Genomic DNA, 64,706 nt, shown 5'->3' with positions numbered 1-64,706 from the left:
TAGGAGTCTGTAGAGGCTAGGAGTCTGTAGAGGGTAGGAGTCGGTAGGAGTCTGTAGAGGGTAGGAGTCGGTAGGAGTCTGTAGAGGGTAGGAGTCTGTAGAGGGTAGGGGCCTGTAGAGGGTAGGGGTCTGTAGAGGGTAGACGTCTGTAGAGGGTAGACGTCTGTAGAGGGTAGACGTCTGTAGAGGGTAGGAGTCTGTAGAGGGTAGGGGTCTGTAGAGGGTAGGGGTCTGTAGAGGGTAGGGGTCGGTAGAGGGTAGGGGTCTGTAGAGGGTAGGGGTCTGTAGAGGGTAGGGGTCTGTAGAGGGTAGGAGTCGGTAGAGGGTAGGAGTCGGTAGAGGGTAGGAGTCTGTAGAGGGTAGGAGTCTGTAGAGGGTAGGAGTCTGTAGAGGGTAGGAGTCTGTAGAGGGTAGGAGTCTGTAGAGGGTAGGAGTCTGTAGAGGGTAGGAGTCTGTAGAGGGTAGGAGTCTGTAGAGGGTAGGAGTCGGTAGAGGGTAGGAGTCGGTAGAGGGTAGGGGTCTGTAGAGGGTAGGGGTCTGTAGAGGGTAGGGGTCTGTAGAGGGTAGGGGTCTGTAGAGGGTAGGGGTCTGTAGAGGGTAGGAGTCTGTAGAGGGTAGGAGTCTGTAGAGGGTAGGGGTCTGTAGAGGGTAGGGGTCTGTAGAGGGTAGGAGTCTGTAGAGGGTAGGAGTCTGTAGAGGGTAGGAGTCGGTAGAGGGTAGGAGTCGGTAGAGGGTAGGGGTCGGTAGAGGGTAGGGGTCTGTAGAGGGTAGGGGTCTGTAGAGGGTAGGGGTCGGTAGAGGGTAGGAGTCTGTAGAGGGTAGGGGTCTGTAGAGGGTAGGGGTCTGTAGGAGTCGGTAGGAGTCTGTAGAGGGTAGGAGTCTGTAGGAGTCGGTAGGAGTCTGTAGAGGGTAGACGTCTGTAGAGGGTAGGAGTCTGTAGAGGGTAGGAGTCTGTAGAGGGTAGGAGTCTGTAGAGGGTAGGAGTCTGTAGAGGGTAGGAGTCTGTAGAGGGTAGGAGTCTGTAGAGGGTAGGAGTCTGTAGAGGGTAGGAGTCGGTAGAGGGTAGGGGTCTGTAGAGGGTAGGAGTCTGTAGAGGGTAGGAGTCTGTAGAGGGTAGGAGTCTGTAGAGGGTAGGAGTCTGTAGAGGGTAGGAGTCTGTAGAGGGTAGGAGTCTGTAGAGGGTAGGAGTCTGTAGAGGGTAGGAGTCTGTAGAGGGTAGGAATCTGTAGAGGGTAGGAGTCTGTAGAGGGTAGGGGTCTGTAGAGGGTAGGGGTCGGTAGAGGGTAGGGGTCGGTAGAGGGTAGGAGTCGGTAGAGGGTAGGAGTCGGTAGAGGGTAGGAGTCGGTAGAGGGTAGGAGTCTGTAGAGGGTAGGAGTCTGTAGAGGGTAGGGGTCTGTAGAGGGTAGGGGTCTGTAGAGGGTAGGGGTCTGTAGAGGGTAGGGGTCTGTAGAGGGTAGGAGTCTGTAGAGGGTAGGGGTCTGTAGAGGGTAGGGGTCTGTAGAGGGTAGGAGTCTGTAGAGGGTAGGAGTCTGTAGAGGGTAGGAGTCTGTAGAGGGTAGGAGTCTGTAGAGGGTAGGAGTCTGTAGAGGGTAGGGGTCTGTAGAGGGTAGGAGTCTGTAGAGGGTAGGGGTCTGTAGAGGGTAGGGGTATGTAGAGGGTAGGGGTCTGTAGAGGGTAGGAGTCTGTAGAGGGTAGGAGTCGGTAGGAGTCTGTAGAGGGTAGGAGTCTGTAGAGGGTAGGAGTCGGTAGGAGTCTGTAGAGGGTAGGAGTCTGTAGAGGGTAGGAGTCTGTAGAGGGTAGGAGTCGGTAGAGGGTAGGAGTCGGTAGAGGGTAGGAGTCGGTAGAGGGTAGGAGTCGGTAGAGGGTAGGAGTCGGTAGAGGGTAGGAGTCGGTATAGGGTAGGAGTCGGTAGAGGGTAGGAGTCGGTAGAGGGTAGGAGTCGGTAGAGGGTAGGGGTCTGTAGAGGGTAGGGGTCTGTAGAGGGTAGGGGTCTGTAGAGGGTAGGGGTCTGTAGAGGGTAGGAGTCTGTAGAGGGTAGGAGTCTGTAGAGGGTAGGAGTCTGTAGAGGGTAGGGGTCTGTAGAGGGTAGGGGTCTGTAGAGGGTAGGGGTCTGTAGAGGGTAGGGGTCTGTAGAGGGTAGGGGTCTGTAGAGGGTAGGGGTCTGTAGAGGGTAGGAGTCTGTAGAGGGTAGGAGTCTGTAGAGGGTAGGAGTCTGTAGGAGTCGGTAGGAGTCTGTAGAGGGTAGGAGTCTGTAGAGGGTAGGAGTCTGTAGAGGGTAGGAGTCTGTAGAGGGTAGGAGTCTGTAGAGGGTAGGGGTCTGTAGAGGGTAGGGGTCTGTAGAGGGTAGGGGTCTGTAGAGGGTAGGGGTCTGTAGAGGGTAGGGGTCTGTAGAGGGTAGGGGTCTGTAGAGGGTAGGGGTCTGTAGAGGGTAGGGGTCTGTAGAGGGTAGGGGTCTGTAGAGGGTAGGAGTCTGTAGAGGGTAGGAGTCTGTAGAGGGTAGGAGTCTGTAGAGGGTAGGAGTCTGTAGAGGGTAGGAGTCTGTAGAGGGTAGGGGTCTGTAGAGGGTAGGGGTCTGTAGAGGGTAGGGGTCTGTAGAGGGTAGGGGTCTGTAGAGGGTAGGAGTCTGTAGAGGGTAGGAGTCTGTAGAGGGTAGGAGTCTGTAGAGGGTAGGAGTCTGTAGAGGGTAGGAGTCTGTAGGAGTCGGTAGGAGTCTGTAGAGGGTAGGAGTCTGTAGAGGGTAGGAGTCTGTAGAGGGTAGGAGTCTGTAGAGGGTAGGAGTCTGTAGAGGGTAGGGGTCTGTAGAGGGTAGGAGTCTGTAGAGGGTAGGAGTCTGTAGAGGGTAGGAGTCTGTAGAGGGTAGGAGTCTGTAGAGGGTAGGAGTCTGTAGAGGGTAGGAGTCTGTAGAGGGTAGGAGTCTGTAGAGGGTAGGAGTCTGTAGAGGGTAGGAGTCGGTAGGAGTCTGTAGAGGGTAGGAGTCTGTAGAGGGTAGGAGTCTGTAGAGGGTAGGAGTCGGTAGAGGGTAGGAGTCGGTAGAGGGTAGGAGTCGGTAGAGGGTAGGAGTCTGTAGAGGGTAGGGGTCTGTAGAGGGTAGAGGTCTGTAGAGGGTAGGGGTCTGTAGAGGGTAGGGGTCTGTAGAGGGTAGGGGTCTGTAGAGGGTAGGGGTCTGTAGAGGGTAGGAGTCTGTAGAGGGTAGGAGTCTGTAGAGGGTAGGAGTCTGTAGAGGGTAGGAGTCTGTAGAGGGTAGGAGTCTGTAGAGGGTAGGAGTCGGTAGGAGTCTGTAGAGGGTAGGAGTCTGTAGAGGGTAGGAGTCTGTAGAGGGTAGGAGTCGGTAGAGGGTAGGAGTCGGTAGAGGGTAGGAGTCTGTAGAGGGTAGGAGTCTGTAGAGGGTAGGAGTCTGTAGAGGGTAGGAGTCGGTAGGAGTCTGTAGAGGGTAGGAGTCTGTAGAGGGTAGGAGTCTGTAGGGGTAGGAGTCTGTAGAGGGTAGGAGTCGGTAGGAGTCTGTAGAGGGTAGGAGTCTGTAGAGGGTAGGAGTCTGTAGAGGGTAGGAGTCTGTAGAGGGTAGGAGTCTGTAGAGGGTAGGAGTCGGTAGAGGGTAGGAGTCTGTAGAGGGTAGGAGTCTGTAGAGGGTAGGAGTCGGTAGGAGTCTGTAGAGGGTAGGAGTCTGTAGAGGGTAGGAGTCTGTAGAGGGTAGGAGTCTGTAGAGGGTACGAGTCTGTAGAGGGTAGGAGTCTGTAGAGGGTAGGAGTCTGTAGAGGGTAGGAGTCTGTAGAGGGTAGGGGTCTGTAGAGGGTAGGGGTCTGTAGAGGGTAGGGGTCTGTAGAGTGTAGGGGTCTGTAGAGGGTAGGAGTCTGTAGAGGGTAGGAGTCTGTAGAGGGTAGGAGTCTGTAGAGGGTAGGGGTCTGTAGAGGGTAGGGGTCTGTAGAGGGTAGGGGTCTGTAGAGGGTAGGGGTCTGTAGAGGGTAGGAGTCTGTAGAGGGTAGGAGTCTGTAGAGGGTAGGAGTCTGTAGAGGGTAGGGGTCTGTAGAGGGTAGGGGTCTGTAGAGGGTAGGAGTCTGTAGAGGGTAGGGGTCTGTAGAGGGTAGGAGTCTGTAGAGGGTAGGAGTCTGTAGAGGGTAGGAGTCTGTAGAGGGTAGGAGTCTGTAGAGGGTAGGGGTCTGTAGAGGGTAGGAGTCGGTAGAGGGTAGGAGTCGGTAGAGGGTAGGAGTCGGTAGAGGGTAGGAGTCGGTAGAGGGTAGGAGTCTGTAGAGGGTAGGAGTCTGTAGAGGGTAGGAGTCTGTAGAGGGTAGGAGTCTGTAGAGGGTAGGGGTCTGTAGAGGGTAGGGGTCTGTAGAGGGTAGGAGTCTGTAGAGGGTAGGGGTCTGTAGAGGGTAGGAGTCTGTAGAGGGTAGGAGTCTGTAGAGGGTAGGAGTCTGTAGAGGGTAGGGGTCTGTAGAGGGTAGGAGTCGGTAGAGGGTAGGAGTCGGTAGAGGGTAGGCGTCTGTAGAGGGTAGGAGTCTGTAGAGGGTAGGAGTCTGTAGAGGGTAGGAGTCTGTAGAGGGTAGGAGTCGGTAGAGGGTAGGAGTCGGTAGAGGGTAGGAGTCGGTAGAGGGTAGGAGTCTGTAGAGCTAGCCTGTACCCTCTGTAGGCTACACAGGTAGGTAAACTCTTAGAAAAAAAGGGTTCCAAAAAAGTCCCCATAGGAGAACCCTTTTTGGTTCCAGGTAAAACCTTCTGTGGAAAGGGTTCTATGGGGCCAGCCGAAGAACCTTTTTCGGTTGTAGATAGTACCTTTTTTTCTAAGAGTGTAATATAGGCTGGACTAGACTCAAGGGGGTAGGAGGCTTTTCATTGGCTAGACTAGACTCAGGGGGTAGGAGGCTTTTCATTGGCTAGACTAGACTCAAGGGGGTAGGAGGCTTTTCATTGGCTGGACTAGACTCAAGGGGGTAGGAGGCTTTTCATTGGCTAGACTAGACTCAAGGGGGTAGGAGGCTTTACATTGGCTGGACTAGACTCAAGGGGGTAGGAGGCTTTTCATTGGCTAGACTAGACTCAAGGGGGTAGGAGGCTTTTCATTGGCTGGACTAGACTCAAGGGGGTAGGAGGCTTTACATTGGCTAGACTAGACTCAGGGGGTAGGAGGCTTTACATTGGCTAGACTAGACTCAGGGGGTAGGGGGCTTTACATTGGCTGGACTAGACTCAAGGGGGTAGGAGGCTTTTCATTGGCTAGACTAGACTCAAGGGGGTAGGAGGCTTTTCATTGGCTAGACTAGACTCAAGGGGGTAGGAGGCTTTACATTGGCTAGACTAGACTCAAGGGGGTAGGCTTTTCATTGGCTAGACTAGACTCAAGAGGGTAGGAGGCTTTTCATTGGCTAGACTAGACTCAAGGGGTAGGAGGCTTTTCATTGGCTACACTAGACTCAAGGGGGTAGGAGGCTTTTCATTGGCTACACTAGACTCAAGGGGGTAGGAGGCTTTACATTGGCTACACTAGACTCAAGGGGGTAGGAGGCTTTTCATTGGCTAGACTAGACTCAAGGGGGTAGGAGGCTTTACATAGGCTAGACTACACTCAAGGGGGTAGGAGGCTTTTCATTGGCTAGACTAGACTCAAGGGGGTAGGAGGCTTTACATTGGCTAGACTAGACTCAAGGGGGTAGGAGGCTTTTCATTGGCTAGACTAGACTCAAGGGGGTAGGAGGCTTTACATTGGCTAGACTAGACTCAAGGGGGTAGGAGGCTTTACATTGGCTAGACTAGACTCAAGGGGGTAGGAGGCTTTTCATTGGCTAGACTAGACTCAAGGGGGTAGGAGGCTTTACATTGGCTAGACTAGACTCAAGGGGGTAGAAGGCTTTACATTGGCTAGACTAGACTCAAGGGGGTAGAAGGCTTTTCATTGGCTAGACTAGACTCAGGGGGTAGGAGGCTTTACATTGGCTACACTAGACTCAAGGGGTAGGAGGCTTTTCATTGGCTACACTAGACTCAAGGGTAGTGAAGTATCCTCTAGGTGTCACTATGCAGCACTGTCTGCAACGTAACGCTGAGCCTGTCAAGGTTCTGGCACTGGGTCAAGCATTCGGATATAAAACACCATTTAATACATGAAGCCATGACATTGTTTCATGTAAGTAACACACATCACACAAACACACTTCACAATCAATGTTGCCTGTTGTAAACGGCATTTTAAACAGTGTACTGCTCTGGTGCACATTTAAACAGTGTACTGCTCTGGTGCACATTTAAACAGTGTACTGCTTTGGTGCACATTTAAACAGTGTACTGCTTTGGTGCACATTTAAACAGTGTACTGCTTTGGTGCACATTTAAACAGTGTACTGCTTTGGTGCACATTTAAACAGTGTACTGCTTTGGTGCACATTTAAACAGTGTACTGCTTTGGTGCACATTTAAACAGTGTACTGCTTTGGTGCACATTTAAACAGTGTACTGCTCTGGTGCACATTTAATCAGTGTACTGCTTTGGTGCACATTTAAACAGTGTACTGCTTTGGTGCACATTTAAACAGTGTACTGCTTTGGTGCACATTTAAACAGTGTACTGCTTTGGTGCACATTTAAACAGTGTACTGCTTTGGTGCACATTTAAACAGTGTACTGCTCTGGTGCACATTTTAAACAGTGTACTGCTTTGGTGCACATTTAAACAGTGTACTGCTCTGGTGCACATTTAAACAGTGTACTGCTTTGGTGCACATTTAAACAGTGTACTGCTTTGGTGCACATTTAAACAGTGTACTGCTCTGGTGCACATTTTAAACAGTGTACTGCTTTGGTGCACATTTAAACAGTGTACTGCTTTGGTGCACATTTAAACAGTGTACTGCTCTGGTGCACATTTAAACAGTGTACTGCTTTGGTGCACATTTAAACAGTGTACTGCTCTGGTGCACATTTAAACAGTGTACTGCTCTGGTGCACATTTAAACAGTGTACTGCTCTGGTGCACATTTAAACAGTGTACTGCTCTGGTGCACATTTAAACAGTGTACTGCTTTGGTGCACATTTAAACAGTGTACTGCTCTGGTGCACATTTAAACAGTGTACTGCTTTGGTGCACATTTAAACAGTGTACTGCTCTGGTGCACATTTAAACAGTGTACTGCTCTGGTGCACATTTAAACAGTGTACTGCTTTGGTGCACATTTAAACAGTGTACTGCTTTGGTGCACATTTAAACAGTGTACTGCTTTGGTGCACATTTAAACAGTGTACTGCTTTGGTGCACATTTAAACAGTGTACTGCTCTGGTGCACATTTAAACAGTGTACTGCTTTGGTGCACATTTAAACAGTGTACTGCTTTGGTGCACATTTAAACAGTGTACTGCTTTGGTGCACATTTAAACAGTGTACTGCTCTGGTGCACATTTAAACAGTGTACTGCTTTGGTGCACATTTAAACAGTGTACTGCTTTGGTGCACATTTAAACAGTGTACTGCTTTGGTGCACATTTAAACAGTGTACTGCTTTGGTGCACATTTAAACAGTGTACTGCTCTGGTGCACATTTAAACAGTGTACTGCTCTGGTGCACATTTAAACAGTGTACTGCTTTGGTGCACATTTAAACAGTGTACTGCTCTGGTGCACATTTAAACAGTGTACTGCTCTGGTGCACATTTAAACAGTGTACTGCTCTGGTGCACATTTAAACAGTGTACTGCTTTGGCGCACATTTAAACAGTGTACTGCTTTGGCTGGTTCTTGAGGCTCAGAGATCTCTCCGTCTGTGAGATGACATGCGTTGCTCTGTTGTTCAGCAGTCTGCATTCATGAAGGACGTCTGTAGGGAGATCCAAAAACCAGAGGTTACATTTTCTCCAAGATTGTCAAACCCTAAATCAGGCATTAGAAGAAAAAATGGGAAGCTCGTCAAATGTATTGTATTAGTCCACATACAGTCCATTTAAAGGGATACTTCAGGATGTTGGTAATGAGGCCTTTCATCTAGAGAAGCAGATGAAACGGTGAGGGTAGCATTTTTATGTCTCTGTGTGCAGTATGACGGAAGTAGTTTAGCGAGCCAATGCTAGTTAGCTACTTCCTTCAAACTGAACGCAGAGACATACAAATGGTTTCCATGAGTTCATCTGCCTCTGGGGAAGTAGATAAAGGACCTCATTACCAAAATCCTGAAGTATCCATGAAACATTTACATTTTATTCATTTAGTAGACGCTCGTATCCAGAGTGAGTGCATAAATGTTCATAATAACATGGATTAATTCTTACCATTGAACTGTTTGTAGGCCTCGTCTATTATGGCGTTGTTGGATCTCTTGATCTCCCAGAAGTCGTTGTCGACCCAGGGCTTACAGCCAGGCAGCTCTGGTAACTGGCCGTTCCTATAGAAACCAGCTGAACAGGGACATAAGAGAACCTTCTGGGTCAAACCGTTTTCAAATATATCGTGCCTTCAGAAAGGATTCACACCCATTGACTTTTTCCACATTTTGTTGTTACAGCCTGATTTATGAATGACTACCTCATCTCTGTACCCCACACACACAGCTAATGGTAAGGTCCCTCAGTCCAGCAGGGAATTACAAGCACAGATTCAAGCACAAAAACCAGGGAGGTTTTCCAATGCCTGCACCACCCGATGTCACAGGAAGGCCATAAAGATCATCAAGGACAACAACCACCCGAGCCACTGCCTGTTCACCCCGCTATCATCCAGAAGGCGAGGTCAGTACAGGTGCATCACTGCCTGTTCACCCCTCTATCATCCAGAAGGTGAGGTCAGTACAGGTGCATCACTGCCTGTTCACCCCGCTATCATCCAGAAGGCGAGGTCAGTACAGGTGCATCAAAGCAGGGACCGAGAGACTGAAAAACAGCTTCTATCTCAAGGCCATCAGACTGTTAAACAGCCACCACTAACATTGAGTGGCCGCTGCCAACATACTGACTCAACTCCAGCCACTTTAATAATGTTAAAATGGATGTAATAAATGTACCACTAGCCACTTTAAACTATGCCACTTTATGTTTACATACCCTACAGTACCCATCTCATATGTATATACTGTACTCTATACCATCTACTGCATCTTGCCATCTTTATGTAATACATGTACCACTAGCCACTTTAAACTTTGCCACTTTATGTTTACATACCCTACATTACTCATCTCATATGTATATACTGTACTCTATACCATCTACTGCATCTTGCCTATGCCGTTCTGTACCATCACTCATCCATATATATTTATGTACATATTCTTTATCCCTTTACACTTGTGTGTATAAGGTAGTTGTTGTGAAATTGTTAGGTTAGATTACTCGTTGGTTATTACTGCATTGTCGGAACTAGAAGAACAAGCATTTCGCTGCATTAACATCTGCTAACCATGTGTATGTGACAAATAACATTTGATTTAAGAACTGTGGAGTTTTTCAGGATAAAAAAGAAACAGAATGGAGCTAAGCACAGGCAAAATCCTAGAGGAAAACCTGGTTCAGTCTGCTTTCTACCAGACACTGGGAGATGAAGCACAGGCAAAATCCTAGAGGAAAACCTGGTTCAGTTTCTACCAGACACTGGGAGATGAAGCACAGGCAAAATCCTAGAGGAAAACCTGGTTCAGTTTCTACCAGACACTGGGAGATGAAGCACAGGCAAAATCCTAGAGGAAAACCTGGTTCAGTCTGCTTTCTACCAGACACTGGGAGATGAAGGACAGGCAAAATCCTAGAGGAGAACCTGGTTCAGTCTGCTTTCTACCAGACACTGGGAGATGAAGCACAGGCAAAATCCTAGAGGAAAACCTGGTTCAGTTTCTACCAGACACTGGGAGATGAAGCACAGGCAAAATCCTAGAGGAAAACCTTGTTCAGTTTCTACCAGACACTGGGAGATGAATTCACCTTTCAACAGGACAATAACCTAAAACACAAGGCCAAATCTACACTGGAGTTGCTTCCCAAGAAGACAGTGAATGTTCCGGAGTGCCAGTTACAGTTTTGACTGAAATCTGCTTGAAAAATCTATGGCAAGACTTGACAGAGCTTGAAGAATTGTCAAAAATATTGTGCAATGCTCTTAGAGACTTACCCAGAAAGACTCACAGTTGTAATCACTCTTAGACTTACCCAGAAAGACTCACAGCTGTAATCACTCTTAGAGACTTACCCAGAAAGACTCACAGCTGCAATCACTCTTAGAGACTTACCCAGAAAGACTCACAGCTGTAATCACTCTTAGAGACTTACCCAGAAAGACTCACAGCTGTAATCACTCTTAGAGACTTACCCAGAAAGACCAACAGCTGTAATCACTCTTAGAGACTTACCCAGAAAGACTCACAGCTGCAATCACTCTTAGAGACTTACCCAGAAAGACTCACAGCTGTAATCGCTCTTAGAGACTTACCCAGAAAGACTCACAGCTGTAATCGCTGGCAAAGGTGATTCTAACATGCCTTGACTCAGGGTTGTGAATACTTATGTAAATGAGATATTTATGTATTTTATTTTCAATACATTTGCTAAAATTGTATTGTGTGTAGATGGGTGAGAAAGTATATTTAATCAATTTGAATTCAGGCTAACAACAGAATGTGTAATAAGTCGAGGGGTTTGAATACTTCCTGGAGGCAACGTAACTTCAGGAAGGAAGACATGTTCACTCCATTTCAATATTTTAGTTTTATTTTACCTTTATTTAACTAGGCAAGTCAGTTAAGAACTAATTCTAATTTACAATTATGGCCTACTAAAAGGCAAAAGGCCTCCTGCAGGGACGAGGGCTGACAAAACATGGTACAAACATTATTGGGATCAGACAACAGCACAAAGGCAAGAAGGTAGAGACAACAATACATTTTTAGCTGCTCAAAAGTGTAATCTCAGATCGAGTCAAAGAGACGCAAATATACAATGACTTTCTCTGTTCTGAAAACGTCTAATAGTTTCAAGCTGATTGAAATAAATACCTTTGATAGTTTCATCAATGTCTTTGCATAATTTATATAAGTCACTCCCACGTCCAACCACTCGTTCACCTAAAACAGAGCATTGAGCAGGACAGATCATTGTTACTTGACAAACAATATACTATAAAACCTTTAATGAAACATGTTATTAATATAAAATGTCTCACCATCCAACACTCTGATGTTTGGGAACATCTCCAGGAGAATGTTTCTGTAGGACGAGTTCTTACAAACTAGAAACCCAATCAGATGTCAGTATATAAACAGAACCAGATGATGTCAGTATATAAACAGAACCAGATGATGTCAGTATATAAACAGAACCAGATGATGTCAGTATATAAACAGAACCAGATGATGTCAGTCTATAAACAGAACCAGATGATGTCAGTCTATAAACAGAACCAGATGATGTCAGTATATAAACAGAACCAGATGATGTCAGTCTATAAACAGAACCAGATGATGTCAGTCAAACAGAACCAGATGATGTCAGTCAAACAGAACCAGATGATGTCAGTCTATAAACCCAACCAGATGATGTCAGTCTATAAACCCAACCAGATGATGTCAGTATATAAACAGAACCAGATGATGTCAGTCTATAAACAGAACCAGATGATGTCAGTATATAAACCCAACCAGATGATGTCAGTCTATAAACAGAACCAGATGATGTCAGTATATAAACAGAACCAGATGATGTCAGTCTATAAACAGAACCAGATGATGTCAGTCTATAAACAGAACCAGATGATGTCAGTCTATAAACAGAACCAGATGATGTCAGTCTATAAACAGAACCAGATGATGTCAGTCTATAAACAGAACCAGATGATGTCAGTCTATAAACAGAACCAGATGATGTCAGTCTATAAACCCAACCAAATGATGTCAATCTATAAACAGAACCAGATGATGTCAGTCAAACAGAACCAGATGATGTCAGTCTATAAACAGAACCAGATGATGTCAGTCTATAAACCCAACCAGATGATGTCAGTCTATAAACAGAACCAGATGATGTCAGTCTATAAACAGAACCAGATGATGTCAGTATATTAACCCAACCAGATGATGTCAGTCTATAAACAGAACCAGATGATGTCAGTCTATAAACAGAACCAGATGATGTCAGTATATAAACCCAACCAGATGATGTCAGTCTATAAACAGAACCAGATGATGTCAGTATATAAACAGAACCAGATGATGTCAGTCTATAAACAGAACCAGATGATGTCAGTCTATAAACAGAACCAGATGATGTCAGTATATAAACCCAACCAGATGATGTCAGTCTATAAACAGAACCAGATGATGTCAGTATATAAACAGAACCAAATGATGTCAGTCTATAAACAGAACCAAATGATGTCAGTCTATAAACAGAACCAAATGATGTCAGTCTATAAACAGAACCAGATGATGTCAGTCTATAAACAGAACCAGATGATGTCAGTCTATAAACAGAACCAGATGATGTCAGTCTATAAACAGAACCAGATGATGTCAGTCTATAAACAGAACCAGATGATGTCAGTCTATAAACAGAACCAGATGATGTCAGTATATAAACAGAACCAGATGATGTCAGTCTATAAACAGAACCAGATGATGTCAGTCTATAAACAGAACCAGATGATGTCAGTCTATAAACAGAACCAGATGATGTCAGTCTATAAACAGACCAGGTGATGTCAGTCTATAAACAGACCAGGTGATGTTGTCGTAGTGCACTAGTTAGTTTCTAAAAGAACATCAGAATGTAATGACTGACCTGGGTTGGTGTAATTATAGGTGTTGTCTTTCAGGCGAATATTCTCCAGCTTCCTCAACGACTGAAGGCAGTGGATGGTGTCAATACTGTTGATGATTAAAAACAAAAGTTTAATTTCCCAAAAAGCCTCCAGACTGATCATTCTAAAGCAAGAGGTTTTAAGACAATGAATGATGCTCAACCATACCATTCACATTGCACCTAAACTGTTACTAGACCTGTTACTAGACCTGTTACTAGACCTGTTACTAGACCTGTTACTAGACCTGTTACTAGACCTGTTACTAGACCTGTTATTAGACCTGTTACTAGACCTGTTATTAGACCTGTTATTAGTCCTGTTATTAGTCCTGTTATTAGACCTGTTATTGGACCTGTTATTGGACCTGTTATTGGACCTGTTATTGGACCTGTTATTGGACCTGTTATTGGACCTGTTATTGGACCTGTTATTAGACCTGTTATTAGACCTGTTATTAGACCTGTTATTAGACCTGTTACTAGACCTGTTACTAGACCTGTTATTAGACCTGTTATTAGACCTGTTATTAGACCTGTTATTAGACCTGTTATTAGACCTGTTATTAGACCTGTTACTAGACCTACACTGTTTATAGGCCTACACTTATCAGTGGTATCACAGTACTGTAACTAGTAAATACATATTTACCTGGATATGATCACATTACTGTAACTAGTAAATACATATTTACCTGGATATGACATCACATTACTGTAACTAGTAAATACATATTTACCTGGATATGACATCACATTACTGTAACTAGTAAATACATATTTACCTGGATATGACATCACATTACTGTAACTAGTAAATACATATTTACCTGGATATGACATCACATTACTGTAACTAGTAAATACATATTTACCTGGATATGACATCACATTACTGTAACTAGTAAATACATATTTACCTGGATATGACATCACATCACTGTAACTAGTAAATACATATTTACCTGGATATGACATCACATCACTGTAACTAGTAAATACATATTTACCTGGATATGACATCACATCACTGTAACTAGTAAATACATATTTACCTGGATATGACATCACATCACTGTAACTAGTAAATACATATTTACCTGGATATGACATCACATCACTGTAACTAGTAAATACATATTTACCTGGATATGACATCACATTACTGTAACTAGTAAATACATATTTACCTGGATATGACATCACATTACTGTAACTAGTAAATACATATTTACCTGGATATGAGGTTCCCAGCCACATTCAGGCTCTGTAAACTGTCACAGCTGGAAATGTCTTCTGGAAGCAGACAAAACATAAAAACATTTAAAGCTGGAATCGTTAATGGAGAAACTGCCATGTTGGTTTGGTATATTACAGCACCTCAGTCAGTCAACAAAACAATAAAGGCGTTAGGGCGACCAGTGGCGCCGTTTCCCCTCGTGTGGATTTCATCTTTAAAGATCATAAACGGACCCCCAACCGGACATCTCCACACCGTCACACTTGACCATATCTGTATTGTAATAGCACAATGGAGACAGAGAACGAATGCATCTCAGAACAGTTTCACATGCAGTTGTATATTGTAATATTCTATACCTAAGTTAGAGATCCTGTTGGCTGACACGTTGAGTATCTGTAGTAGTCTCAGAGAAGAGAGTGGAGCCAGGTTAGTGATGTTGTTACCAGACAGATCCAGTCTCTCCAGATTTATACAGTCTCCGATACAGCCTAGATCATAGATCCCTGGAGAACAGACAATCATAGGACACGCCCTCTTGTTACAAAACATTCACAACCAGCTGATCCTGGAAAAAACACACACCAACACGTGTTAAACAAAAGGGTTTTACAATCAAGCTCATGATGTGAAGCAGCCAAGATGAAGCTAGAGAGACTTGTGTTATTTTAGAGAGAAAGAAGTAAGACAACAACAAACTCTTCTAGCTAGCGTCTGGTTCTGGCTAGATTAGAAACTGAAGACAACAACAAACTCTTCTAGCTAGCGTCTGGTTCTGGCTAGATTAGAAACTGAAGACAACAACAAACTCTTCTAGCTAGCGTCTGGTTCTGGCTAGATTAGAAACTGAAGACAACAACAAACTCTTCTAGCTAGCGTCTGGTTCTGGCTAGATTAGAAACTGAAGACAACAACAAACTCTTCTAGCTAGCGTCTGGTTCTGGCTAGATTAGAAACTGAAGACAACAACAAACTCTTCTAGCTAGCGTCTGGTTCTGGCTAGATTAGAAACTGAAGACAACAACAACAAACTCTTCTAGCTAGCGTCTGGTTCTGGCTAGATTAGAAACTGAAGACAACAACAAACTCTTCTAGCTAGCGTCTGGTTCTGGCTAGATTAGAAACTGAAGACAACAACAACAAACTCTTCTAGCTAGCGTCTGGTTCTGGCTAGATTAGAAACTGAAGACAACAACAAACTCTTCTAGCTAGCGTCTGGTTCTGGCTAGATTAGAAACTGAAGACAACAACAAACTCTTCTAGCTAGCGTCTGGTTCTGGCTAGATTAGAAACTGAAGACAACAACAAACTCTTCTAGCTAGCGTCTGGTTCTGGCTAGATTAGAAACTGAAGACAACAACAAACTCTTCTAGCTAGCGTCTGGTTCTGGCTAGATTAGAAACTGAAGACAACAACAAACTCTTCTAGCTAGCGTCTGGTTCTGGCTAGATTAGAAACTGAAGTAAAACAACAACAAACTCTTCTAGCTAGCGTCTGGTTCTGGCTAGATTAGAAACTGAAGTAAAACAACAACAAACTCTTCTAGCTAGCGTCTGGTTCTGGCTAGATTAGAAACTGAAGACAACAACAAACTCTTCTAGCTAGCGTCTGGTTCTGGCTAGATTAGAAACTGAAGACAACAACAAACTCTTCTAGCTAGCGTCTGGTTCTGGCTAGATTAGAAACTGAAGACAACAACAAACTCTTCTAGCTAGCGTCTGGTTCTGGCTAGATTAGAAACTGAAGACAACAACAACAAACTCTTCTAGCTAGCGTCTGGTTCTGGCTAGATTAGAAACTGAAGACAACAACAAACTCTTCTAGCTAGCGTCTGGTTCTGGCTAGATTAGAAACTGAAGACAACAACAACAAACTCTTCTAGCTAGCGTCTGGTTCTGGCTAGATTAGAAACTGAAGACAACAACAAACTCTTCTAGCTAGCGTCTGGTTCTGGCTAGATTAGAAACTGAAGACAACAACAAACTCTTCTAGCTAGCGTCTGGTTCTGGCTAGATTAGAAACTGAAGACAACAACAAACTCTTCTAGCTAGCGTCTGGTTCTGGCTAGATTAGAAACTGAAGTAAAACAACAACAAACTCTTCTAGCTAGCGTCTGGTTCTGGCTAGATTAGAAACTGAAGACAACAACAAACTCTTCTAGCTAGCGTCTGGTTCTGGCTAGATTAGAAACTGAAGTAAGACAACAAACTCTTCTAGCTAGCGTCTGGTTCTGGCTAGATTAGAAACTGAAGACAACAACAAACTCTTCTAGCTAGCGTCTGGTTCTGGCTAGATTAGAAACTGAAGACAACAACAACAAACTCTTCTAGCTAGCGTCTGGTTCTGGCTAGATTAGAAACTGAAGACAACAACAAACTCTTCTAGCTAGCGTCTGGTTCTGGCTAGATTAGAAACTGAAGACAACAACAACAAACTCTTCTAGCTAGCGTCTGGTTCTGGCTAGATTAGAAACTGAAGACAACAACAAACTCTTCTAGCTAGCGTCTGGTTCTGGCTAGATTAGAAACTGAAGACAACAACAAACTCTTCTAGCTAGCGTCTGGTTCTGGCTAGATTAGAAACTGAAGTAAGACAACAACAAACTCTTCTAGCTAGCGTCTGGTTCTGGCTAGATTAGAAACTGAAGACAACAACAAACTCTTCTAGCTAGCGTCTGGTTCTGGCTAGATTAGAAACTGAAGACAACAACAAACTCTTCTAGCTAGCGTCTGGTTCTGGCTAGATTAGAAACTGAAGACAACAACAAACTCTTCTAGCTAGCGTCTGGTTCTGGCTAGATTAGAAACTGAAGACAACAACAAACTCTTCTAGCTAGCGTCTGGTTCTGGCTAGATTAGAAACTGAAGACAACAACAAACTCTTCTAGCTAGCGTCTGGTTCTGGCTAGATTAGAAACTGAAGACAACAACAAACTCTTCTAGCTAGCGTCTGGTTCTGGCTAGATTAGAAACTGAAGACAACAACAAACTCTTCTAGCTAGCGTCTGGTTCTGGCTAGATTAGAAACTGAAGTAAGACAACAACAAACTCTTCTAGCTAGCGTCTGGTTCTGGCTAGATTAGAAACTGAAGACAACAACAAACTCTTCTAGCTAGCGTCTGGTTCTGGCTAGATTAGAAACTGAAGACAACAACAAACTCTTCTAGCTAGCGTCTGGTTCTGGCTAGATTAGAAACTGAAGACAACAACAACAAACTCTTCTAGCTAGCGTCTGGTTCTGGCTAGATTAGAAACTGAAGACAACAACAAACTCTTCTAGCTAGCGTCTGGTTCTGGCTAGATTAGAAACTGAAGACAACAACAACAAACTCTTCTAGCTAGCGTCTGGTTCTGGCTAGATTAGAAACTGAAGACAACAACAACAAACTCTTCTAGCTAGCGTCTGGTTCTGGCTAGATTAGAAACTGAAGACAACAACAAACTCTCCTAGCTAGCGTCTGGTTCTGGCTAGATTAGAAACTGAAGACAACAACAAACTCTTCTAGCTAGCGTCTGGTTCTGGCTAGATTAGAAACTGAAGACAACAACAAACTCTTCTAGCTAGCGTCTGGTTCTGGCTAGATTAGAAACTGAAGTACGACAACAACAAACTCTTCTAGCTAGCGTCTGGTTCTGGCTAGATTAGAAACTGAAGTAAGACAACAACAAACTCTTCTAGCTAGCGTCTGGTTCTGGCTAGATTAGAAACTGAAGTAAAACAACAAACTCTTCTAGCTAGCGTCTGGTTCTGGCTAGATTAGAAACTGAAGTAAGACAACAACAAACTCTTCTAGCTAGCGTCTGGTTCTGGCTAGATTAGAAACTGAAGACAACAACAAACTCTCCTAGCTAGCGTCTGGTTCTGGCTAGATTAGAAACTGAAGACAACAACAAACTCTTCTAGCTAGCGTCTGGTTCTGGCTAGATTAGAAACTGAAGACAACAACAAACTCTTCTAGCTAGCGTCTGGTTCTGGCTAGATTAGAAACTGAAGACAACAACAAACTCTTCTAGCTAGCGTCTGGTTCTGGCTAGATTAGAAACTGAAGTAAAACAACAAACTCTTCTAGCTAGCGTCTGGTTCTGGCTAGATTAGAAACTGAAGTAAGACAACAACAAACTCTTCTAGCTAGCGTCTGGTTCTGGCTAGATTAGAAACTGAAGTAAGACAACAACAAACTCTTCTAGCTAGCGTCTGGTTCTGGCTAGATTAGAAACTGAAGTAAGACAACAACAAACTCTTCTAGCTAGCGTCTGGTTCTGGCTAGATTAGAAACTGAAGACAACAACAACAAACTCTTCTAGCTAGCGTCTGGTTCTGGCTAGATTAGAAACTGAAGTAAAACAACAACAAACTCTTCTAGCTAGCGTCTGGTTCTGGCTAGATTAGAAACTGAAGTAAAACAACAACAAACTCTTCTAGCTAGCGTCTGGTTCTGGCTAGATTAGAAACTGAAGACAACAACAAACTCTTCTAGCTAGCGTCTGGTTCTGGCTAGATTAGAAACTGAAGTAAGACAACAACAAACTCTTCTAGCTAGCGTCTGGTTCTGGCTAGATTAGAAACTGAAGACAACAACAACAAACTCTTCTAGCTAGCGTCTGGTTCTGGCTAGATTAGAAACTGAAGACAACAACAAACTCTTCTAGCTAGCGTCTGGTTCTGGCTAGATTAGAAACTGAAGACAACAACAAACTCTTCTAGCTAGCGTCTGGTTCTGGCTAGATTAGAAACTGAAGACAACAACAAACTCTTCTAGCTAGCGTCTGGTTCTGGCTAGATTAGAAACTGAAGACAGCAACAACGAACTCTTCTAGCTAGCGTCTGGTTCTGGCTAGATTAGAAACTGAAGTAAGACAACAACAAACTCTTCTAGCTAGCGTCTGGTTCTGGCTAGATTAGAAACTGAAGACAACAACAAACTCTTCTAGCTAGCGTCTGGTTCTGGCTAGATTAGAAACTGAAGTAAAACAACAACAAACTCTTCTAGCTAGCGTCTGGTTCTGGCTAGATTAGAAACTGAAGACAACAACAAACTCTTCTAGCTAGCGTCTGGTTCTGGCTAGATTAGAAACTGAAGTAAAACAACAACAAACTCTTCTAGCTAGCGTCTGGTTCTGGCTAGATTAGAAACTGAAGTAAAACAACAACAAACTCTTCTAGCTAGCGTCTGGTTCTGGCTAGATTAGAAACTGAAGACAACAACAAACTCTTCTAGCTAGCGTCTGGTTCTGGCTAGATTAGAAACTGAAGTAAAACAACAACAAACTCTTCTAGCTAGCGTCTGGTTCTGGCTAGATTAGAAACTGAAGACAACAACAACAAACTCTTCTAGCTAGCGTCTGGTTCTGGCTAGATTAGAAACTGAAGACAACAACAACAAACTCTTCTAGCTAGCGTCTGGTTCTGGCTAGATTAGAAACTGAAGACAACAACAACAAACTCTTCTAGCTAGCGTCTGGTTCTGGCTAGATTAGAAACTGAAGACAACAACAAACTCTCCTAGCTAGCGTCTGGTTCTGGCTAGATTAGAAACTGAAGACAACAACAAACTCTTCTAGCTAGCATCTGGTTCTGGCTAGATTAGAAACTGAAGTACGACAACAACAAACTCTTCTAGCTAGCGTCTGGTTCTGGCTAGATTAGAAACTGAAGTAAGACAACAACAAACTCTTCTAGCTAGCGTCTGGTTCTGGCTAGATTAGAAACTGAAGTAAAACAACAAACTCTTCTAGCTAGCGTCTGGTTCTGGCTAGATTAGAAACTGAAGTAAGACAACAACAAACTCTTCTAGCTAGCGTCTGGTTCTGGCTAGATTAGAAACTGAAGACAACAACAAACTCTCCTAGCTAGCGTCTGGTTCTGGCTAGATTAGAAACTGAAGACAACAACAAACTCTTCTAGCTAGCGTCTGGTTCTGGCTAGATTAGAAACTGAAGACAACAACAAACTCTTCTAGCTAGCGTCTGGTTCTGGCTAGATTAGAAACTGAAGACAACAACAAACTCTTCTAGCTAGCGTCTGGTTCTGGCTAGATTAGAAACTGAAGTAAGACAACAACAAACTCTTCTAGCTAGCGTCTGGTTCTGGCTAGATTAGAAACTGAAGTAAGACAACAACAAACTCTTCTAGCTAGCGTCTGGTTCTGGCTAGATTAGAAACTGAAGTAAGACAACAACAAACTCTTCTAGCTAGCGTCTGGTTCTGGCTAGATTAGAAACTGAAGACAACAACAACAAACTCTTCTAGCTAGCGTCTGGTTCTGGCTAGATTAGAAACTGAAGTAAAACAACAACAAACTCTTCTAGCTAGCGTCTGGTTCTGGCTAGATTAGAAACTGAAGTAAAACAACAACAAACTCTTCTAGCTAGCGTCTGGTTCTGGCTAGATTAGAAACTGAAGACAACAACAAACTCTTCTAGCTAGCGTCTGGTTCTGGCTAGATTAGAAACTGAAGTAAGACAACAACAAACTCTTCTAGCTAGCGTCTGGTTCTGGCTAGATTAGAAACTGAAGACAACAACAACAAACTCTTCTAGCTAGCGTCTGGTTCTGGCTAGATTAGAAACTGAAGACAACAACAAACTCTTCTAGCTAGCGTCTGGTTCTGGCTAGATTAGAAACTGAAGACAACAACAAACTCTTCTAGCTAGCGTCTGGTTCTGGCTAGATTAGAAACTGAAGACAACAACAAACTCTTCTAGCTAGCGTCTGGTTCTGGCTAGATTAGAAACTGAAGACAACAACAACAAACTCTTCTAGCTAGCGTCTGGTTCTGGCTAGATTAGAAACTGAAGACAACAACAAACTCTTCTAGCTAGCGTCTGGTTCTGGCTAGATTAGAAACTGAAGTAAAACAACAACAAACTCTTCTAGCTAGCGTCTGGTTCTGGCTAGATTAGAAACTGAAGTACGACAACAACAAACTCTTCTAGCTAGCGTCTGGTTCTGGCTAGATTAGAAACTGAAGTAAGACAACAACAAACTCTTCTAGCTAGCGTCTGGTTCTGGCTAGATTAGAAACTGAAGACAACAACAAACTCTTCTAGCTAGCGTCTGGTTCTGGCTAGATTAGAAACTGAAGACAACAACAAACTCTTCTAGCTAGCGTCTGGTTCTGGCTAGATTAGAAACTGAAGACAACAACAACAAACTCTTCTAGCTAGCGTCTGGTTCTGGCTAGATTAGAAACTGAAGTAAGACAACAACAAACTCTTCTAGCTAGCGTCTGGTTCTGGCTAGATTAGAAACTGAAGACAACAACAAACTCTTCTAGCTAGCGTCTGGTTCTGGCTAGATTAGAAACTGAAGACAACAACAACAAACTCTTCTAGCTAGCGTCTGGTTCTGGCTAGATTAGAAACTGAAGTAAGACAACAACAAACTCTTCTAGCTAGCGTCTGGTTCTGGCTAGATTAGAAACTGAAGACAACAACAAACTCTTCTAGCTAGCGTCTGGTTCTGGCTAGATTAGAAACTGAAGTACGACAACAACAAACTCTTCTAGCTAGCGTCTGGTTCTGGCTAGATTAGAAACTGAAGACAACAACAAACTCTTCTAGCTAGCGTCTGGTTCTGGCTAGATTAGAAACTGAAGACAACAACAACAAACTCTTCTAGCTAGCGTCTGGTTCTGGCTAGATTAGAAACTGAAGTAAGACAACAACAAACTCTTCTAGCTAGCGTCTGGTTCTGGCTAGATTAGAAACTGAAGACAACAACAAACTCTTCTAGCTAGCGTCTGGTTCTGGCTAGATTAGAAACTGAAGACAACAACAACAAACTCTTCTAGCTAGCGTCTGGTTCTGGCTAGATTAGAAACTGAAGTAAGACAACAACAAACTCTTCTAGCTAGCGTCTGGTTCTGGCTAGATTAGAAACTGAAGTAAGACAACAACAAACTCTTCTAGCTAGCGTCTGGTTCTGGCTAGATTAGAAACTGAAGACAACAACAAACTCTTCTAGCTAGCGTCTGGTTCTGGCTAGATTAGAAACTGAAGACAATAACAAACTCTCCTAGCTAGCGTCTGGTTCCGGCTAGATTAGAAACTGAAGTAAGACAACAACAAACTCTTCTAGCTAGCGTCTGGTTCTGGCTAGATTAGAAACTGAAGACAACAACAACAAACTCTTCTAGCTAGCGTCTGGTTCTGGCTAGATTAGAAACTGAAGACAACAACAAACTCTCCTAGCTAGCGTCTGGTTCTGGCTAGATTAGAAACTGAAGTACGACAATAACAAACTCTTCTAGCTAGCGTCTGGTTCTGGCTAGATTAGAAACTGAAGACAACAACAAACTCTTCTAGCTAGCGTCTGGTTCTGGCTAGATTAGAAACTGAAGACAACAACAAACTCTTCTAGCTAGCGTCTGGTTCTGGCTAGATTAGAAACTGAAGTAAGACAACAACAAACTCTTCTAGCTAGCGTCTGGTTCTGGCTAGATTAGAAACTGAAGTAAAACAACAAACTCTTCTAGCTAGCGTCTGGTTCTGGCTAGATTAGAAACTGAAGTAAGACAACAACAAACTCTTCTAGCTAGCGTCTGGTTCTGGCTAGATTAGAAACTGAAGACAACAACAAACTCTCCTAGCTAGCGTCTAGTTCTGGCTAGATTAGAAACTGAAGACAACAACAAACTCTTCTAGCTAGCGTCTGGTTCTGGCTAGATTAGAAACTGAAGACAACAACAAACTCTTCTAGCTAGCGTCTGGTTCTGGCTAGATTAGAAACTGAAGACAACAACAAACTCTTCTAGCTAGCGTCTGGTTCTGGCTAGATTAGAAACTGAAGTAAAACAACAAACTCTTCTAGCTAGCGTCTGGTTCTGGCTAGATTAGAAACTGAAGTAAGACAACAACAAACTCTTCTAGCTAGCGTCTGGTTCTGGCTAGATTAGAAACTGAAGTAAGACAACAACAAACTCTTCTAGCTAGCGTCTGGTTCTGGCTAGATTAGAAACTGAAGTAAGACAACAACAAACTCTTCTAGCTAGCGTCTGGTTCTGGCTAGATTAGAAACTGAAGACAACAACAACAAACTCTTCTAGCTAGCGTCTGGTTCTGGCTAGATTAGAAACTGAAGTAAAACAACAACAAACTCTTCTAGCTAGCGTCTGGTTCTGGCTAGATTAGAAACTGAAGTAAAACAACAACAAACTCTTCTAGCTAGCGTCTGGTTCTGGCTAGATTAGAAACTGAAGACAACAACAAACTCTTCTAGCTAGCGTCTGGTTCTGGCTAGATTAGAAACTGAAGTAAGACAACAACAAACTCTTCTAGCTAGCGTCTGGTTCTGGCTAGATTAGAAACTGAAGACAACAACAACAAACTCTTCTAGCTAGCGTCTGGTTCTGGCTAGATTAGAAACTGAAGACAACAACAACAAACTCTTCTAGCTAGCGTCTGGTTCTGGCTAGATTAGAAACTGAAGACAACAACAAACTCTTCTAGCTAGCGTCTGGTTCTGGCTAGATTAGAAACTGAAGACAACAACAAACTCTTCTAGCTAGCGTCTGGTTCTGGCTAGATTAGAAACTGAAGACAACAACAAACTCTTCTAGCTAGCGTCTGGTTCTGGCTAGATTAGAAACTGAAGACAACAACAACAAACTCTTCTAGCTAGCGTCTGGTTCTGGCTAGATTAGAAACTGAAGTAAGACAACAACAAACTCTTCTAGCTAGCGTCTGGTTCTGGCTAGATTAGAAACTGAAGACAACAACAAACTCTTCTAGCTAGCGTCTGGTTCTGGCTAGATTAGAAACTGAAGTAAAACAACAACAAACTCTTCTAGCTAGCGTCTGGTTCTGGCTAGATTAGAAACTGAAGACAACAACAAACTCTTCTAGCTAGCGTCTGGTTCTGGCTAGATTAGAAACTGAAGTAAAACAACAACAAACTCTTCTAGCTAGCGTCTGGTTCTGGCTAGATTAGAAACTGAAGACAACAACAAACTCTTCTAGCTAGCGTCTGGTTCTGGCTAGATTAGAAACTGAAGACAACAACAAACTCTTCTAGCTAGCGTCTGGTTCTGGCTAGATTAGAAACTGAAGTAAAACAACAACAAACTCTTCTAGCTAGCGTCTGGTTCTGGCTAGATTAGAAACTGAAGTAAGACAACAACAAACTCTTCTAGCTAGCGTCTGGTTCTGGCTAGATTAGAAACTGAAGACAACAACAAACTCTTCTAGCTAGCGTCTGGTTCTGGCTAGATTAGAAACTGAAGACAACAACAAACTCTTCTAGCTAGCGTCTGGTTCTGGCTAGATTAGAAACTGAAGACAACAACAACAAACTCTTCTAGCTAGCGTCTGGTTCTGGCTAGATTAGAAACTGAAGTAAGACAACAACAAACTCTTCTAGCTAGCGTCTGGTTCTGGCTAGATTAGAAACTGAAGACAACAACAAACTCTTCTAGCTAGCGTCTGGTTCTGGCTAGATTAGAAACTGAAGACAACAACAACAAACTCTTCTAGCTAGCGTCTGGTTCTGGCTAGATTAGAAACTGAAGTAAGACAACAACAAACTCTTCTAGCTAGCGTCTGGTTCTGGCTAGATTAGAAACTGAAGACAACAACAAACTCTTCTAGCTAGCGTCTGGTTCTGGCTAGATTAGAAACTGAAGTACGACAACAACAAACTCTTCTAGCTAGCGTCTGGTTCTGGCTAGATTAGAAACTGAAGACAACAACAAACTCTTCTAGCTAGCGTCTGGTTCTGGCTAGATTAGAAACTGAAGACAACAACAACAAACTCTTCTAGCTAGCGTCTGGTTCTGGCTAGATTAGAAACTGAAGTAAGACAACAACAAACTCTTCTAGCTAGCGTCTGGTTCTAACTAGATTAGAAACTGAAGACAACAACAAACTCTTCTAGCTAGCGTCTGGTTCTGGCTAGATTAGAAACTGAAGACAACAACAACAAACTCTTCTAGCTAGCGTCTGGTTCTGGCTAGATTAGAAACTGAAGTAAGACAACAACAAACTTCTAGCTAGCGTCTGGTTCTGGCTAGATTAGAAACTGAAGTAAGACAACAACAAACTCTTCTAGCTAGCGTCTGGTTCTGGCTAGATTAGAAACTGAAGACAACAACAAACTCTTCTAGCTAGCGTCTGGTTCTGGCTAGATTAGAAACTGAAGACAATAACAAACTCTCCTAGCTAGCGTCTGGTTCCGGCTAGATTAGAAACTGAAGTAAGACAACAACAAACTCTTCTAGCTAGCGTCTGGTTCTGGCTAGATTAGAAACTGAAGACAACAACAACAAACTCTTCTAGCTAGCGTCTGGTTCTGGCTAGATTAGAAACTGAAGACAACAACAAACTCTCCTAGCTAGCGTCTGGTTCTGGCTAGATTAGAAACTGAAGTACGACAATAACAAACTCTTCTAGCTAGCGTCTGGTTCTGGCTAGATTAGAAACTGAAGACAACAACAAACTCTTCTAGCTAGCGTCTGGTTCTGGCTAGATTAGAAACTGAAGACAACAACAAACTCTTCTAGCTAGCGTCTGGTTCTGGCTAGATTAGAAACTGAAGTAAGACAACAACAAACTCTTCTAGCTAGCGTCTGGTTCTGGCTAGATTAGAAACTGAAGTAAGACAACAACAAACTCTTCTAGCTAGCGTCTGGTTCTGGCTAGATTAGAAACTGAAGTAAAACAACAACAAACTCTTCTAGCTAGCGTCTGGTTCTGGCTAGATTAGAAACTGAAGTAAGACAACAACAAACTCTTCTAGCTAGCGTCTGGTTCCGGCTAGATTAGAAACTGAAGTAAAACAACAACAAACTCTTCTAGCTAGCGTCTGGTTCTGGCTAGATTAGAAACTGAAGTAAAACAACAACAAACTCTTCTAGCTAGCGTCTGGTTCTGGCTAGATTAGAAACTGAAGACAACAACAAACTCTTCTAGCTAGCGTCTGGTTCTGGCTAGATTAGAAACTGAAGACAACAACAAACTCTTCTAGCTAGCGTCTGGTTCTGGCTAGATTAGAAACTGAAGACAACAACAAACTCTTCTAGCTAGCGTCTGGTTCTGGCTAGATTAGAAACTGAAGACAACAACAAACTCTTCTAGCTAGCGTCTGGTTCTGGCTAGATTAGAAACTGAAGTAAGACAACAACAAACTCTTCTAGCTAGCGTCTGGTTCTGGCTAGATTAGAAACTGAAGTAAAACAACAACAAACTCTTCTAGCTAGCGTCTGGTTCTGGCTAGATTAGAAACTGAAGACAACAACAAACTCTTCTAGCTAGCGTCTGGTTCTGGCTAGATTAGAAACTGAAGACAACAACAAACTCTTCTAGCTAGCGTCTGGTTCTGGCTAGATTAGAAACTGAAGACAACAACAAACTCTTCTAGCTAGCGTCTGGTTCTGGCTAGATTAGAAACTGAAGACAACAACAAACTCTTCTAGCTAGCGTCTGGTTCTGGCTAGATTAGAAACTGAAGACAACAACAAACTCTTCTAGCTAGCGTCTGGTTCTGGCTAGATTAGAAACTGAAGTAAGACAACAACAAACTCTTCTAGCTAGCGTCTGGTTCTGGCTAGATTAGAAACTGAAGTAAAACAACAACAAACTCTTCTAGCTAGCGTCTGGTTCTGGCTAGATTAGAAACTGAAGTAAAACAACAACAAACTCTTCTAGCTAGCGTCTGGTTCTGGCTAGATTAGAAACTGAAGACAACAACAAACTCTTCTAGCTAGCGTCTGGTTCTGGCTAGATTAGAAACTGAAGTAAAACAACAACAAACTCTTCTAGCTAGCGTCTGGTTCTGGCTAGATTAGAAACTGAAGACAACAACAAACTCTTCTAGCTAGCGTCTGGTTCTGGCTAGATTAGAAACTGAAGACAACAACAAACTCTTCTAGCTAGCGTCTGGTTCTGGCTAGATTAGAAACTGAAGACAACAACAAACTCTTCTAGCTAGCGTCTGGTTCTGGCTAGATTAGAAACTGAAGTAAGACAACAACAAACTCTTCTAGCTAGCGTCTGGTTCTGGCTAGATCAGAAACTGAAGTAAAACAACAACAAACTCTTCTAGCTAGCGTCTGGTTCTGGCTAGATTAGAAACTGAAGTACGACAACAACAAACTCTTCTAGCTAGCGTCTGGTTCTGGCTAGATTAGAAACTGAAGTACGACAACAAACTCTTCTAGCTAGCGTCTGGTTCTGGCTAGATTAGAAACTGAAGACAACAACAAACTCTTCTAGCTAGCGTCTGGTTCTGGCTAGATTAGAAACTGAAGTAAAACAACAACAAACTCTTCTAGCTAGCGTCTGGTTCTGGCTAGATTAGAAACTGAAGTAAGACAACAACAAACTCTTCTAGCTAGCGTCTGGTTCTGGCTAGATTAGAAACTGAAGACAACAACAAACTCTTCTAGCTAGCGTCTGGTTCTGGCTAGATTAGAAACTGAAGTAAAACAACAACAAACTCTTCTAGCTAGCGTCTGGTTCTGGCTAGATTAGAAACTGAAGACAACAACAAACTCTTCTAGCTAGCGTCTGGTTCTGGCTAGATTAGAAACTGAAGACAACAACAAACTCTTCTAGCTAGCGTCTGGTTCTGGCTAGATTAGAAACTGAAGTAAAACAACAACAAACTCTTCTAGCTAGCGTCTGGTTCTGGCTAGATTAGAAACTGAAGTAAGACAACAACAAACTCTTCTAGCTAGCGTCTGGTTCCGGCTAGATTAGAAACTGAAGTAAAACAACAACAAACTCTTCTAGCTAGCGTCTGGTTCTGGCTAGATTAGAAACTGAAGTAAAACAACAACAAACTCTTCTAGCTAGCGTCTGGTTCCGGCTAGATTAGAAACTGAAGTAAAACAACAACAAACTCTTCTAGCTAGCGTCTGGTTCTGGCTAGATTAGAAACTGAAGTAAAACAACAACAAACTCTTCTAGCTAGCGTCTGGTTCTGGCTAGATTAGAAACTGAAGACAACAACAAACTCTTCTAGCTAGCGTCTGGTTCTGGCTAGATTAGAAACTGAAGACAACAACAAACTCTTCTAGCTAGCGTCTGGTTCTGGCTAGATTAGAAACTGAAGACAACAACAAACTCTTCTAGCTAGCGTCTGGTTCTGGCTAGATTAGAAACTGAAGACAACAACAAACTCTTCTAGCTAGCGTCTGGTTCTGGCTAGATTAGAAACTGAAGTAAGACAACAACAAACTCTTCTAGCTAGCGTCTGGTTCTGGCTAGATTAGAAACTGAAGTAAAACAACAACAAACTCTTCTAGCTAGCGTCTGGTTCTGGCTAGATTAGAAACTGAAGACAACAACAAACTCTTCTAGCTAGCGTCTGGTTCTGGCTAGATTAGAAACTGAAGACAACAACAAACTCTTCTAGCTAGCGTCTGGTTCTGGCTAGATTAGAAACTGAAGACAACAACAAACTCTTCTAGCTAGCGTCTGGTTCTGGCTAGATTAGAAACTGAAGACAACAACAAACTCTTCTAGCTAGCGTCTGGTTCTGGCTAGATTAGAAACTGAAGTAAGACAACAACAAACTCTTCTAGCTAGCGTCTGGTTCTGGCTAGATTAGAAACTGAAGTAAAACAACAACAAACTCTTCTAGCTAGCGTCTGGTTCTGGCTAGATTAGAAACTGAAGTAAAACAACAACAAACTCTTCTAGCTAGCGTCTGGTTCTGGCTAGATTAGAAACTGAAGACAACAACAAACTCTTCTAGCTAGCGTCTGGTTCTGGCTAGATTAGAAACTGAAGTACGACAACAACAAACTCTTCTAGCTAGCGTCTGGTTTTGGCTAGATTAGAAACTGAAGTACGACAACAAACTCTTCTAGCTAGCGTCTGGTTCTGGCTAGATTAGAAACTGAAGTAAAACAACAACAAACTCTTCTAGCTAGCGTCTGGTTCTGGCTAGATTAGAAACTGAAGTAAAACAACAACAAACTCTTCTAGCTAGCGTCTGGTTCTGGCTAGATTAGAAACTGAAGTACGACAACAACAAACTCTTCTAGCTAGCGTCTGGTTCTGGCTAGATTAGAAACTGAAGACAACAACAAACTCTTCTAGCTAGCGTCTGGTTCTGGCTAGATTAGAAACTGAAGACAACAACAAACTCTTCTAGCTAGCGTCTGGTTCTGGCTAGATTAGAAACTGAAGACAACAACAAACTCTTCTAGCTAGCGTCTGGTTCTGGCTAGATTAGAAACTGAAGACAACAACAAACTCTTCTAGCTAGCGTCTGGTTCTGGCTAGATTAGAAACTGAAGACAACAACAAACTCTTCTAGCTAGCGTCTGGTTCTGGCTAGATTAGAAACTGAAGACAACAACAAACTCTTCTAGCTAGCGTCTGGTTCTGGCTAGATTAGAAACTGAAGACAACAACAAACTCTTCTAGCTAGCGTCTGGTTCTGGCTAGATTAGAAACTGAAGTAAGACAACAACAAACTCTTCTAGCTAGCGTCTGGTTCTGGCTAGATTAGAAACTGAAGTAAAACAACAACAAACTCTTCTAGCTAGCGTCTGGTTCTGGCTAGATTAGAAACTGAAGTACGACAACAACAAACTCTTCTAGCTAGCGTCTGGTTCTGGCTAGATTAGAAACTGAAGTACGACAACAAACTCTTCTAGCTAGCGTCTGGTTCTGGCTAGATTAGAAACTGAAGACAACAACAAACTCTTCTAGCTAGCGTCTGGTTCTGGCTAGATTAGAAACTGAAGTAAAACAACAACAAACTCTTCTAGCTAGCGTCTGGTTCTGGCTAGATTAGAAACTGAAGACAACAACAAACTCTTCTAGCTAGCGTCTGGTTCTGGCTAGATTAGAAACTGAAGACAACAACAAACTCTTCTAGCTAGCGTCTGGTTCTGGCTAGATTAGAAACTGAAGTAAAACAACAACAAACTCTTCTAGCTAGCGTCTGGTTCTGGCTAGATTAGAAACTGAAGTAAGACAACAACAAACTCTTCTAGCTAGCGTCTGGTTCTGGCTAGATTAGAAACTGAAGACAACAACAAACTCTTCTAGCTAGCGTCTGGTTCTGGCTAGATTAGAAACTGAAGACAACAACAAACTCTTCTAGCTAGCGTCTGGTTCTGGCTAGATTAGAAACTGAAGACAACAACAAACTCTTCTAGCTAGCGTCTGGTTCTGGCTAGATTAGAAACTGAAGTAAAACAACAAACTCTTCTAGCTAGCGTCTGGTTCTGGCTAGATTAGAAACTGAAGACAACAACAAACTCTTCTAGCTAGCGTCTGGTTCTGGCTAGATTAGAAACTGAAGTAAGACAACAACAAACTCTTCTAGCTAGCGTCTGGTTCTGGCTAGATTAGAAACTGAAGACAACAACAAACTCTTCTAGCTAGCGTCTGGTTCTGGCTAGATTAGAAACTGAAGTAAAACAACAACAAACTCTTCTAGCTAGCGTCTGGTTCCGGCTAGATTAGAAACTGAAGTACGACAACAACAAACCCTTCTAGCTAGCGTCTGGTTCTGGCTAGATTAGAAACTGAAGTAAGACAACAAACTCTTCTAGCTAGCGTCTGGTTCCGGCTAGATTAGAAACTGAAGTAAGACAACAACAAACTCTTCTAGCTAGCGTCTGGTTCTGGCTAGATTAGAAACTGAAGTAAGACAACAACAAACTCTTCTAGCTAGCGTCTGGTTCCGGCTAGATTAGAAACTGAAGTAAGACAACAACAAACTCTTCTAGCTAGCGTCTGGTTCCGGCTAGATTAGAAACTGAAGTACGACAACAACAAACTCTTCTAGCTAGCGTCTGGTTCTGGCTAGATTAGAAACTGAAGTAAAACAACAACAAACTCTTCTAGCTAGCGTCTGGTTCTGGCTAGATTAGAAACTGAAGTAAAACAACAACAAACTCTTCTAGCTAGCGTCTGGTTCTGGCTAGATTAGAAACTGAAGTAAGACAACAACAAACTCTTCTAGCTAGCGTCTGGTTCTGGCTAGATTACAAGGTGACAATGATGTAATCTGATTTTACCGAGACCTCGGAGCTTCAGGAACAGAATAGATTCCAGATCAAACTCTCCCGTCCGGGACTTCAGCAGCACAGCCGTCACCTTGGAGATTCTCTCGGTTTCTGGGATATAAAGGAGGAGAAGATGATAAAACTAGTGTGTGAGTCAGAGAGGATGTCTGCACTGGAACAACACTAGTTAACCTGTCTATTGTAGTCAGAGTGGAGGATATTAAATCAAATCTTATTTGTCACATGCGCCGAATACAACAGCTGTAGACTTTAGTGAAATGCTTACTTTCAAGCCCTTAACCAACAATGCAATTTTAAGAAAAATTAAGTAAAAGTTAAGTAAAAAAAATTGAAAATATAAGTAACAAATAACTAAACAGCAGCAGTAAAATAACAATAGCGAGGCTATATACAGGGGGTACCAGTTAGTCGAGGTAATATGTACATGTAGAATTATTGAAGTCACTATGCATAAATAACAAACAGAGTAGCTGCAGCTGAAAATACGGGGGATGGGGTGGGGCAATGCAAGTAGTCTGGGTGGCCCTTTGATTAGCTTTTCAGGAGTCTTATGGATTGGGGGTAGACGCTGTTATGAAGCCTTTTGCACTCCGGTACCGCTTGTCGTGTGGTAGCAGAGAGAACAGTCTATGACTAGGGCCTTCCTCTGACACCGCCTGGTATAGAGGTCCTGGATGGCAGGAAGCTTGGCCCCAGTGATGTACTGGGCCGTAAGCACTACCTTCTGTAGTGCCTTGCGGTCAGAGGACGAGCAGTTGCCATACCAGGTAGTGAAGCAACTAGTCAGGATGCTCTCGATGGTGCAGCTGTAGAACTTTTTGAGGATCTGAGGACCCATGCCAAATCTATTCAGTCTCCTGAAGGGGAATAGGCTTTGTCGTGCCCTCCTCACGAATGTCTTAGTGTGTTTGGACCATGTTAGTTTGTTGGTGATGTGGACACCAGGGAACTTGAAGCTCTCAACCTGCTCCATTACAGCACCTTCGATGAGAATGGGGGCGTGCTCGGTCCTCCTTTACCTGTAGTCCACAATCATCTCCTTTGTCTTGATCACGTTGAGAGAGAGGTTGTTGTCCTGACACCACACAGCCGGTCTCTCTTGATGATGGTGTTGGAGTCGTGCCTGGCCGTGCAGTCATGAGTGAACAGGGAGTACAGGAGGGGACTGAGCACGCACCCCTGAGGGGTCCCGTCTTGAGGATCAGCGTGGAGGATGTAAAGTCGTGGCCAAAAGTTGAGAATAACACAAATATGAATTTCCACAAAGTTACAGTTATAGACTGTTTTAGACTGTTTTTAACACAACAGTTATAGACTGTTTTCTCTGCTACCGCACGGCAAGCGGTACCGGAGCGCCAAGTTGAGGACCAAGAGGCTCCTCAACAGCTTCTATCCCGAAGCCAACAATTAATAAAATCGCCACCGGACAATTTACATTGACCCCCTCCCCCCCTTCCTTTTGTAAACTGCTGCTACTCGCTGTTTATTATCTATGCATAGTCACTTCACCCCCACCACATGTAGAAATTACCTCTACTAACCTGTACCCCCGCACACTGACTCTGTACCGGTGCCCCCTGTATATAGCCTCCACACTGACTCTGTACCAGTACCCCCTGTATATAGCCTCCACACTGACTCGGTACCGGTACCCCCTGTATTTAGCCTCCACACTGACTCGGTACCGGTGCCCCCTGTATATAGCCTCCACACTGACTCTGTACCGGTGCCCCCTGTATATAGCCTCCACATTGACTCTGTACCGTAATACCCTGTATATAGCCTCCACACTGACTCGGTACCGGTGCCCCCTGTATATAGCCTCCACACTGACTCGGTACCGGTGCCCCCTGTATATAGCCTCCACACTGACTCTGTACCGTACCCCCTGTATATAGCCTCCACATTGACTCAGTACCGGTACCCCCTGTATATAGCCTCCACACTGACTCGGTACCGGTGCCCCCTGTATATAGCCTCCACACTGACTCTGTACCAGTACCCCCTGTATATAGTCTCCACATTGACTCTGTACCGGTACCCCCTGTATATAGCCTCCACACTGACTCTGTACCGGTACCCCCTGTATATAGCCTCCACACTGACTCGGTACCGGTGCCCCCTGTATATAGTCTCCACATTGACTCTGTACCGTAACACCCTGTATATAGCCTCCACACTGACTCGGTACCGGTGCCCCCTGTATATAGCCTCCATATTGACTCTGTACCGGTACACCCTGTATATAGCCTCCACATTGACTCTGTACCTGTAAGCCCTGTATATAGCCTCCACATTGACTCTGTACCGTAACACCCTGTATATAACCTCCACATTGACTCGGTACCGGTACCCCCTGTATATAGCCTCCACATTGACTCGGTACCGGTACCCCCTGTATATAGCCTCCACACTGACTCTGTACCAGTACCCCCTGTATATAGCCTCCACACTGACTCGGTACCAGTACCCCCCTGTATATAGCCTCCACACTGACTCGGTACCAGTACCCCCTGTATATAGCCCCCACATTGACTCTGTACCAGTACCCCCCTGTATATAGCATCCATATTGACTCTGTACCGTAACACCCTGTATATAGCCTCCACATTGACTCTGTACCGGTGCCCCCTGTATATAGCCTCCACATTGACTCTGTACCAGTACCCCCTGTATATAGTCTCCACATTGACTCTGTACCAGTACCCCCTGTATATAGTCTCCACATTGACTCTGTACCGGTACCCCCTGTATATAGCCTCCACACTGACTCGGTACCGGTGCCCCCTGTATATAGCCTCCACACGGACTCGGTACCGGTGTCCCCTGTATATAGCCTCCACACTGACTCGGTACCGGTGCCCCCTGTATATAGCCTTGTTATTCTTATTGTGTTACTTTTTATTTTAGTATTTTAGTATAATCGGTAAATATTTTCTTAACTCTTCTTGAACTGCACTGTTGGTGACAAATAAAGTTTGATTTGAGACGGTGTGGGAAATGATTTAAGACTGAGACTCTCTCCAGTACAACCCAACATTGCAGAGTTATGGGCATCCTTTCAAGCACACCCTTCTCATTAACCTGTGGTGAGTTATTCACCATTTTTGATGAACAAATAAGGTTTTATATGTAAGATGGCTAAATAAAGAGCAAAATGATTTATTATTATTATTATTATTATTATTATTTGTGCCCTGGTCCTATAAGAGCTCTTTGTCACTTCCCACGAGCCGGGTTGTGAAAAACACACACATTCTTATGTTTAATAAATGTATCATATAGTGTGTGTGTGTGGCAGGCTTACAATGATGGCAAAAACATCATGGCACATTTGAGAGTGTGCTGACCCTGGTGCTAGAGGGGGTACGCTGACCCTGGTGATAGAGGGGGTACAGCTGACCCTGGTGATAGAGGGGGTACAGCTGACCCTGGTGATAGAGGGGGTACAGCTGACCCTGGTGATAGAGGGGGTACAGCTGACCCTGGTGATAGAGGGGGTACGCTGACCCTGGTGATAGAGGGGGTACAGCTGACCCTGGTGATAGAGGGGGTACGCTGACCCTGGTGCTAACAAACTAAACCAGTCCATATGTTCAAACCCACAGTAGAGTACTGAGTACAGCACAGTGAGTAGAGTACAGTAGAGTACTGAGTACAGTACAGCACAGTGAGTAGAGTACTGAGTACAGTAGAGTACTGAGTACAGTACAGCACAGTGAGTAGAGTACAGTAGAGTACTGAGTACAGTACAGCACAGTGAGTAGAGTACTGAGTACAGTAGAGTACTGAGTACAGTACAGCACAGTGAGTAGAGTACAGTAGAGTACTGAGTACAGTACAGCACAGTGAGTAGAGTACTGAGTACAGCATAGTGAGTAGAGTACAGTAGAGTACTGAGTACAGTACAGCACAGTGAGTAGAGTACTGAGTACAGTACAGCACTGTACAGTGAGTAGAGCACAGTAGAGTACTGAGTACAGCACAGTGAGTAGAGTACAGTAGAGTACTGAGTACAGTACAGCACAGTGAGTAGAGTACAGTAGAGTACTGAGTACAGTACAGTGAGTAGAGTACAGTAGAGTACTGAGTACAGTACAGTGAGTAGAGTACAGTAGAGTACTGAGTACAGTACAGTGAGTAGAGTACAGTAGAGTACTGAGTACAGCATAGTGAGTAGAGTACAGTAGAGTACTGAGTACAGTACAGCACAGTGAGTAGAGTACTGAGTACAGCATAGTGAGTAGAGTACAGTAGAGTACTGAGTACAGTACAGTGAGTAGAGTACAGTAGAGTACTGAGTACAGTACAGCACAGTGAGTAGAGTACTGAGTACAGCATAGTGAGTAGAGTACAGTAGAGTACTGAGTACAGTACAGTGAGTAGAGTACAGTAGAGTACTGAGTACAGTACAGCACAGTGAGTAGAGTACTGAGTACAGCATAGTGAGTAGAGTACAGTAGAGTACTGAGTACAGTACAGCGGGTAGAGCACAGTAGAGTACTGAGTACAGTACAGCACAGTGAGTAGAGTACTGAGTACAGTACAGCACTGTACAGTGAGTAGAGCACAGTAGAGTACTGAGTACAGTACAGTGAGTAGAGTACAGTAGAGTACTGAGTACAGTGAGTAGAGTACAGTAGAGTACTGAGTACAGTACAGTGAGTAGAGTACAGTAGAGTACTGAGTACAGTACAGTGAGTAGAGTACAGTAGAGTACTGAATACAGTACAGTGAGTAGAGCACAGTAGAGTACTGAGTACAGTACAGTGAGTAGAGTACAGTAGAGTACTGAGTACAGTACAGTGAGTAGAGTACAGTAGAGTACTGAGTACAGTACAGTGAGTAGAGTACAGTAGAGTACTGAGTACAGTACAGTGAGTAGAGTACAGTAGAGTACTCAGTACAGCGGGTAGAGCACAGTAGAGTACTGAATACAGTACAGCGAGTAGAGTACAGTAGAGTACTGAGTACAGTACAGCACAGTGAGTAGAGCTGATTGGTTAAAAAACACATTCCAGACAGTGTCTGTTTCACAGTTATCACCGGCTAAATCTATTACGTTAAAATGCCTAATTACTCTGTTCCATCTGACTGCACAATCCACTGTCTCATCAGCCCAGCCAGGCAATTTATAAACTTGATCTCCACTATAAAAAGAATCTAGACATTCTCACATTTCTTTTAGACTAACATTTAGTTTACAACAGCGGAGATTTGTATAAACCTTGCTGTTTGTCTCTCTGACATTTTCAACATTCTTTCAATATTGAAATTGGATCTCCAGCTGTCCCGTAGTAAAGAACGTGAGTTGGGACGAGACACAGACAGGCAGCGTTTCTCAGACAGTCAAAATCATGAATCAGCTGGCATCATTTTTATGGATATATTCAAATAAATGTGAATTGAAAAAAGGTAAAAATGAAGTGCAGCTAGTTTGAAGTGATTGTGTTAGCTGTGTTGTTGGCAAGCTCCTCTGAACTACAGTGTCCTGACGAAATTGCACCTCAGTAGCTCATTGCTATGGATGTATCCAAATAAACGTTTAGAATGAACGACTGGGTCGCGGCTCTGGCAACCGAACCAATAGAAGGAACGACTGGGTCGCGGCTCTGGCAACCGAACCAATAGAACGGACGACTGGGTCGCGGCTCTGGCAACCGAACCAATAGAACGGACGACTGGGTCGCGGCTCTGGCAACCGAACCAATAGAACGGACGACTGGGTCGCGGCTCTGGCAACCGAACCAATAGAACGGACGACTGGGTCGCGGCTCTGGCAACCGAACCAATAGAACGGACGACTGGGTCGCGGCTCTGGCAACCGAACCAATAGAACGGACGACTGGGTCGCGGCTCTGGCAACCGAACCAATAGAACGGACGACTGGGTCGCGGCTCTGGCAACCGAACCAATAGAACGGACGACTGGGTCGCGGCTCTGGCAACCGAACCAATAGAACGGACGACTGGGTCGCGGCTCTGGCAACCGAACCAATAGAACGGACGACTGGGTCGCGGCTCTGGCAACCGAACCAATAGAACGGACGACTGGGTCGCGGCTCTGGCAACCGAACCAATAGAACGGACGACTGGGTCGCGGCTCTGGCAACCGAACCAATAGAACGGACGACAGGGTCGCGGCTCTGGCAACCGAACCAATAGAACGAACGACTGGGTCGCGGCTCTGGCAACCGAACCAATAGAAGGAACGACTGGGTCGCGGCTCTGGCAACCGAACCAATAGAACGGACGACTGGGTCGCGGCTCTGGCAACCGAACCAATAGAACGGACGACTGGGTCGCGGCTCTGGCAACCGAACCAATAGAACGGACGACTGGGTAGCGGCTCTGGCAACCGAACCAATAGAACGGACGACTGGGTCGCGGCTCTGGCAACCGAACCAATAGAACGGACGACTGGGTCGCGGCTCTGGCAACCGAACCAATAGAACGGACGACTGGGTCGCGGCTCTGGCAACCGAACCAATAGAACGGACGACTGGGTCGCGGCTCTGGCAACCGAACCAATAGAACGGACGACTGGGTCGCGGCTCTGGCAACCGAACCAATAGAACGAACGACTGGGTCGCGGCTCTGGCAACCGAACCAATAGAAGGAACGACTGGGTCGCGGCTCTGGCAACCGAACCAATAGAACGGACGACTGGGTCGCGGCTCTGGCAACCGAACCAACAGAACGACTGGGTCGCGACTCTGGCAACCGAACCAATAGAACGGACGACTGGGTCGCGGCTCTGGCAACCGAACCAATAGAACGGACGACTGGGTCGCGGCTCTGGCAACCGAACCAATAGAACGAAGGACTGGGTCGCGGCTTTGGCAACCGAACCAATAGAACGGACGACTGGGTCGCGGCTCTGGCAACCGAACCAATAGAACGGACGACTGGGTCGCGGCTCTGGCAACCGAACCAACAGAACGAAGGACTGGGTCGCGGCTCTGGCAACCGAACCAATAGAACGGACGACTGGGTCGCGGCTCTGGCAACCGAACCAATAGAACGGACGGCTGGGTCGCGGCTCTGGCAACCGAACCAATAGAACGGACGACTGGGTCGCGGCTCTGGCAACCGAACCAATAGAACAGACGACTGGGTCGCGGCTCTGGCAACCGAACCAATAGAACGGACGACTGGGTCGCGGCTCTGGCAACCGAACCAATAGAACGGACGACTGGGTCGCGGCTCTGGCAACCGAACCAATAGAACGGACGACTGGGTCGCGGCTCTGGCAACCGAACCAATAGAACGGACGACTGGGTCGCGGCTCTGGCAACCGAACCAATAGAACGGACGACTGGGTCGCGGCTCTGGCAACCGAACCAATAGAACGCACGACTGGGTCGCGGCTCTGGCAACCAAACCAATAGAAGGAACGACTGGGTCGCGGCTCTGGCAAATCGAACCAATAGAACGGACGACTGGGTCGCGGCTCTGGCAACCGAACCAATAGAACGGACGACTGGGTCGCGGCTCTGGCAACCGAACCAATAGAACGAAGGACTGGGTCGCGGCTCTGGCAACCGAACCAATAGAAGGAACGACTGGGTCGCGGCTCTGGCAACCGAACCAATAGAACGGACGACTGGGTCGCGGCTCTGGCAACCGAACCAATAGAACGGACGACTGGGTCGCGGCTCTGGCAACCGAACCAATAGAACGGACGACTGGGTCGCGGCTCTGGCAACCGAACCAACAGAAGGAACGACTGGGTCGCGGCTCTGGCAACCGAACCAACAGAAGGAACGACTGGGTCGCGGCTCTGGCAACCGAACCAACAGAAGGAACGACTGGGTCGCGGCTCTGGCAACCGAACCAACAGAACGAAGGACTGGGTCGCGGCTCTGGCAACCGAACCAATAGAACGGACGACTGGGTCGCGGCTCTGGCAACCGAACCAATAGAAGGAACGACTGGGTCGCGGCTCTGGCAAATCGAACCAATAGAACGGACGACTGGGTCGCGGCTCTGGCAACCGAACCAATAGAACGGACGACTGGGTCGCGGCTCTGGCAACCGAACCAATAGAACGAAGGACTGGGTCGCGGCTCTGGCAACCGAACCAATAGAAGGAACGACTGGGTCGCGGCTTTGGCAACCGAACCAATAGAACGGACGACTGGGTCGCGGCTCTGGCAACCGAACCAATAGAACGCACGACTGGGTCGCGGCTCTGGCAACCGAACCAATAGAACGGACGACTGGGTCGCGGCTCTGGCAACCGAACCAACAGAAGGAACGACTGGGTCACGGCTCTGGCAACCGAACCAACAGAAGGAACGACTGGGTCGCGGCTCTGGCAACCGAACCAACAGAAGGAACGACTGGGTCGCGGCTCTGGCAACCGAACCAACAGAACGAAGGACTGGGTCGCGGCTCTGGCAACCGAACCAATAGAACGGACGACTGGGTCGCGGCTCTGGCAACCGAACCAATAGAACGGACGACTGGGTCGCGGCTCTGGCAACCGAACCAATAGAACGGACGACTGGGTCGCGGCTCTGGCAACCGAACCAATAGAACGCACGACTGGGTCGCGGCTCTGGCAACCGAACCAATAGAACGGACGACTGGGTCGCGGCTCTGGCAACCGAACCAATAGAACGGACGACTGGGTCGCGGCTCTGGCAACCGAACCAATAGAACGGACGACTGGGTCGCGGCTCTGGCAACCGAACCAATAGAACGAACGACTGGGTCTGGCGACCGAACCAATAGAACGAACGACTGGGTCGCGGCTCTGGCAACCGAACCAATAGAACAGACGACTGGGTCGCGGCTCTGGCAACCGAACCAATAGAACGGACGACTGGGTCGCGGCTCTGGCAACCGAACCAATAGAACGGACGACTGGGTCGCGGCTCTGGCAACCGAACCAATAGAACGCACGACTGGGTCGCGGCTCTGGCAACCAAACCAATAGAAGGAACGACTGGGTCGCGGCTCTGGCAAATCGAACCAATAGAACGGACGACTGGGTCGCGGCTCTGGCAACCGAACCAATAGAACGGACGACTGGGTCGCGGCTCTGGCAACCGAACCAATAGAACGAAGGACTGGGTCGCGGCTCTGGCAACCGAACCAATAGAAGGAACGACTGGGTCGCGGCTCTGGCAACCGAACCAATAGAACGGACGACTGGGTCGCGGCTCTGGCAACCGAACCAATAGAACGGACGACTGGGTCGCGGCTCTGGCAACCGAACCAATAGAACGGACGACTGGGTCGCGGCTCTGGCAACCGAACCAACAGAAGGAACGACTGGGTCGCGGCTCTGGCAACCGAACCAACAGAAGGAACGACTGGGTCGCGGCTCTGGCAACCGAACCAACAGAAGGAACGACTGGGTCGCGGCTCTGGCAACCGAACCAACAGAACGAAGGACTGGGTCGCGGCTCTGGCAACCGAACCAATAGAACGGACGACTGGGTCGCGGCTCTGGCAACCGAACCAATAGAAGGAACGACTGGGTCGCGGCTCTGGCAAATCGAACCAATAGAACGGACGACTGGGTCGCGGCTCTGGCAACCGAACCAATAGAACGAACGACTGGGTCGCGGCTCTGGCAACCGAACCAATAGAACGAAGGACTGGGTCGCGGCTCTGGCAACCGAACCAATAGAAGGAACGACTGGGTCGCGGCTTTGGCAACCGAACCAATAGAACGGACGACTGGGTCGCGGCTCTGGCAACCGAACCAATAGAACGGACGACTGGGTCGCGGCTCTGGCAACCGAACCAATAGAACGGACGACTGGGTCGCGGCTCTGGCAACCGAACCAACAGAAGGAACGACTGGGTCACGGCTCTGGCAACCGAACCAACAGAAGGAACGACTGGGTCGCGGCTCTGGCAACCGAACCAACAGAAGGAACGACTGGGTCGCGGCTCTGGCAACCGAACCAACAGAACGAAGGACTGGGTCGCGGCTCTGGCAACCGAACCAATAGAACGGACGACTGGGTCGCGGCTCTGGCAACCGAACCAATAGAACGGACGACTGGGTCGCGGCTCTGGCAACCGAACCAATAGAACGGACGACTGGGTCGCGGCTCTGGCAACCGAACCAATAGAACGCACGACTGGGTCGCGGCTCTGGCAACCGAACCAATAGAACGGACGACTGGGTCGCGGCTCTGGCAACCGAACCAATAGAACGGACGACTGGGTCGCGGCTCTGGCAACCGAACCAATAGAACGGACGACTGGGTCGCGGCTCTGGCAACCGAACCAATAGAACGGACGACTGGGTCGCGGCTCTGGCAACCGAACCAATAGAACGGACGACTGGGTCGCGGCTCTGGCAACCGAACCAATAGAACGCACGACTGGGTCGCGGCTCTGGCAACCGAACCAATAGAACGAACGACTGGGTCGCGGCTCTGGCAACCGAACCAATAGAACGGACGACTGGGTCGCGGCTCTGGCAACCGAACCAATAGAACGGACGACTGGGTCGCGGCTCTGGCAACCGAACCAATAGAACGGACGACTGGGTCGCGGCTCTGGCAACCGAACCAATAGAACGGACGACTGGGTCGCGGCTCTGGCAACCGAACCAATAGAACGGACGACTGGGTCGCGGCTCTGGCAACCGAACCAATAGAACGGACGACTGGGTCGCGGCTCTGGCAACCGAACCAATAGAACGGACGACTGGGTCGCGGCTCTGGCAACCGAACCAATAGAACGGACGACTGGGTCGCGGCTCTGGCAACCGAACCAATAGAACGGACGACTGGGTCGCGGCTCTGGCAACCGAACCAATAGAACGGACGACTGGGTCGCGGCTTTGGCAACCGAACCAATAGAACGCACGACTGGGTCGCGGCTCTGGCAACCGAACCAATAGAACGCACGACTGGGTCGCGGCTCTGGCGACCGAACCAATAGAACGGACGACTGGGTCTCGGCTCTGGCGACCGAACCAATAGAACGAACGACTGGGTCGCGGCTCTGGCGACCGAACCAATAAAACGGACGACTGGGTCGCGGCTCTGGCAACCGAACCAATAGAACGAACGACTGGGTCGCGGCTCTGGCAACCGAACCAATAGAACGAACGACTGGGTCGCGGATCTGGCAACCGAACCAATAGAACGGACGACTGGGTCGCGGCTCTGGCAACCGAACCAATAGAACGAACGACTGGGTCTGGCGACCGAACCAATAGAACGAACGACTGGGTCTGGCGACCGAACCAATAGAACGAACGACTGGGTCGCGGCTCTGGCAACCGAACCAATAGAACGGACGACTGGGTCGCGGCTCTGGCAACCGAACCAATAGAACGGACGACTGGGTCGCGGCTCTGGCAACCGAACCAATAGAACGAACGACTGGGTCTGGCGACCGAACCAATAGAACGAACGACCTTCCGGCTTGTGTAGCAACCCTAGATTTGTGTCTGAACTATATCTCGTGGAAGGATGAAATAGTATAAATTAATTAATCAAATTAATGTGTAATGAAAATATGTCAATCATTGTTTGAATATGTTGGTAACCCGTTGTATAAAAGTGATAATGCCCTCGAAACCAGTGTTTTGGAGGATATATTGGCAAGGTTTGCTGGCCCTCGACTTCGGCCTAATAACACCCGTGCCAATATATCCTCCAAACACCGGCTGCTTCAGCATCATCACATAAGTAGAGTACAGTACAGGAAAGTACAGTATGTGCTGTAGTAAACTATACTCTATTGTAGTCTGCTCTGTACTGAACTGCACAATGTCCACACTTGTGAAACATGAGGACAATGACATTCAAACCCATAATTATGCATTTTTGTGCAGTACAGATCAGAGACCCATGATGTAATTCCATTACCAGGTGCAAATCCACTTCACTCGATAACCAAAAGAGATTTGTTGAAAGTCAAGGTGTGATGTCATATCTGACACCCCATTCTTTCTGCAGACATCTTGGAATATTAATTCAGAGCATTTTGTTGGAAAACGTGTTGGCATAAAAAACCTGAGGGGGATTTTACCATAATTCTGTTCTCAAAGTCTACATTTGCACAGTCCTTCCACTAAATTCATGTTTGTAACGTTTTCAGTGGAAATGTTAAAGTAGTCACTGTGAATAGAGTTGTATGGGTTGTTAAACTTTGAAATCAATGGTTGTTTGTCATACATTTTAATGTTTAGAAAACGAATCAAAGCGTAATGCCGTTACCAGCTCCAAAAGAGTGCTGACTACTATTCTGTCTCGGGGCAAATAATGACATGAATTCATTGTAGCTTGCTGGTTACATGGCTAAGACTTAGCCTACGCGGCTACCAAGCAAATACAGAGCAATTCATGAATTATGAATGAGTGACTGTGGACGAATATGATACTGTATCAGTGATGGCATAATAGTCAACTAACCTTAAGGAAGAAAAGGTTGTTTGCTATCCGTTATGGTTCGGAATTACGTTAGTTGAGCTGGGTTAATCAGATGATGATGCAGTAACGTTAGCATGTGGCTGTCCAGGCAGCAGGCTACTGTTGCTCTGTTATTGTTAGCTAGCAACAAGCCATCCATCTAGCTATGAACTCACCTTGATCTTTCATGTCTCTCTTTGAATCCATCCTTATATAGGTAGGTTAGTTAGCTCATGTACTGAACATAGAACTGGATAGTGATTTCTTTGGGAATTGTGAGTGAAATTGTCATGTGTCCTTGATTTTGCAGGACAGCTGACGACGGTAATGCTAGCCAGTGCAGCGCGCAGGTAACTACAGGATTAGCTAGCTAGCACGATGGCTAACACAATGCCTATTTGCACACTTGTTGGAAGCAAATGATTCCGCAAACGTTGCTACTCAGTTAAAACCGAAGCGAGCCACAATACACTATATTACTGTGTTCCAAAACGAGAATAAATGTAATGTTGACCTGACTTTGTGCGTTCGCAAAATCCCTCTTGTCTATCCACTCCGACCAGAGCACTCTTCATCTGAGTCTGCGACAGCGCAGAATAACTGGTGAATTTCAGAATGCGCAACGTCCGTTCAATATGACCGGTGTCAGTAAACGTCGGCCCCAAAAACAATCTAAATGATTGCCAGCAGCACAAATACAGTCACCAACGCTCTAGATTACATTAACCAAACCTAACCAGCTCTGCTGGGTGAGTAAAATGGTCAGCGTGTTCAGAAGTATTCAGTCACTTGTGTCTAGAAGTAGCTAGCTAGGCAATTTGAGACCATTCGCGTTAACTTGGACGCTGCGGTTGTGGTCAGCACACTGGGACCAAGCCTACTCCTCGGCCTGAGCGTCCAGAGTGCGCCCTGAACGCCCCGACAGAGAAACGCTGTGAATTGACGAACGCACCCTTAAAGATGACTCCCGGAAGACACGCACGGTTTGTTTTGATATTTCTATGGCAACGTAGCTATCAGATACGCAGATCGCAGATGTTTCTTCAAAGCTGTCAACTCACCGCAGTTGTGTTCGGGAACTAGAAAAACGAGGCTACGTATCCTCTTTGAATTCTACTAATACACGGGGAAAACACGACTTTCTACAGATGAAACAGGAACAATATTTACGTTTGAAAAATATATTATTTGCAATCCAATGGTTGCGTGGGTGTTTGACAGACGCGCCTGGTGGTAGCTATAAGTTGTTGCAGGTACTATTTGTCATCGGTGGTGGACAGCAGCCGGTGCTGAGACTCTCTGGAGGCTTTCTTAATGTATTTTACTTCATCTTTATTTAACCAGGTAGGCCAGTTGAGAACAAGTTCTCATTTACAACTGCGACCTGGCCAAGATAAAACAAAGCAGTGCGACAAAAACAACAACACAGAAATACAAATAAACAAACGTACAGTCAATAACACAAAATAAAAATAGACAAATCTATGTACAGTGTGTGCAAATGTAGAAGAGTAGGGAGGTAGGCAATAAATAGGCTCTAGATGAGAAAATAATTACAATTTAGCATTAATACTGGAGTGATAGATATGCAGATGATGATGTGCAAGTAGAGATACTGTGGTGCAAAAGAGAAAGAGGGGTAGTAATAATATGGGGATGAGGTAGTTGGGTGTGTTATTTACAGATTGTTTGTGTACAGGTACAGTGATCGGTAAGCTGCTCTGACAGCAGATGCTTAAAGTTAGAGAGGGAGATATAAGACTCCAGCTTCAGATTTTTGCAGTTCGTTCCAGTCATTGGCAGCAGAGAACTGGAAGGAAAGGCGGCCAAAGTAAGTGTTTGCTTTGGGAATGACCAGTGCAATATGCCTGCTGGAGCGCGTGCTACGGGTGGGTGTTGCTATGGTGACCAGTGAGCTGAGAAAAGGTGGGGCTTTACCTAGCGAAGACATCTAGATGACCTGGAGCAAGTGGGTTTGGCGACGGATATGTAGTGAGGGCCAGCCAACGAGAGCATACAGGTCGCAGTGGTGGGTAGTATATGGGGCTTTGGTGACAAAACGGATGGCACTGTGATAGACTGCATCCAATTTGTTGAGTAGAGTGTTGGAGGCTATTTTGTAAATGACATCAACGAAGTCAAGGATTGGTAGGATGGTCAGTTTTACAAGGGTATGTTTGGCTGCATTCTAGATTTAATTTTGGATTGGAAATGCTTAATGTGAGTCTGGAAGGAGAGTTTACAGTCTAACCAGACACCTAGGTATTTGTAGTTGTCCACATATTCTAAGTCAGAACCGACCAGAGTAGTGATGCTAGTCGGGTGGGCAGGTGCGGGCAGCAATCGGTTGAAGCATGCATTTAGTTTTACTAGCATTTAAAAGCAGTTGGAGGCCACGGAAGGAGTGTTGTATGGCATTGAAGCTTGTTTGGAGGTTAGTTAACAAATAAAGGCCAGATGTATACAGAATGGTGTCGTCTGCGGAGAGGTGGATCAGAGAATCACCAGCAGCAAGAGTGACATCATTGATATATACAGAGAAAAAAGTCGGCCCGGCAATTGAACCCTGTGGCACCCCCATAGAGACTGCCAGAGGTCCGGACAACAGGCCCTCCGAGTTGACACACTGAACTCTATCTGAGAAGTAGTTGGTGAACCAGGCGAGGCAGTCATTTGAGAAGTCAAGGCTATTGAGTCTGTTGATAAGAATGCAGTGATTGACAGTTTCGAAATATTTGGCCAGGTCGATGAATACAGCTGCACAGTACTATCTTTTATCGATGGTGGTTATGAATCGTTTAGGACCTTGAGCGTGGCTGAGGTGCACCCATGACCAGCTCGGAAACCAGATTGCATAGCGGAGAAGGTACGGTGGGATTCGAAATGGTCGGTGATCTGTTTGTTAACTTGGCTTTCGAAGATTTTAGAAAGGCAGGGCAAGATGGATATAGGTCTATAACAGTTTGGGTCTAGAGTGTCTCCCCCTTTGAAGAGGGGGATGACTGCGGCAGCTTTCCAATCTTTGTGGATCTAAGACGATACGAAAGAGAGGTTGAACAGGCTAGTAATAGGGGTTGCAACTATTTTGGTGGATAATTTTAGAAATAGAGGATCCAGATTGTCTAGCCCGGCTGATTTGTAGGGGTCTGGATTTGGGTGAAGGAGAAATGGGGGAGGCTTGGGCAAGTTGCTGCAGGGGTGCAGAGCTGTTGGCCCGTGTAGGAGTAGCTAGGTGGAAAGCATGGCCAGCTGTAGAAAAATGCTTATTGAAATTAGCGATTATTGTAGATTTATCAGTGGTGACAGTGTTTCCTAGCCTCAGTGCAGTTGGCAGCTGGGAGGAGGTGCTCTTATTCTCCATGGACTTTACAGTGTCCCAAAACTTTTGTTAATTTATGCTACAGGATGCAAATTTCTGTTTGAAAAAGCTAGCCTCAGCTTTCCTAATTGCCTGTGTATATTGGTTCCTGACTTCCCTGAAAAGTTGCGTCTCGCAAATGGGACAAGCTGTCGTCAAGGCAAAGGATGGCTACTTTGAAGAATCTCAAATGTAAAATATATTTAGATTTGTTTAACAATTTTTTGGTTACTACATGATTCCATATGTGTTATTTCGTAGTTTTTTACAATGTAGAAAATAGTAAAAATAAAGGTTAATGTGTAATTCAATCATTAAATGGTATATGATATAATGCATCTATACTCCCCCTTAATAAACAGGTTTTGATTCAACTCATAAATTATATGTGAATGTATCTATGTTCCCCTTTATATCTCAATGTATCTATGTTCCCCTTTATATCTCAATGTATCTATGTTCCCCTTTATATCTCAATGTATCTATGTTCCCCTTTATATCTCAATGTATCTATGTTCCCCTTTATATCTCAATGTATCTATGTTCCCCTTTATATCTCAATGTATCTATGTCCCCCTTTATATCTCAATGTATCTATGTTCCCCTTTATATCTCAATGTATCTATGTTCCCCTTTATATCTCAATGTATCTATGTTCCCCTTTATATCTCAATGTATCTATGTTCCCCTTTATATCTCAATGTATCTATGTTCCCCTTTATATCTCAATGTATCTATGTTCCCCTTTATATCTCAATGTATCTATGTTCCCCTTTATATCTCAATGTATCTATGTTCCCCTTTATATCTCAATGTATCTATGTTCCCCTTTATATCTCAATGTATCTATGTTCCCCTTTATATCTCAATGTATCTATGTTCCCCTTTATATGTGAATGTATTCACATGAAAATAAAAAGGCAAATTATTATTCATTACTTTGTAGTTTATAAAAAAGACCCAGCCACGCTCGTGCAAAATATAAAGTAGAGAAAAAACATATTGTTAAATAAATAACATTAAAATAACTTTGATGTTTTCAACCTGCATAGCGCACAGTACTTTAATTGATTGTGAGACAGCTCATAAATGGCAAAATCACTAGCATCACCATCATCATCATCACTACCATCATCACTATCATCATCATCACTATCATCACCATTATCACCATCATCGCCATCACTCCCATCCTCATCACCATCACCATCGACAGCTCATAAATGGCAAAAAGTTCAGTTTGAATGACACCTTGCAAAAGTATTCAGAAAAATAATAATTTGTGTAGTGTGTTGTAGTATTGGGTTGGTGGGATAGTACACTGTGGTGTCCAGTAGTGTTGGGTTGGTGGGATAGTACACTGTGGTGTCCAGTAGTGTTGGGTTGGTGGGATAGTACACTGTGGTGTCCAGTAGTGTTGGGTTGATGGGATAGTACACTGTGGTGTCCAGTAGTGTTGGGTTGATGGGATAGTACACTGTGGTGTCCAGTAGTGTTGGGTTGATGGGATAGTACACTGTGGTGTCCAGTAGTGTTGGGTTGATGGGATAGTACACTGTCCAGTAGTATTGGGTTGATGGGATAGTACACTGTCCAGTAGTGTTGGGTTGATGGGATAGTACACTGTGGTGTCCAGTAGTATTGGGTTGATGGGATAGTACACTGTGGTGTCCAGTAGTATTGGGTTGATGGGATAGTACACTGTGGTGTCCAGTAGTGTTGGGTTGATGGGATAGTACACTGTGGTGTCCAGTAGTGTTGGGTTGGTGGGATAGTACACTGTCCAGTAGTATTGGGTTGGTGGGATAGTACACTGTCCAGTAGTATTGGGTTGGTGGGATAGTACACTGTGGTGTCCAGTAGTGTTGGGTTGGTGGGATAGTACACTGTGGTGTCCAGTAGTATTGGGTTGATGGGATAGTACACTGTCCAGTAGTGTTGGGTTGGTGGGATAGTACACTGTGGTGTCCAGTAGTATTGGGTTGATGGGATAGTACACTGTGGTGTCCAGTAGTGTTGGGTTGATGGGATAGTACACTGTCCAGTAGTGTTGGGTTGATGGGATAGTACACTGTCCAGTAGTGTTGGGTTGATGGGATAGTACACTGTGGTGTCCAGTAGTATTGGGTTGGTGGGATAGTACACTGTCCAGTAGTGTTGGGTTGATGGGATAGTACACTGTCCAGTAGTGTTGGGTTGATGGGATAGTACACTGTGGTGTCCAGTAGTATTGGGTTGATGGGATAGTACACTGTGGTGTCCAGTAGTATTGGGTTGGTGGGATAGTACACTGTCCAGTAGTGTTGGGTTGATGGGATAGTACACTGTCCAGTAGTATTGGGTTGATGGGATAGTACACTGTCCAGTAGTATTGGGTTGGTGGGATAGTACACTGTCCAGTAGTATTGGGTTGGTGGGATAGTACACTGTCCAGTAGTGTTGGGTTGATGGGATAGTACACTGTCCAGTAGTATTGGGTTGATGGGATAGTACACTGTGGTGTCCAGTAGTATTGGGTTGGTGGGATAGTACACTGTCCAGTAGTGTTGGGTTGGTGGGATAGTACACTGTGGTGTCCAGTAGTATTGGGTTGATGGGATAGTACACTGTGGTGTCCAGTAGTGTTGGGTTGGTGGGATAGTACACTGTGGTGTCCAGTAGTGTTGGGTTGGTGGGATAGTACACTGTCCAGTAGTATTGGGTTGGTGGGATAGTACACTGTCCAGTAGTGTTGGGTTGATGGGATAGTACACTGTGGTGTCCAGTAGTGTTGGGTTGATGGGATAGTACACTGTGGTGTCCAGTAGTGTTGGGTTGGTGGGATAGTACACTGTGGTGTCCAGTAGTGTTGGGTTGGTGGGATAGTACACTGTGGTGTCCAGTAGTGTTGGGTTGGTGGGATAGTACACTGTGGTGTCCAGTAGTGTTGGGTTGGTGGGATAGTACACTGTCCAGTAGTATTGGGTTGGTGGGATAGTACACTGTCCAGTAGTGTTGGGTTGATGGGATAGTACACTGTGGTGTCCAGTAGTGTTGGGTTGATGGGATAGTACACTGTGGTGTCCAGTAGTATTGGGTTGATGGGATAGTACACTGTGGTGTCCAGTAGTGTTGGGTTGATGGGATAGTACACTGTGGTGTCCAGTAGTGTTGGGTTGGTGGGATAGTACACTGTGGTGTCCAGTAGTGTTGGGTTGATGGGATAGTACACTGTGGTGTCCAGTAGTATTGGGTTGATGGGATAGTACACTGTGGTGTCCAGTAGTGTTGGGTTGATGGGATAGTACACTGTCCAGTAGTGTTGGGTTGATGGGATAGTACACTGTGGTGTCCAGTAGTGTTGGGTTGATGGGATAGTACACGGTGGTGTCCAGTAGTGTTGGGTTGATGGGATAGTACACTGTGGTGTCCAGTAGTGTTGGGTTGATGGGATAGTACACTGTCCAGTAGTGTTGGGTTGATGGGATAGTACACTGTCCAGTAGTATTGGGTTGATGGGATAGTACACTGTCCAGTAGTATTGGGTTGATGGGATAGTACACTGTGGTGTCCAGTAGTGTTGGGTTGATGGGATAGTACACTGTGGTGTCCAGTAGTGTTGGGTTGATGGGATAGTACACTGTGGTGTCCAGTAGTGTTGGGTTGATGGGATAGTACACTGTCCAGTAGTATTGGGTTGATGGGATAGTACACTGTCCAGTAGTATTGGGTTGGTGGGATAGTACACTGTCCAGTAGTGTTGGGTTGATGGGATAGTACACTGTGGTGTCCAGTAGTGTTGGGTTGATGGGATAGTACACTGTGGTGTCCAGTAGTGTTGGGTTGATGGGATAGTACACTGTCCAGTAGTATTGGGTTGATGGGATAGTACACTGTCCAGTAGTATTGGGTTGGTGGGATAGTACACTGTGGTGTCCAGTAGTGTTGGGTTGATGGGATAGTACACTGTGGTGTCCAGTAGTGTTGGGTTGATGGGATAGTACACTGTCCAGTAGTGTTGGGTTGATGGGATAGTACACTGTGGTGTCCAGTAGTGTTGGGTTGATGGGATAGTACACTGTGGTGTCCAGTAGTGTTGGGTTGGTGGGATAGTACACTGTGGTGTCCAGTAGTGTTGGGTTGGTGGGATAGTACACTGTCCAGTAGTATTGGGTTGATGGGATAGTACACTGTGGTGTCCAGTAGTATTGGGTTGATGGGATAGTACACTGTGGTGTCCAGTAGTGTTGGGTTGATGGGATAGTACACTGTCCAGTAGTGTTGGGTTGATGGGATAGTACACTGTGGTGTCCAGTAGTATTGGGTTGATGGGATAGTACACTGTGGTGTCCAGTAGTGTTGGGTTGATGGGATAGTACACTGTGGTGTCCAGTAGTATTGGGTTGATGGGATAGTACACTGTGGTGTCCAGTAGTGTTGGGTTGATGGGATAGTACACTGTGGTGTCCAGTAGTATTGGGTTGGTGGGATAGTACACTGTCCAGTAGTGTTGGGTTGATGGGATAGTACACTGTGGTGTCCAGTAGTATTGGGTTGATGGGATAGTACACTGTGGTGTCCAGTAGTATTGGGTTGATGGGATAGTACACTGTCCAGTAGTGTTGGGTTGATGGGATAGTACACTGTCCAGTAGTATTGGGTTGATGGGATAGTACACTGTCCAGTAGTGTTGGGTTGATGGGATAGTACACTGTCCAGTAGTGTTGGGTTGATGGGATAGTACACTGTCCAGTAGTGTTGGGTTGATGGGATAGTACACTGTGGTGTCCAGTAGTGTTGGGTTGATGGGATAGTACACTGTGGTGTCCAGTAGTATTGGGTTGGTGGGATAGTACACTGTGGTGTCCAGTAGTATTGGGTTGGTGGGATAGTACACTGTGGTGTCCAGTAGTGTTGGGTTGATGGGATAGTACACTGTCCAGTAGTATTGGGTTGATGGGATAGTACACTGTCCAGTAGTGTTGGGTTGATGGGATAGTACACTGTGGTGTCCAGTAGTATTGGGTTGATGGGATAGTACACTGTGGTGTCCAGTAGTGTTGGGTTGATGGGATAGTACACTGTCCAGTAGTATTGGGTTGATGGGATAGTACACTGTCCAGTAGTATTGGGTTGATGGGATAGTACACTGTGGTGTCCAGTAGTGTTGGGTTGATGGGATAGTACACTGTCCAGTAGTATTGGGTTGATGGGATAGTACACTGTGGTGTCCAGTAGTGTTGGGTTGATGGGATAGTACACTGTCCAGTAGTGTTGGGTTGATGGGATAGTACACTGTGGTGTCCAGTAGTATTGGGTTGATGGGATAGTACACTGTGGTGTCCAGTAGTGTTGGGTTGATGGGATAGTACACTGTCCAGTAGTATTGGGTTGATGGGATAGTACACTGTGGTGTCCAGTAGTGTTGGGTTGATGGGATAGTACACTGTCCAGTAGTGTTGGGTTGATGGGATAGTACACTGTGGTGTCCAGTAGTATTGGGTTGATGGGATAGTACACTGTGGTGTCCAGTAGTGTTGGGTTGATGGGATAGTACACTGTGGTGTCCAGTAGTGTTGGGTTGATGGGATATTACACTGTGGTGTCCAGTAGTATTGGGTTGATGGGATAGTACACTGTGGTGTCCAGTAGTGTTGGGTTGATGGGATAGTACACTGTCCAGTAGTGTTGGGTTGATGGGATAGTACACTGTGGTGTCCAGTAGTATTGGGTTGATGGGATAGTACACTGTGGTGTCCAGTAGTGTTGGGTTGATGGGATAGTACACTGTGGTGTCCAGTAGTGTTGGGTTGATGGGATAGTACACTGTGGTGTCCAGTAGTGTTGGGTTGATGGGATAGTACACTGTCCAGTAGTATTGGGTTGATGGGATAGTACACTGTCCAGTAGTGTTGGGTTGATGGGATAGTACACTGTGGTGTCCAGTAGTGTTGGGTTGATGGGATAGTACACTGTCCAGTAGTGTTGGGTTGATGGGATAGTACACTGTGGTGTCCAGTAGTGTTGGGTTGATGGGATAGTACACTGTGGTGTCCAGTAGTGTTGGGTTGATGGGATAGTACACTGTGGTGTCCAGTAGTGTTGGGTTGATGGGATAGTACACTGTCCAGTAGTATTGGGTTGATGGGATAGTACACTGTCCAGTAGTATTGGGTTGATGGGATAGTACACTGTCCAGTAGTGTTGGGTTGGTGGGATAGTACACTGTGGTGTCCAGTAGTATTGGGTTGATGGGATAGTACACTGTGGTGTCCAGTAGTGTTGGGTTGATGGGATAGTACACTGTCCAGTAGTGTTGGGTTGATGGGATAGTACACTGTCCAGTAGTGTTGGGTTGATGGGATAGTACACTGTGGTGTCCAGTAGTATTGGGTTGGTGGGATAGTACACTGTCCAGTAGTGTTGGGTTGATGGGATAGTACACTGTCCAGTAGTGTTGGGTTGATGGGATAGTACACTGTGGTGTCCAGTAGTATTGGGTTGATGGGATAGTACACTGTGGTGTCCAGTAGTATTGGGTTGGTGGGATAGTACACTGTCCAGTAGTGTTGGGTTGATGGGATAGTACACTGTCCAGTAGTATTGGGTTGATGGGATAGTACACTGTCCAGTAGTATTGGGTTGGTGGGATAGTACACTGTCCAGTAGTATTGGGTTGGTGGGATAGTACACTGTCCAGTAGTGTTGGGTTGATGGGATAGTACACTGTCCAGTAGTATTGGGTTGATGGGATAGTACACTGTGGTGTCCAGTAGTATTGGGTTGGTGGGATAGTACACTGTCCAGTAGTGTTGGGTTGGTGGGATAGTACACTGTGGTGTCCAGTAGTATTGGGTTGATGGGATAGTACACTGTGGTGTCCAGTAGTGTTGGGTTGGTGGGATAGTACACTGTGGTGTCCAGTAGTGTTGGGTTGGTGGGATAGTACACTGTCCAGTAGTATTGGGTTGGTGGGATAGTACACTGTCCAGTAGTGTTGGGTTGATGGGATAGTACACTGTGGTGTCCAGTAGTGTTGGGTTGATGGGATAGTACACTGTGGTGTCCAGTAGTGTTGGGTTGGTGGGATAGTACACTGTGGTGTCCAGTAGTGTTGGGTTGGTGGGATAGTACACTGTGGTGTCCAGTAGTGTTGGGTTGGTGGGATAGTACACTGTGGTGTCCAGTAGTGTTGGGTTGGTGGGATAGTACACTGTCCAGTAGTATTGGGTTGGTGGGATAGTACACTGTCCAGTAGTGTTGGGTTGATGGGATAGTACACTGTGGTGTCCAGTAGTGTTGGGTTGATGGGATAGTACACTGTGGTGTCCAGTAGTATTGGGTTGATGGGATAGTACACTGTGGTGTCCAGTAGTGTTGGGTTGATGGGATAGTACACTGTGGTGTCCAGTAGTGTTGGGTTGGTGGGATAGTACACTGTGGTGTCCAGTAGTGTTGGGTTGATGGGATAGTACACTGTGGTGTCCAGTAGTATTGGGTTGATGGGATAGTACACTGTGGTGTCCAGTAGTGTTGGGTTGATGGGATAGTACACTGTCCAGTAGTGTTGGGTTGATGGGATAGTACACTGTGGTGTCCAGTAGTGTTGGGTTGATGGGATAGTACACGGTGGTGTCCAGTAGTGTTGGGTTGATGGGATAGTACACTGTGGTGTCCAGTAGTGTTGGGTTGATGGGATAGTACACTGTCCAGTAGTGTTGGGTTGATGGGATAGTACACTGTCCAGTAGTATTGGGTTGATGGGATAGTACACTGTCCAGTAGTATTGGGTTGATGGGATAGTACACTGTGGTGTCCAGTAGTGTTGGGTTGATGGGATAGTACACTGTGGTGTCCAGTAGTGTTGGGTTGATGGGATAGTACACTGTGGTGTCCAGTAGTGTTGGGTTGATGGGATAGTACACTGTCCAGTAGTATTGGGTTGATGGGATAGTACACTGTCCAGTAGTATTGGGTTGGTGGGATAGTACACTGTCCAGTAGTGTTGGGTTGATGGGATAGTACACTGTGGTGTCCAGTAGTGTTGGGTTGATGGGATAGTACACTGTGGTGTCCAGTAGTGTTGGGTTGATGGGATAGTACACTGTCCAGTAGTATTGGGTTGATGGGATAGTACACTGTCCAGTAGTATTGGGTTGGTGGGATAGTACACTGTGGTGTCCAGTAGTGTTGGGTTGATGGGATAGTACACTGTGGTGTCCAGTAGTGTTGGGTTGATGGGATAGTACACTGTCCAGTAGTGTTGGGTTGATGGGATAGTACACTGTGGTGTCCAGTAGTGTTGGGTTGATGGGATAGTACACTGTGGTGTCCAGTAGTGTTGGGTTGGTGGGATAGTACACTGTGGTGTCCAGTAGTGTTGGGTTGGTGGGATAGTACACTGTCCAGTAGTATTGGGTTGATGGGATAGTACACTGTGGTGTCCAGTAGTATTGGGTTGATGGGATAGTACACTGTGGTGTCCAGTAGTGTTGGGTTGATGGGATAGTACACTGTCCAGTAGTGTTGGGTTGATGGGATAGTACACTGTGGTGTCCAGTAGTATTGGGTTGATGGGATAGTACACTGTGGTGTCCAGTAGTGTTGGGTTGATGGGATAGTACACTGTGGTGTCCAGTAGTATTGGGTTGATGGGATAGTACACTGTGGTGTCCAGTAGTGTTGGGTTGATGGGATAGTACACTGTGGTGTCCAGTAGTATTGGGTTGGTGGGATAGTACACTGTCCAGTAGTGTTGGGTTGATGGGATAGTACACTGTGGTGTCCAGTAGTATTGGGTTGATGGGATAGTACACTGTGGTGTCCAGTAGTATTGGGTTGATGGGATAGTACACTGTCCAGTAGTGTTGGGTTGATGGGATAGTACACTGTCCAGTAGTATTGGGTTGATGGGATAGTACACTGTCCAGTAGTGTTGGGTTGATGGGATAGTACACTGTCCAGTAGTGTTGGGTTGATGGGATAGTACACTGTCCAGTAGTGTTGGGTTGATGGGATAGTACACTGTGGTGTCCAGTAGTGTTGGGTTGATGGGATAGTACACTGTGGTGTCCAGTAGTATTGGGTTGGTGGGATAGTACACTGTGGTGTCCAGTAGTATTGGGTTGGTGGGATAGTACACTGTGGTGTCCAGTAGTGTTGGGTTGATGGGATAGTACACTGTCCAGTAGTATTGGGTTGATGGGATAGTACACTGTCCAGTAGTGTTGGGTTGATGGGATAGTACACTGTGGTGTCCAGTAGTATTGGGTTGATGGGATAGTACACTGTGGTGTCCAGTAGTGTTGGGTTGATGGGATAGTACACTGTCCAGTAGTATTGGGTTGATGGGATAGTACACTGTCCAGTAGTATTGGGTTGATGGGATAGTACACTGTGGTGTCCAGTAGTGTTGGGTTGATGGGATAGTACACTGTCCAGTAGTATTGGGTTGATGGGATAGTACACTGTGGTGTCCAGTAGTGTTGGGTTGATGGGATAGTACACTGTCCAGTAGTGTTGGGTTGATGGGATAGTACACTGTGGTGTCCAGTAGTATTGGGTTGATGGGATAGTACACTGTGGTGTCCAGTAGTGTTGGGTTGATGGGATAGTACACTGTCCAGTAGTATTGGGTTGATGGGATAGTACACTGTGGTGTCCAGTAGTGTTGGGTTGATGGGATAGTACACTGTCCAGTAGTGTTGGGTTGATGGGATAGTACACTGTGGTGTCCAGTAGTATTGGGTTGATGGGATAGTACACTGTGGTGTCCAGTAGTGTTGGGTTGATGGGATAGTACACTGTGGTGTCCAGTAGTGTTGGGTTGATGGGATATTACACTGTGGTGTCCAGTAGTATTGGGTTGATGGGATAGTACACTGTGGTGTCCAGTAGTGTTGGGTTGATGGGATAGTACACTGTCCAGTAGTGTTGGGTTGATGGGATAGTACACTGTGGTGTCCAGTAGTATTGGGTTGATGGGATAGTACACTGTGGTGTCCAGTAGTGTTGGGTTGATGGGATAGTACACTGTGGTGTCCAGTAGTGTTGGGTTGATGGGATAGTACACTGTGGTGTCCAGTAGTGTTGGGTTGATGGGATAGTACACTGTCCAGTAGTATTGGGTTGATGGGATAGTACACTGTCCAGTAGTGTTGGGTTGATGGGATAGTACACTGTGGTGTCCAGTAGTGTTGGGTTGATGGGATAGTACACTGTCCAGTAGTGTTGGGTTGATGGGATAGTACACTGTGGTGTCCAGTAGTGTTGGGTTGATGGGATAGTACACTGTGGTGTCCAGTAGTGTTGGGTTGATGGGATAGTACACTGTGGTGTCCAGTAGTGTTGGGTTGATGGGATAGTACACTGTCCAGTAGTATTGGGTTGATGGGATAGTACACTGTCCAGTAGTATTGGGTTGATGGGATAGTACACTGTCCAGTAGTGTTGGGTTGATGGGATAGTACACTGTGGTGTCCAGTAGTGTTGGGTTGATGGGATATTACACTGTGGTGTCCAGTAGTGTTGGGTTGATGGGATAGTACACTGTGGTGTCCAGTAGTGTTGGGTTGATGGGATAGTACACTGTGGTGTCCAGTAGTGTTGGGTTGATGGGATAGTACACTGTCCAGTAGTGTTGGGTTGATGGGATAGTACACTGTGGTGTCCAGTAGTGTTGGGTTGATGGGATAGTACACTGTGGTGTCCAGTAGTGTTGGGTTGATGGGATAGTACACTGTGGTGTCCAGTAGTGTTGGGTTGATGGGATAGTACACTGTCCAGTAGTATTGGGTTGATGGGATAGTACACTGTCCAGTAGTGTTGGGTTGATGGGATAGTACACTGTGGTGTCCAGTAGTGTTGGGTTGATGGGATAGTACACTGTCCAGTAGTATTGGGTTGATGGGATAGTACACTGTGGTGTCCAGTAGTGTTGGGTTGATGGGATAGTACACTGTGGTGTCCAGTAGTGTTGGGTTGATGGGATAGTACACTGTGGTGTCCAGTAGTGTTGGGTTGATGGGATAGTACACTGTGGTGTCCAGTAGTGTTGGGTTGATGGGATAGTACACTGTCCAGTAGTGTTGGGTTGATGGGATAGTACACTGTGGTGTCCAGTAGTATTGGGTTGATGGGATAGTACACTGTGGTGTCCAGTAGTGTTGGGTTGATGGGATAGTACACTGTGGTGTCCAGTAGTATTGGGTTGGTGGGATAGTACACTGTGGTGTCCAGTAGTGTTGGGTTGATGGGATAGTACACTGTGGTGTCCAGTAGTATTGGGTTGATGGGATATTACACTGTGGTGTCCAGTAGTGTTGGGTTGATGGGATAGTACACTGTCCAGTAGTGTTGGGTTGATGGGATATTACACTGTGGTGTCCAGTAGTGTTGGGTTGATGGGATATTACACTGTGGTGTCCAGTAGTGTTGGGTTGATGGGATAGTACACTGTGGTGTCCAGTAGTGTTGGGTTGATGGGATAGTACACTGTCCAGTAGTGTTGGGTTGGTGGGATAGTACACTGTCCAGTAGTGTTGGGTTGATGGGATAGTACACTGTGGTGTCCAGTAGTATTGGGTTGATGGGATAGTACACTGTGGTGTCCAGTAGTGTTGGGTTGATGGGATAGTACACTGTGGTGTCCAGTAGTGTTGGGTTGATGGGATATTACACTGTGGTGTCCAGTAGTATTGGGTTGATGGGATAGTACACTGTGGTGTCCAGTAGTGTTGGGTTGATGGGATAGTACACTGTCCAGTAGTATTGGGTTGATGGGATAGTACACTGTCCAGTAGTATTCGGTTGGTGGGATAGTACACTGTCCAGTAGTGTTGGGTTGGTGGGATAGTACACTGTGGTGTCCAGTAGTGTTGGGTTGATGGGATAGTACACTGTGGTGTCCAGTAGTGTTGGGTTGATGGGATAGTACACTGTGGTGTCCAGTAGTATTGGGTTGATGGGATAGTACACTGTCCAGTAGTATTGGGTTGATGGGATAGTACACTGTGGTGTCCAGTAGTGTTGGGTTGATGGGATAGTACACTGTCCAGTAGTGTTGGGTTGATGGGATAGTACACTGTGGTGTCCAGTAGTGTTGGGTTGATGGGATAGTACACTGTCCAGTAGTATTGGGTTGGTGGGATAGTACACTGTGGTGTCCAGTAGTGTTGGGTTGATGGGATAGTACACTGTGGTGTCCAGTAGTATTGGGTTGATGGGATAGTACACTGTCCAGTAGTGTTGGGTTGATGGGATAGTACACTGTCCAGTAGTGTTGGGTTGATGGGATAGTACACTGTGGTGTCCAGTAGTGTTGGGTTGATGGGATAGTACACTGTGGTGTCCAGTAGTGTTGGGTTGATGGGATAGTACACTGTGGTGTCCAGTAGTGTTGGGTTGATGGGATAGTACACTGTGGTGTCCAGTAGTGTTGGGTTGATGGGATAGTACACTGTCCAGTAGTGTTGGGTTGATGGGATAGTACACTGTGGTGTCCAGTAGTGTTGGGTTGATGGGATAGTACACTGTGGTGTCCAGTAGTATTGGGTTGATGGGATAGTACACTGTCCAGTAGTGTTGGGTTGGTGGGATAGTACACTGTCCAGTAGTATTGGGTTGATGGGATAGTACACTGTGGTGTCCAGTAGTGTTGGGTTGGTGGGATAGTACACTGTGGTGTCCAGTAGTGTTGGGTTGATGGGATAGTACACTGTGGTGTCGAGTAGTGTTGGGTTGATGGGATAGTACACTGTCCAGTAGTATTGGGTTGATGGGATAGTACACTGTCCAGTAGTGTTGGGTTGATGGGATAGTACACTGTGGTGTCCAGTAGTGTTGGGTTGATGGGATAGTACACTGTGGTGTCCAGTAGTGTTGGGTTGATGGGATAGTACACTGTGGTGTCCAGTAGTATTGGGTTGATGGGATAGTACACTGTCCAGTAGTGTTGGGTTGATGGGATAGTACACTGTGGTGTCCAGTAGTGTTGGGTTGATGGGATAGTACACTGTGGTGTCCAGTAGTGTTGGGTTGGTGGGATAGTACACTGTCCAGTAGTATTGGGTTGATGGGATAGTACACTGTGGTGTCCAGTAGTGTTGGGTTGATGGGATAGTACACTGTGGTGTCCAGTAGTGTTGGGTTGATGGGATAGTACACTGTGGTGTCCAGTAGTGTTGGGTTGATGGGATAGTACACTGTCCAGTAGTGTTGGGTTGGTGGGATAGTACACTGTCCAGTAGTATTGGGTTGGTGGGATAGTACACTGTGGTTTCCAGTAGTGTTGGGTTGATGGGATAGTACACTGTGGTGTCCAGTAGTGTTGGGTTGGTGGGATAGTACACTGTCCAGTAGTATTGGGTTGATGGGATAGTACACTGTCCAGTAGTATTGGGTTGATGGGATAGTACACTGTGGTGTCCAGTAGTGTTGGGTTGATGGGATAGTACACTGTCCAGTAGTGTTGGGTTGATGGGATAGTACACTGTGGTGTCCAGTAGTGTTGGGTTGATGGGATAGTACACTGTCCAGTAGTATTGGGTTGATGGGATAGTACACTGTCCAGTAGTGTTGGGTTGATGGGATAGTACACTGTGGTGTCCAGTAGTGTTGGGTTGATGGGATAGTACACTGTCCAGTAGTATTGGGTTGATGGGATAGTACACTGTCCAGTAGTATTGGGTTGATGGGATAGTACACTGTCCAGTAGTATTGGGTTGATGGGATAGTACACTGTGGTGTCCAGTAGTGTTGGGTTGATGGGATAGTACACTGTGGTGTCCAGTAGTATTGGGTTGATGGGATAGTACACTGTCCAGTAGTGTTGGGTTGATGGGATAGTACACTGTGGTGTCCAGTAGTGTTGGGTTGATGGGATAGTACACTGTGGTGTCCAGTAGTGTTGGGTTGATGGGATAGTACACTGTGGTGTCCAGTAGTGTTGGGTTGATGGGATAGTACACTGTGGTGTCCAGTAGTGTTGGGTTGATGGGATAGTACACTGTGGTGTCCAGTAGTGTTGGGTTGATGGGATAGTACACTGTGGTGTCCAGTAGTGTTGGGTTGATGGGATAGTACACTGTCCAGTAGTGTTGGGTTGATGGGATAGTACACTGTCCAGTAGTGTTGGGTTGATGGGATAGTACACTGTGGTGTCCAGTAGTGTTGGGTTGATGGGATAGTACACTGTGGTGTCCAGTAGTGTTGGGTTGATGGGATAGTACACTGTGGTGTCCAGTAGTGTTGGGTTGATGGGATAGTACACTGTGGTGTCCAGTAGTGTTGGGTTGATGGGATAGTACACTGTCCAGTAGTATTGGGTTGATGGGATAGTACACTGTCCAGTAGTATTGGGTTGATGGGATAGTACACTGTGGTGTCCAGTAGTGTTGGGTTGGTGGGATAGTACACTGTGGTGTCCAGTAGTGTTGGGTTGATGGGATAGTACACTGTCCAGTAGTATTGGGTTGATGGGATAGTACACTGTGGTGTCCAGTAGTGTTGGGTTGATGGGATAGTACACTGTGGTGTCCAGTAGTGTTGGGTTGATGGGATAGTACACTGTGGTGTCCAGTAGTATTGGGTTGATGGGATAGTACACTGTCCAGTAGTATTGGGTTGATGGGATAGTACACTGTGGTGTCCAGTAGTGTTGGGTTGATGGGATAGTACACTGTGGTGTCCAGTAGTGTTGGGTTGATGGGATAGTACACTGTCCAGTAGTATTGGGTTGATGGGATAGTACACTGTGGTGTCCAGTAGTATTGGGTTGATGGGATAGTACACTGTCCAGTAGTATTGGGTTGATGGGATAGTACACTGTGGTGTCCAGTAGTGTTGGGTTGATGGGATAGTACACTGTCCAGTAGTGTTGGGTTGGTGGGATAGTACACTGTGGTGTCCAGTAGTGTTGGGTTGATGGGATAGTACACTGTGGTGTCCAGTAGTATTGGGTTGATGGGATAGTACACTGTGGTGTCCAGTAGTGTTGGGTTGATGGGATAGTACACTGTGGTGTCCAGTAGTGTTGGGTTGATGGGATAGTACACTGTGGTGTCCAGTAGTGTTGGGTTGATGGGATAGTACACTGTCCAGTAGTGTTGGGTTGGTGGGATAGTACACTGTGGTGTCCAGTAGTGTTGGGTTGATGGGATAGTACACTGTGGTGTCCAGTAGTGTTGGGTTGATGGGATAGTACACTGTCCAGTAGTGTTGGGTTGATGGGATAGTACACTGTCCAGTAGTGTTGGGTTGATGGGATAGTACACTGTGGTGTCCAGTAGTGTTGGGTTGATGGGATAGTACACTGTGGTGTCCAGTAGTGTTGGGTTGATGGGATAGTACACTGTGGTGTCCAGTAGTGTTAGGTTGATGGGATAGTACACTGTGGTGTCCAGTAGTGTTGGGTTGGTGGGATAGTACACTGTGGTGTCCAGTAGTGTTGGGTTGATGGGATAGTACACTGTGGTGTCCAGTAGTATTAGGTTGGTGGGATAGTACACTGTGGTGTCCAGTAGTGTTGGGTTGATGGGATAGTACACTGTGGTGTCCAGTAGTATTGGGTTGGTGGGATAGTACACTGTCCAGTAGTGTTGGGTTGATGGGATAGTACACTGTCCAGTAGTATTGGGTTGATGGGATAGTACACTGTCCAGTAGTATTGGGTTGGTGGGATAGTACACTGTCCAGTAGTATTGGGTTGATGGGATAGTACACTGTGGTGTCCAGTAGTGTTGGGTTGATGGGATAGTACACTGTGGTGTCCAGTAGTATTGGGTTGGTGGGATAGTACACTCTGGTGTCCAGTAGTGTTGGGTTGGTGGGATAGTACACTGTGGTGTCCAGTAGTATTGGGTTGGTGGGATAGTACACTGTCCAGTAGTGTTGGGTTGATGGGATAGTACACTGTGGTGTCCAGTAGTGTTGGGTTGATGGGATAGTACACTGTGGTGTCCAGTAGTGTTGGGTTGATGGGATAGTACACTGTCCAGTAGTATTGGGTTGATGGGATAGTACACTGTCCAGTAGTATTGGGTTGATGGGATAGTACACTGTCCAGTAGTATTGGGTTGATGGGATAGTACACTGTGGTGTCCAGTAGTGTTGGGTTGGTGGGATAGTACACTGTGGTGTCCAGTAGTGTTGGGTTGGTGGGATAGTACACTGTGGTGTCCAGTAGTGTTGGGTTGGTGGGATAGTACACTGTGGTGTCCAGTAGTATTGGGTTGATGGGATAGTACACTGTCCAGTAGTATTGGGTTGATGGGATAGTACACTGTCCAGTAGTATTGGGTTGATGGGATAGTACACTGTCCAGTAGTATTGGGTTGATGGGATAGTACACTGTCCAGTAGTATTGGGTTGATGGGATAGTACACTGTCCAGTAGTATTGGGTTGATGGGATAGTACACTGTGGTGTCCAGTAGTGTTGGGTTGATGGGATAGTACACTGTGGTGTCCAGTAGTGTTGGGTTGATGGGATAGTACACTGTGGTGTCCAGTAGTGTTGGGTTGATGGGATAGTACACTGTCCAGTAGTATTGGGTTGATGGGATAGTACACTGTGGTGTCCAGTAGTGTTGGGTTGATGGGATAGTACACTGTGGTGTCCAGTAGTGTTGGGTTGATGGGATAGTACACTGTGGTGTCCAGTAGTATTGGGTTGATGGGATAGTACACTGTGGTGTCCAGTAGTATTGGGTTGGTGGGATAGTACACTGTGGTGTCCAGTAGTGTTGGGTTGATGGGATAGTACACTGTCCAGTAGTGTTGGGTTGATGGGATAGTACACTGTCCAGTAGTGTTAGGTTGATGGGATAGTACACTGTGGTGTCCAGTAGTGTTGGGTTGATGGGATAGTACACTGTCCAGTAGTATTGGGTTGATGGGATAGTACACTGTCCAGTAGTGTTGGGTTGATGGGATAGTACACTGTCCAGTAGTGTTGGGTTGATGGGATAGTACACTGTGGTGTCCAGTAGTGTTGGGTTGGTGGGATAGTACACTGTGGTGTCCAGTAGTGTTGGGTTGATGGGATAGTACACTGTCCAGTAGTGTTGGGTTGATGGGATAGTACACTGTGGTGTCCAGTAGTGTTGGGTTGATGGGATAGTACACTGTCCAGTAGTATTGGGTTGATGGGATAGTACACTGTCCAGTAGTGTTGGGTTGGTGGGATAGTACACTGTGGTGTCCAGTAGTATTGGGTTGATGGGATAGTACACTGTCCAGTAGTGTTGGGTTGGTGGGATAGTACACTGTCCAGTAGTATTGGGTTGATGGGATAGTACACTGTGGTGTCCAGTAGTGTTGGGTTGATGGGATAGTACACTGTGGTGTCCAGTAGTATTGGGTTGATGGGATAGTACACTGTGGTGTCCAGTAGTGTTGGGTTGATGGGATAGTACACTGTCCAGTAGTATTGGGTTGATGGGATAGTACACTGTCCAGTAGTATTGGGTTGGTGGGATAGTACACTGTGGTGTCCAGTAGTATTGGGTTGATGGGATAGTACACTGTCCAGTAGTGTTGGGTTGATGGGATAGTACACTGTGGTGTCCAGTAGTGTTGGGTTGATGGGATAGTACACTGTCCAGTAGTATTGGGTTGGTGGGATAGTACACTGTCCAGTAGTGTTGGGTTGATGGGATAGTACACTGTCCAGTAGTGTTGGGTTGATGGGATAGTACACTGTGGTGTCCAGTAGTGTTGGGTTGATGGGATAGTACACTGTGGTGTCCAGTAGTGTTGGGTTGATGGGATAGTACACTGTGGTGTCCAGTAGTGTTGGGTTGATGGGATAGTACACTGTGGTGTCCAGTAGTGTTGGGTTGATGGGATAGTACACTGTGGTGTCCAGTAGTGTTGGGTTGATGGGATAGTACACTGTGGTGTCCAGTAGTATTGGGTTGGTGGGATAGTACACTGTCCAGTAGTGTTGGGTTGATGGGATAGTACACTGTGGTGTCCAGTAGTGTTGGGTTGATGGGATAGT

At 45.9% G+C, this 64,706-nt stretch overlaps 1 protein-coding gene across 3 annotated transcripts; it reads right to left on the bottom strand.

Annotated features, from left to right (window-relative positions):
• Positions 1-6,624: 6,624 nt before the first annotated feature.
• lrrc61 (leucine rich repeat containing 61) lies at positions 6,625-44,404 on the bottom strand. Of its 3 annotated transcripts, none has more exons than XM_055910102.1 (9): positions 43,547-44,404; positions 30,971-31,069; positions 14,352-14,498; positions 13,988-14,045; positions 12,735-12,820; positions 11,122-11,187; positions 10,955-11,023; positions 8,247-8,372; positions 6,625-7,798 (listed from the first exon to the last, which is right to left on the bottom strand). In XM_055910102.1, exons 1-9 carry the CDS (start codon positions 43,575-43,577, stop codon positions 7,692-7,694), a joined length of 789 nt encoding a protein of 262 aa, XP_055766077.1. In that variant the 5' UTR covers positions 43,578-44,404; the 3' UTR covers positions 6,625-7,691. The 3 variants fall into 3 exon arrangements, with proteins under 3 accessions (XP_055766077.1, XP_055766075.1, XP_055766078.1); XM_055910100.1 differs by having other exon boundaries at positions 13,988-14,048; positions 43,547-44,401; XM_055910103.1 differs by having other exon boundaries at positions 13,988-14,048; positions 30,977-31,069; positions 43,547-44,401.
• Positions 44,405-64,706: the final 20,302 nt, after the last annotated feature.

This window comes from Salvelinus fontinalis, unplaced genomic scaffold (assembly GCF_029448725.1).
Source record: "Salvelinus fontinalis isolate EN_2023a unplaced genomic scaffold, ASM2944872v1 scaffold_0001, whole genome shotgun sequence".
In the NCBI taxonomy this organism is placed as follows: domain Eukaryota; kingdom Metazoa; phylum Chordata; class Actinopteri; order Salmoniformes; family Salmonidae; genus Salvelinus; species Salvelinus fontinalis.
Note: the sequence above shows the minus strand (reverse complement) of the source record. Positions and strands in the feature narration are given on the sequence as shown.

Excerpts from the sequence above, each read along its gene's own strand:
- lrrc61 (XM_055910100.1), bottom strand. The coding sequence starts at position 43,577 with ATGGATTCAAAGAGAGACATGAAAGATCAAG. Across the intron at positions 31,070-43,546 it reads GAGAGACATGAAAGATCAAG|AAACCGAGAGAATCTCCAAG; the intron begins GTGAGTTCATAG and ends TTTATATCCCAG. Across the intron at positions 8,373-10,954 it reads CATTGATGAAACTATCAAAG|CTGGTTTCTATAGGAACGGC; the intron begins GTATTTATTTCA and ends GTCCCTGTTCAG.